This window comes from Mobula hypostoma, chromosome 11 (genome assembly GCF_963921235.1).
Source record: "Mobula hypostoma chromosome 11, sMobHyp1.1, whole genome shotgun sequence".
Lineage (NCBI taxonomy): Eukaryota > Metazoa > Chordata > Chondrichthyes > Myliobatiformes > Myliobatidae > Mobula > Mobula hypostoma.
The window spans coordinates 75,129,820-75,201,908 of record NC_086107.1 but is presented as its reverse complement, the minus strand read 5'-3'; the positions used below and the strand labels follow the sequence as shown (position 1 = coordinate 75,201,908).

Below are 72,089 nucleotides of genomic sequence, written 5' to 3'. Positions count from 1 at the left end.
CACACCCCTTCTCCAAAACCGCCACACACCGTGTCCCAAACCTCCACCCATAATATTCCTCCACAGCCCTTGTCCCAAACCACCACAGCCCGTGTCCCAATCCCCCACAGCCCGTGTCCCAAACCCCCACACCCCGTGTCCCAAACCTCCACACCCCGTATCCCAAACCTCAACGTCCCTGTGTCCCAAACCTCCACACCCCGTGTCCCAAACCCCCACACCCCGTGTCCCAAACCACAACAACCCCTATCCCAAACTTCAACATCCCCGTGTCCCAAACCTCCACACCCCGTGTCCCAAACCTCAACATCCCCGTGTCCCAAACCCCCACACCCCATGTCCCAAACCTCCATGCCTCATATCCCAAACCTCAACATCCCCGTGTCCCAAACCCCCACACCCCATGTCCCAAACCCCCACAGCTCATGTCCCAACCTCCACACCCCGTATCCCAAACCTCAACATCCCCGTGTCCCAAACCCCCACACCCCATGTCCCAAACCTCCACACCCCGTATCCCAAACCTCAACATCCCTGTGTCCCAAACCTCCACACCCCGTGTCCCAAACCCCCACACCCCGTGTCCCAAACCCCCACACCTCATGTCCCAACCTCCACACCCCGTATCCCAAACCTCAACATCCCCATGTCCCAAATCCCCACAGCTCGTGTCCCAAACCTCCACACCCTGTATCCCAAACCACAACATCCCCGTGTCCCAAACCTCCACACCCCGTGTCCCAAACCCCCACACCCCGTGCCCCAAACCTCCACACCCCGTGTCCCAAACCTCAACATCCCCGTGTCCCAAACCCCCACACCCCATGTCCCAAACCTCCACGGCTCATATCCCAAACCTCAACATCCCCGTGTCCCAAACCCTCAGACCCCACGTCCCAAACCCCCACACCTCATGTCCCAACCTCCACACCCCATATCCCAAACCTCAACATCCCCGTGTCCCAAACCCCCACACCCCATGTCCCAAACCTCCACTCCCCGTATCCCAAACCTCAACGTCCCCTGTGTCCCAAGCCCCCACAGCCCGTGTCCCAAACCTCCACACCCCGTATCCCAAACCACAACATCCCCGTGTCCCAAACCTCCACACCCCGTGTCCCAAACCCCCACACCCCGTGCCCCAAACCTCCACACCCCGTGTCCTAAACCTCAACAACCCCTGTCCGAAACCCCCACACCCCATGTCCCAAACCTCCACGCCTCATATCCCAAACCTCAACATCCCCGTGTCCCAAACCCTCACACCCCACGTCCCAAACCCCCACACCTCATGTCCCAACCTCCACACCCCATATCCCAAACCTCAACATCCCCGTGTCCCAAACCCCCACACCCCATGTCCCAAACCTCCACTCCCCGTATCCCAAACCTCAACGTCCCCGTGTCCCAAAGCCCCACACCCCGTGTCCCAAACTCCCACACCCCGCGTCCCAAACCTCCACACCGTGTCCCAAACCTCCACCCATAATATTCCTCCACACCCTGTGTCCCAAACCCCCACACTCCGTGTTCCAAATCTCCACACATAATGTTCCTCCACACCCCGTGTCCCAAACCGCGACACACTGTGTCCTAAACCCCCACACCCCGTGTCCCAAATCACCACACCCCGTGTCCCAAACCTCCACACCCCGTGTCCCAAGCCCCCACACCCCATGTCCCAAGCCCCCACATCCCGTGTCCCAAACTCCCACACCCCCACACCCCGTGTCCCAAACCACCACACCCCATGTCCCAAACCCCGACACCCCGTGTCCCAAACCCCCACACTCCGTGTCCCAAACCTCCACACGTAATGTTCCTCCACATCCCTGTGTCTCAAACCCCCACACCCCGTCCCAAACCCACACACCCCGTGTCCCAAACCCCCACACTCCGTGTCCCAAATCTCCACACATAATGTTCCTCCACACCCCGTGTCCCAAACCCCCACAACCCGTGTCCCAAGCCCCCACACACCATGTCCCAAGCCCCCACATCCCATGTCCCAAACCCCCACATCCCGTGTTCCAACCCCCACACCCCCACACCCCGTGTCCCAAGCCACCACACCCCGTATCCCAAACCTCAACATCCCCGTGTCCCAAACCCCCACACCCCGTGTCCCAAACCTCCACACGTAATGTTCCTCCACACCCTGTGTCCCAAACCCCCACACCCCGTGTCCCAAACCCCCACACCCCATGTCCCAAACCCCCACACCCCGTGTCCCAAGCCCCCACACCCCATGTCCCAAACCCCCACACCCTGTGTCCCAAACCCCCACACCCATGTCCCAAGCCCCCACACCCCGTGTCCCAAGCCCCCACACCCCGTGTCGCAAACCCCCACACCCCATGTCCCAAGCACCCGCACCCCATGTCCCAAACCCCCACACCCCGTGTTCCAAGCTCCCACATCCCGTGTCCCAAACCCCCACACCCCGTGTCCCAAACCCCCACACCCCGTGTCCCAAACCTCCATGCCCCATGTCCCAAACCTCCACACCCCCTGTCCCAAACCCCCACACACCGTCTCAAACCCCCACACCCCATGTCCAAAACTGCCACACACTGTCTCCCAAACCTCCACCCATAATATTCCTCCACACCCCTTGTCTCAAACCACCACACCCCGTGTCCCAAACCCCCACACCCCTGTGTTCCAAACCCCCACAGCCCGTGTCCCAAGCCCCCACACCCCATGTCCCAAGCCCCCACACCCCGTGCCCCAAACCCCACACCCCGTGTCCCAAACCTCCATGCCTCGTATCCCAAACCCCACACCCCGTGTCCAAAAACCCCACACCCCGTGTCCCAAACCACCACACCCCGTGTCCCAAACCTCCACCCATAATATTCCTCCACACCCCTTGTCCAAAACCGCCACACACCGTGTCCCAAACCTCCACCCATGATATTCCTCCACAGCCCTTGTTCCAAACCACCACACCCCGTGTCCCAAACCCCCACAGCCCGTGTTCCAAACCCCCACAGCCCGTGTCCCAAACCTCCACGCCCCATATCCCAAACCTCCACACCCCGTATCCCAAACCTCAACGTCCCTGTGTCCCAAACCTCCACACCCCGTGTCCCAAACCCCCATTCCTCATGTCCCAACCTCCACACCCCGTATCCCAAACCTCAACATCCCCGTGTCCCAAATCCCCACACCCCTGTGACCCAAACCCCCACAGCCCGTGTCCCAAACCTCCACACCCCATATCCCAAACCTCAACATCCCCGTGTCCCAAACCTTCACACCCTGTATCCCAAACCCCCACACCCCGTGTCCCAATCCCCCACACCCCGTGTCCCAAACCTCCACGCCCCATATCCCAAACCTCCACACCCCGTATCCCAAACCTCAACGTCCCTGTGTCCCAAACCTCCACACCCCGTGTCCCAAACCCCCATTCCTCATGTCCCAACCTCCACACCCCGTATCCCAAACCTCAACATCCCCGTGTCCCAAATCCCCACACCCCTGTGACCCAAACCCCCACAGCCCGTGTCCCAAACCTCCACACCCCATATCCCAAACCTCAACATCCCCGTGTCCCAAACCTTCACACCCTGTATCCCAAACCCCCACACCCCGTGTCCCAATCCCCCACACCCCGTGCCCCAAACCTCCACACCCCGTGTCCCAAACCTCAACATCCCCATGTCCCAAACCCCCACACCCCATGTCGCAAACCCCCACAGCTCATGTCCCAACCTCCACACCCTTTATCCCAAACCTCAACATCCCCGTGTCCCAAACCCCCACACCCCATGTCCCAAACCTCCACACCCCGTATCCCAAACCTCAACATCCCTGTGTCCCAAACCTCCACACCCCGTGTCCCAAACCCCCACACCCCGTGTCCCAAACCCCCACACCTCATGTCCCAACCTCTACACCCCGTATCCCAAACCTCAACATCCCCATGTCCCAAATCCCCACACCCCAGTGTCCCAAACCCCCACAGCCCGTGTCCCAAACCTCCACACCCCGTATCCCAAACCACAACATCCCCGTGTCCCAAACCTCCACACCCCGTATCCCAAACCCCCACACCCCGTGTCCCAAACCCCCACACCCCGTGCCCCAAACCTCCACACCCCGTGTCCCAAACCTCAACATCCCCGTGTCCCAAACCCCCACACCCCATGTCCCAAACCTCCACGCCTCATATCCCAAACCTCAACATCCCCCTGTCCCAAACCCTCACACCCCACGTCCCAAACCCCCACACCTCATGTCCCAACCTCCACACCCCATATCCCAAACCTCAACATCCCCGTGTCCCAAACCCCCACACCCCATGTCCCAAACCTCCACGCCCCGTATCCAAACCTCAACGTCCCCGTGTCCCAAAGCCCCACACCCCGTGTCCCAAACCGCGACACATTGTGTCCTAAACCCCCACACCCCGTGTCCCAAACTCCCAGACCCCGTGTTCCAACCTCCACACCCCGTGTCCCAAACCGCGACACATTGTGTCCTAAACCCCCACACCCCGTGTCCCAAACCACCACACCCCGTGTCCCAAACCCCCACACCCCGTGTCCCAAGCCCCCACACCCCATGTCCCAAGCCCCCACATCCCGTGTCCCAAACCCCCACACCCCCACACCCCGTGTCCCAAACCACCACACCCCATGTCCCAAACCCCGACACCCCGTGTCCCAAACCCCCACACTCCGTGTCCCAAACCTCCACACGTAATGTTCCTCCACATCCCTGTGTCTCAAACCCCCACACCCCGTCCCAAACCCACACACCCCGTGTTCCAAACCCCCACACCCCGTGTCCCAAACCCCCACACTCCGTGTCCCAAATCTCCACACATAATGTTCCTCCACACCCCGTGTCCCAAACCGCGACACACTGTGTCTTAAACCCCCACACCCCGTGTCCCAAGCCCTCACACCCCATGTCCAAACCCCCACACCCCGTGTCCCAAGCCCCCACACCCCATGTCCCAAGCCCCCACATCCCGTGTCCCAAACCCCCACACCCCCACACCCCGTGTCCCAAACCCCCACACCCAGTGTCCCAAACCTCCACACGTAATGTTCCTCCACATCCCTGTGTCTCAAACCCCCACACCCCGTCCCAAACCCCCACACCCCTTGTCTTAAACCGCCACACCCTGTGTCCCAAACCACCACACCCCATGTCCCAAACCTCCACCCATAATATTCCTCCACACCCCATGTCCCAAACCCCCACGCTCCGTGTCCCAAACTGCCACACGTAATGTTCCTCCACACCCCGTGTCACAAACCCCCACACCCCGTGTCCCAAACCTCCACATCCCTGTGTCTCAAACCCCCACACCCCATGTCCCAAACCCCCATACCCCATGTCCCAAACCTCCACATGTAATGTTCCTCCACATCCCTGGGTCCCAAACCGCCACACCCCGTCCCAAACCCCCACAGCCCGTGTCTCAAACCTCCACACGTAATGTTCCTCCACATCCCTGCATCCCAATTGAATTGAAGTGACTTTATTTCTTACATCCTTCACATACATGAAGAGTAAAAATCTTGACGTTATGTCTCCATCTAAATGTGTGATGTGCAATTATAATAATTTATAATAAATAGAACAGTCAATGTAATATAGAGTTCACTCAAATAAGTGTGAGTTCATCAGTCTGATGGCCTGGTAGAAGAAGCTGTCCCGGAGCCCTTTGGTCCTGGCTTTTATTTTGCGGTACCGCTTCCTGGATGGTAGCAGCTGGAATAGATTGTGGTCGGGATGGCTTGGGACCCCGATGATCCTTTGGGCCCTTTTTACACACCTGTCTTTGTAAATGTCCTGAATCATGAGAAGTTCACAACTACAGATCCCCTGGGCTGTCCACACCACTCTCTGCAGATTCCTGCGATTAAGGGAGGTACAGTTCCCATACCAGGCAGCGATGCTCTCAATTATGCCCCTGTAAAAAGTTCTTAGGATTTGAGGGCCCATACCAAACTTCCTCAACCGTCTGAGATGAAAGAGGCACTGTTGTGCCTTTATCACCACACAGCTGGTGTGTTCAGACCACGTGAGGTCCTGGGTGATGTGGATCCTGAGGAACTTGAAGCTGTTTACCCTCTTAACCCCAGATCCATTGATGTCAATAGGGGTTATCACATCTCCATTCCTCCTGTAATCCACAACCAGTTCCTTTGTTTTTGCAACATCGAGGAAGAATTTGTTTTCTTGACACCACCGTGTTAGAGAGGTGACTTCCCTGTAGGCCACCTTGTTATTGTTTGAGATAAGGCCAATCAATGTAGTGTCATTGGCAAATTTAATTAGCAGATTGGATCTGTGTGTGGCGATACATGGGCACACAGGGAGTGAAGGAGGGGACTCAGTATGCAGCCCTTAGGGGCTCCTGTTGAGAGTTGGAGGTGAGAGAGCCCACTCTTGCAACCTGCTGGTGATCTGACAGGAAGTCCACACTTCCACACTTAATGTTCCTCCACACTTCTGCATCCAAAACCTCCACCCCCACGTCCCAAACTCCACACTTAATGTTCCTCCGCAGCTGCGTCCCAAATCTCCACAACCCTGCGTCCCAAACCTCCACAACCATGCGTCCCAAACCTCCACACCTCTGCATCCCAAATCTCCACAACCCTGCGTCTCAAACCTCCACAATCCTGCTTCCCAAATCTCCACACCTCTGCACCCAAAGCTCCACATCCCTGCGTCCCAAACCTCCACACCCCTGCATCCCAAACCTCCACACCCCTGCGTCCCAAACCTCCACACCCCTACATCCCAATCCTCCACACCCCACATCCCAACACTCCACACCCCTGCATCCTAGACCTCCACACCCCTGCATCCCAAACCTCCACACCTCTGCTTTTCAAACCTCCACACCCCTGCATCCCAATCCTCCACACCCCACATCCCAAATCTCCACACCCCTGCATCCCAAACCTCCACACCTCTGCTTTTCAAACCTCCACACCCCTGCATCCCAATCCTCCACACCCCACATCCCAAAACTCCACACCCCTGCATCCCAAACCTCCACACCCCTGCGTCCCAAACCTCCGCAACCCTGCGTCTCAAATCTCCACACCCCTGCATTCCAAACCTCCACACCCCACATCCCAAAATTCCACACCCCTGCATCCTAGACCTCCACACCCCTGCATCCCAAAGCTCCACACACACCCATCCCAAAACTCCACACCCTGCATCCCAGACCTCCACACCCAATGTTCCTCCACATTCCTGCATCCGAAACCTCCACACCTCTGCATCCCAAACCATCACACCCCTGCGTCCCAAACCTCCACACCTCTGCATCCCAAACCTCCACAACCCTGCGTCCCAAACCTCCACACCCAATGTTCCTCCACATTCCTGCATCCGAAACCTCCACACCTCTGCATCCCAAACCTTCGCACCCCTGCGTCCCAAACCTCCACACCTCTGCATCCCAAACCTCCACAACCCTGCGTCCCAAACCTCCACACCCAATGTTCCTCCACATTCCTGCATCCGAAACCTCCACACCTCTGCATCCCAAACCTTCGCACCCCTGCGTCCCAAACCTCCACAACCCACATCCCAAACCTCCACACCCCTGCATCCCAAACCTTCACACCCCACATCCCAAACCTCCTCATCCCTGCATCCCAAACCTCCACACCCTGCATCCCAAACCTCCACATCCTGCATCCCAGACCTCCACACCCAATGTTCCTCCACATTCCTGCATCCGAAACCTCCACACCTCTGCATCCCAAACCTCCACACCCCTGCATCCCAATCCTCCACACCCCACATCCCAAACCTCCACACCTCTGCATCCCAAAACTCCACACCCCACATCCCAAACCTCCACACCTCTGCGTCCCAAACCTCCACACCCCTGCGTCCCAAACCTCCACACCTCACATATTTATATTGGAGAGTGTTGTTTAGAACGTTTATATAGGGAAGCATTTATATAAGGGAATATTTATATTGGAGAGAAACTGGGCTCTGATGTTTATGCACTGGATTTTATGCCCATTGTTGTTGAACTTCAGGCTGAACTGTCACGTCAAATGAAAAGTCTTTTCTAAACCAAAGATGTTCTCTCCTTCATACACTGATACTGTTGAGGTGAGATGAGAGACCAAGTGTCACTAATCCAATGGACAAGGTTTTGTGTAACTGCCTTGTGATTAGCCCCACTGCCTAGCCAAGGGCACACTTCTCACACTCGAATACTGAGCTCTGCAGCCTTTCCTTTACTTTGGATGCTCTGTTGGGGTTAAGTCAGATTGATGGAGTAAGGTTCATGTATATGCATGACTCATCTTCTTCTATAGCAGTTATTTGTAAAGTATCCCGGGAGCTTCACTTACTGAACATTAGAAAAAACTTCCAGATGCTGGGAAACTGAAATGAAATCTCTCTTCCCTGGTTCAGATACAGGGTCTTTAACCTGAAATGTTAACTGTTTCTCTCTCTCCAGCTGCCACCTGACCTCCTGGGTGTTTCCATACACTTTCTGCTTTTACTGCAGTTTTACTTTGTCCTTGTCTTTAGAATGTTCGGTGGAATACAGAGAGAGTGTTATATTTATGTAGGTAATTGTGTAATGATTCTGATCTTGGGAAGTTTGCTGAGATAACATAAAGAGGTTTCTCTTAGGAGAGGGCAGGCTGTCATTAATAACAAATTACTGACTCCACTCTCCTTGATGAGCAGAAATGCTCCCATAAATAAATCAGTCCTTTGCTCTCCCAGATATCTCGTTCTGTGACCTACATTAGTAATTTCCTAAGTGCATCTTCAGTTATCAATTGTGTAGTATTGGATTTCCGAAGTGTCAGAATGGTACCTGTCCTCTGTGGTGTTGAGAATTTATAGTAAAGAAGCAGTATATGCATTAGGAGTATATTAACTGCCTGGCAGAAATTATTGTATTATGTCATTTGGAGAAGTTACAAGCCTGCTTGTCTGGGCAAGTGAAGTACAAGGTTTATCAGTTTGGGAGGGCATGTCATTGGCAAAGCTAGCATTTATTGTCTGTCCCTAATTGCCCCTGACCTGAGGGGTCAGTTAAGAGTTAACCCCCTTGGTGTGCCCGGAGTCACGGAGAGCTCAGATCAGGTAAGAGTGGCAGATGTCCTTGCTAGGGTAAAGGTTAATTGAACCAGAGAATTCACCAGGGGGTTCTCACATTACCCTGGCTTGAGCAGAGCTATCAGCCCAGTGGTCATAGAATGGGAACAGTTAGAGAGCAAGAGAGCTAGAGAAAAGAAAGTAGGGGTCACAAAACACAGAACAGGAAGACATGTCCCTTCCCCAACCTAATGGACTCTGAAGATCTTGCAAACACTGCCACCGGCATCCTAGTTTCCTTATCCTGCAATGTTCTTTTCTACTTCCTACCCAAGATCCACAAATTCGACTATCCAGGTAGGCCCATTGTTTCATTCTGCTCCATCTTATCCCCTTTCGTTTGGTCCCTTCCCACTTACATCTGTTATACTTGATCTCTTCAATCACTTTCCGTTCCCTGGCCCTAAATGCCTCAGTTTTGTAATGGATGTCCAGTCCCTATACACTTCCATCCCTCATCAGGAAAGCCTTAAGGTACTCTGCTTCTTTTGAAACACCTTCTTCCATCTGATGGGACTGGTCCTCACACTCAACAGTTTCTCCTTTGGTTCCTCCCGCTTTCTCCAAACCGAAGGTGTAGCCATGGATATCCACATGGGCCCCAGCTATGCCTGCCTTTTCATTGACCACGTGGAACAGTCCTTGTTCCAAGCCTTCACTGGTAACACCGCAACTCTTTCTGCACTACATTGATGGCTACATTCGTGCTGCTTCATGTACCAATGCTGAACTCCTCAATTTCATCAACTTTTCCTACAATTCCCACCCTGATCTTAAATTCACTTGGTCCATCTCTGACACCTCTCTCCTTTTCTCAATCTCTATGTCTTCATCTCTGGAGACAGACTGTCTACTAGTATTTTTTATAAACTTATTGACTCTCACAGCTGTCTTGACTATACCTCTATCCAACATGTCACTTGTAAAAATTCCATTCAGTTTTCTCAGTTCCTCTGTCTACCACATCTGTTCTCAGGATATCTGAGTTGTCCTCCTTCAAAGAATGGGCTTTTCCCTTCTACTATCATTGATACTGCCCTCACTCACATCTCCTCAATTTTCTGGATGTCTTCCCTCACCCCATCTTCCCACCACCATAACAGGGATGGAGTTACTCTTGTCCTTACTTACCACCACACATGCCTCTGCATCCACTGATCTCTCTCCTGTACTTATACATACAAGGACTGCACCTGTCCCTCCATCTCCTCCCTCACCACCATTTAGGGCCCCAACATTCCTTCCGGATGAGGCAACATTTCACTTGCAAGTCTGTCGAGATCATCCACTGTGTCCTGTGCTCCCTGGTGCAGTCTCCTCTACTTCGGTGTCACTCAACATAAATTGGGAGACTGCTTTGTCAAGCATTTTGCTCTGTCTACTACAAGCAGGATTTCCCGGTGGCCAACCATTTTATTTCCTCTCCCCATTCCCATTCCATGTCAGTCCCGATGAGACCACTTTTAGGTTGGAGGAGCAATGCCTCATATTCAGACTGAATAGCCTTCATGAACATTTCTCTAACTTTCAGTAATTTCTCCCCTCTCCCTTCTCTCTTTTTCCATTTCCCATTTTGGTTCACCTCTTACCCCTTCTTTAATCTTCATCTGCATATCACCTACCTCAGATGCCCCCCGCTCCATCTCCTCTCCTCTCCTATAAGATTCCTTCTTCTTTAACTCTTTATCTTTTTCACCTATTATCCCCCAGCTTCTCATTTCCTTCTCCCCTCCCCCCTCCACCTACCTTCCCACTCCCTTTACTTCACCTATCATCTCCCAGTTTGTACTCCTTCCCCTCCGCCACCTTCTTGTTCTGGCTTCTTCCCATTCCTTTCCCGTTCTGATGGAGGGCCTCAGTCCAAAACATCAACTGTTAATTCCTCTCATGGGATGCTGCCTGACATGCTGAGTTCTTCCAGCATTTTGTATGTGTTACTTTGGATTACCAGTATCTGCAGAATCTCTTGTGTTTACGATCTGGCAGGCCAGACTGGGCTCAACCTCCACTCCCAGAGGGAAAAAAGAAACAAAAAGTAAAAAGTAATGAAATTACCTCTGAACAGGAAACAATGCCTTCAACAGTGCCAACAAGTACAGTAAGGGAAAGGTTGCAGTATGTTAATGCCATGGCAGATCTACTGAGATTAACTCTAGCCCTTGAAACCATCCCTGAACATCTGTTGTGTGTTGCTCTTTTCCGGTCGTGTTTTAATCTTGAATTGTTTTGTGCAGAAAGTGGTTGCCAATGTTCTCTGAGCGGTCAGGGTCGTGCTTCTCATTCAGACGCCATTCACAGCATGCCAGCAGTAGAGTGCCTTTAACCCGGAGTAGCATATTGTGGTGCTTGATAGAATGAAATGATTTGCTGAGAGTGGGTGATGCTGACAAGGCCAAATTTATTTATCAGTTTATTGCCCTAAGAAAATAGCAGCAAATCTCAAGGAATTGCTGACTTGAACACTGGCAGTTTAACACTGCTTGGTGTGAGCTGTTGCGTTTTGAGAGGATGAATAGGGGTAGGACATACACAATGAATGGCTAGGAAGTATTAAGGAACAGCAGGACCCTGGTGAACAAGTCCAAGGATCCCTGGTGGCATCAGCAAGAGGCAGGTTAGGTGGCGAAGGCACGGGAGACTCAGATTCTGCAGTCTGAGCTACACACAAGATGTTGGAGGAACTCAATTGTAGACGCAGAAATATGAACAAATAAACAAACTGCGAGAGGAACTGCAGGTCAGAGAGTATCTAAGGAGGGAAGTGTGGATAGTTGATGGTTCAGGTACGGATCCTTCATCCCAAAATGATCTGATCTACTGAGTTCCACCAGCAGTTTGTTATTTTGCTTCAGATTTCTGTACCTGCAGACCTGCAGCCTCCTGTCTCATCCAAAAAGGTTATACATGCAATGCAAATTAATTCTTTTGAGTCATGGAGTTGTAGAGCACTACACTATAGAAACTGTCCCTTCAGCCCATCTACTCTGTGCTGAGCTGTTATTCAGCCTCTGGACCATAGCCCTCCCTCCATACCCCTCCGATAGAGTACTCATCCAAACTTCTTTTAAACGTTGCAACTGTACCTGCATCTACCCCTTCCGTTGGCAGCTTGTTCCACGCTCCCACTGCTCTTTGAGTGAAGAAGTTCCCCTTTAGGTTCCTGTTAAATATTTCACCTTTCACCCTAAATCTATGACCTTTATTTCTCACCCAACCTCAGTGGAAAAAGCCTGCTTGTGTTTACCCTGTCTATACCCCTCAATTTTGTATACCTCTTGTCAAGTCTCCCCTCATTCTTCTACCCTCAGGTAATAAAAGTTATAACCTATTCAACCCTTCCCTATAACTCAAGTCTTCAAGTCCCAGCAACATCCTTGTAAATTTTCTCTATACAGGTGTCCCCCGCTTTTCGAACTTTCGCTTTACGAAACCTCACTGTTACGAAAGATCTACATTAGTACCCTGTTTTCGCTTTCAGAAGGTGTTTTCACTGTTATGAAAAAAAAAATTCAGCGTGCCCCAAGCAGCCGCTCTCCCCCGGATTCGGAACTGCTTTGCTTTAACACGAGCCTGTGAGCAGCTGTTTGCAAGATGAGTTCTATGGTATCGGAAAAGCCTGAAAGAGCTCGTAAGGGTGTTACACTTATGGTAAAACTAGACATAATTAAGCGTTTTGATTGTGGTGAACGAAGTGAGGGCAACGTGAGTTTGGCTTGTGGAAGCTGATGAAGATGATGTTGAAGAGGTTTTGGCATCCCATCACCAAGAACTGACGGATGAAGAGCTGATGCAATTGGAAGAAAAAAGGATAACAATCAAAACCGAATGAGTAATGATAAAGTACGACTTTAATTTTGAAAGGGTACGTCGGTTTAGGGGATATTTTCAGGATGGTTTGAGTCCTTATTAAAGAACTGTGTGATAGAAAAATGCGCGAGGCTCAGCAGTCAAGCAAGCCTTCCACATCAGCCACAGCAGACAACGAACCTCAACCTTCGACATTGAGGCGGGCAGAGATAGAAGAAGATGAGCTGCCTGCTCTAATGGAAACAGACGACGAGATGACACCCCAGTGTCCCACCACCCCAGCCCCCAGGCCACGGACAGATACCGATTCATGGAGAATGCAAAGGTAGCCGGGAGACACACAGCACATCTTTAAGAAAAAAGCCGAAATAAACATGCTAATTAATTAGGTGCCGCCAACATGTAATTGTCGGCCCAGATCAGAGACAACGCAATCGGAAGTCGGCACTGATCTGGGCCGACAATTACGGGCGGCACCTAATTAATTAGCATGTTTGTTTCGGCTTTTCTCTTAAAGATGTGCTATGTACCTCCCGGCTACCGCTGGACCCCTGCGTTCTTCGCGGCAATGTATCGCTCAGCGGCCTGGAGGGTGGGGGCCACTGCACCATCCCAGCCTGCGACGACTCAGTCTAACACACCATCATCAGTGTGCTCGGCAAGCTGTCTTCCCGATTCCCGTAAGTGATACTACACTGTACATACATTATTTCTACTTTATATAGGTTGTGTATTTTTACGTGTTATTTGGTATGATTTGGCAGCTTCATAGCTTAAAGGTTACTGGAGAGAGTGTTCTTGCCAACAGCGCTTGCGTGAGATTTTTTGCCAACGGCGCTTGCTTGAGATTTTCACTACGGAGAACAGTGCAGTAATGATTGTGGAAAAGTATTTCTACTTTATATAGGCTGCGTATTTATCATATCATTCCTGCTTTTACTATATGTTACTGTTATTTTAGGTTTTATGTGTTATTTGGCAAGATTTGGTAGATTATTTTTGGGTCTGCGAACGCTCACAAAATTTTCCCATATAAATAAATGGTAATTGCTTCTTCGCTTTAGGACATTTCGGTTTACGAACCGTTTCATAGGAATGCTCTACCTTTGGATGGCGGGGGAAACCTGTACTTTTTCAGTCTTATTGATGTCTTTCTTATAGGTAGGCCAGAATTGCACACAATATTCCAAATTTCATCTCACTAACATAACATCCCATCTCCTGTATTAGTACTTTGGTTTATGAAGACCAATATACCATAAGTTCCCTATGTACCCGTCATGCAACTTTCAAGGAATTATGGATCTATATTCCCAGATCCCATTGTTCAACCACACACCCCAGTGCTCCATCATTCACTGTGTAAGTCCTAGCCTAGTTTATCCTCCCAAAGTGCAAAACCTCACACTTGTCTGAATGAAATTCCATGTGCCACTTTTCAGCCCATTTTTCCATCTGGTTCAGATCCCACTGCAAGCTTTGATAACCTTCCTTGCTGTCTTTTATTATTATTATTATGATTATGAGAACATGCAGTCCCCTTTTATTGTCATTTAGTAATGCATGCATTAAGAAATGATAAAATGTTTTTCAAGAATGATATCATGAAAACACATGACAAACCGACTTAAAAACTAACAAAAACCACATAATTATAACATATAGTTACAACAGTGCAAAGCAATACCATAATTTGAGAAGAACAGACCATGGCACAGTAAAAGTCTCAAAGTCTCTCGAAAGTCCCATCATCTCACGCAGACAGTAAATCTCCAACGCCGCCAACTTGCCAGTACAGAATCCTGGAAGCATCCGACCGCAGTCCGACTCTGACTCTGCCTAAAAAACTCTGAGCGTCTGACACCAAGCACCAAGCACCAAGCACCAAGCACCATCTCTGCCGAGCATTTCGACCCCGGCCCCGGCAACAGGCAATACACAAAGCCGAGGATTTGGGGCCTTCGTCTCCGGAGATTCTCGATCGCACAGTAGCAATGGCAGCGAAGCAGGCATTTCAGAAGTTACTCCAGATGTTCCTCTGCGCTTCTCACATCTGTCTCCATCAAATCTGGATTGTGCACGGCCCCTAGTTACACATAATCGATATTCATTCGGAACGGCTGCGCGCGTTGCGTCACACCGCCATCTTCTCCTCCCTCCTAGTTACACCCTTAATCTTGGTGTTATCCACACATTTACTGCTGCAGTTTACCACATTATCATCCAGGTGGTTGATATACAGTTGAAGTCAGAAGTTTACATACACGTTAGCCAAATACATTTAAACTCAGTTTTTCACAATTCCTGACATTTAATCCTAGAAAACATTCCCTGTCTTAGGTCAGTTAAGATCACTACTTTATTTTAAGAATGTGAAACGTCAGAATAATAGTAGAGAGAACGACTTATTTCAGGTTTTATTTCTTTCATCACTTTCCCAGTGGGTCAGAAGTTTACATACACTTTGTTAGTATTTGGTAGCATTGCCTTTATATTGTTTAACTTGGGTCAAATGTTTTGGGTAGCCTTCCACAAGATTCTCACAGTAATTTTCTGGAATTTTGTTCCATTCCTCCAGACAGAGCTGGTGTAACTGTGTCAGGTTTGTAGGCCTCCTTGCTCGCACAAGCTTTTACAGTTCTGCCCACAAATTTTCGATCGGATTGAGGTCAGGGCTTTGTGATGACCACTCCAATACCTTGACCTTGTTGTCCTTAAGCAAATTTGCCACAACTTTGGAGGTATGCTTGGGGTCATTGTCCATTTGGAAGACCTGTTTGCAACCGAGCTTTAACTTCCTGGCTGATGTCTTGAGATGTTCCTTCAATATATCCACATAATTTTCCTTCCTCATGATTCCATCTATTTTGTGAAGTGCACCAGTCCCTCCTGCAGCAAAGCACCCCCACAGCATGATGCTGCCACCCCCATGCTTCACGGTTGGGATGGTGTTCTTCGGCTTGCAAGCCTCACCCTTTTTCCTCCAAACACAACGATGGTCATTACGGCCAAACAGTTCAATTTTTGTTTCATCAGATTAGAGGACATTTCTCCAGAAATTAAGATCTTTGTCCCCATGTGCACTTGCAAGCTGTAGTCTGGCTTTTTTATGGTGGTTTTGGAGCAGTGGCTTCTTCCTTGCTGAGCAGCCTTTCAGGTTATGTTGATATAGGACTCATTTTACTGTGGATATAGATACTTGTCCACCTGTTTCCTCCAGCATCTTCCCAATGTCCTTTGCTGTTGTTCTGGGATTGATTTGCACTTTTCGCACCAAAGTACGTTCATCTCTAGGAGACAGAATGCGTCCCCTTCCTGAGCGGTATGACGGCTGCGTGGTCCCATGGTGTTTATACTTGCTTACTATTGTTTGTACAGATGAACGTGGTACCTTTAGGCGTTTGGAAATTGCTCCCAAGGATGAACCAGATTTGATGTCATTTTCTGATCTCAATCCGACAGAAAGTTTGTGGGCAGAACTGAAAAAGCATGTGCGAGCAAGGAGGCCTACAAACCTGACTCAGTTACACCAGCTCTGTCTGGAGGAATGGAACAAAATTCCAGCAACTTACTGTGAGAAGCTTGTGGAAGGCTACCCAAAATGTTTGAACCAAGTTAAACAATCTAAAGGCAATGCTACCAAATACTGCACAGAGTCTTGTCACCTTCAGAAGTTTTCTGATGACTCTGCCATAGTTGGATGCATCAGCAAGGGAGATGAGGCTGAGTACAGGGCTACGGTACGAAACTTTGTCACATGGTGTGAGCAGAATTATCTGCAGCTTAATGTAAAAAAGACTAAGGAGCCGGTGGTAGACCTGAGGAGAGCTAAGGTACCGGTGACCCCTGTTTCCATCCGGGTGTCAGTGTGGACATGGTGGAGGATTACAAATACCTGGGGATACGAATTGACAATAAACTGGACTGGTCAAAGAACACTGAGGCTGTCTACAAGAAGGGTCAGAGCCGTCTCCATTTCCTGAGGAGACTGAGGTCCTTTAACATCTGCCGGACGATGCTGAGGATGTTCTACGAGTCTGTGGTGGCCAGTGCTATCATGTTTGCTGTTGTGTGCTGGGGCAGCAGGCTGAGGGTAGCAGACACCAACAGAATCAACAAACTCATTCATAAGGCCAGTGATGTTGTGGGGATGGAACTGGACTCTCTCACGGTGGTGTCTGAAAAGAGGATGCTGTCTAAGTTGCATGCCATCTTGGTCAATGTCTCCCATCCACTACATAATGTACTGGGTGGGCACAGGAGTACATTCAGCCAGAGATTCATTCCACCGAGATGCAACACAGAGCGTCATAGGAAGTCATTCCTGCCTGTGGCCATCAAACTTTACAACTCCTCCCTTGGAGGGTCAGACACCCTGAGCCAATAGGCTGGTCCTGGACTTATTTCATTATTTACTGGCATAATTTACATATTACTATTTAACTATTTATGGTTCTATTACTATTTATTATTTATGGTGCAACCGTAACGAAAACCAATTTCCTTCGGGATCAATAAAGTGTGACTATGACTATGACTATGACTACTAACAAAGTGTATGTAAACTTCTGACCCACTGGGAAAGTGATGAAAGAAATAAAAGCTGAAATCAATCATTCTCCCTACTATTATTCTGACATTTCACATTCTTAAAATAAAGTAGTGATCCTAACTGACCTAAGATAGGGAATGTTTTCTAGGATTAAATGTCAGGAATTGTGAAAAACTGAGTTTAAATGTATTTGGCTAAGGTGTATGTAAACTTCTGACTTCAACTGCAGATGACAGACAACAACAAACCCAGCACTGATCCCTGTGTCACACACAGGCCTCCATTCAGAGAGTCAAGCATCAAATACCACTCTCTGGCTTCTCCTGCTAAGCCAATGTTGAATCCAATTTACTATTGTAATTGAGTGCCAAGCACCTGAACCACCTTCATGCAGTACTTTGTCAAACGCCTTGCTAAAGTCTATGTAAACAACATCCACTGGCTTTTGAGTGGTCCTAAAAATGCAAGTACTTTGCAAGAATCTCAGAAGTTTACAAATTTGATGCTATCCATAGTGCTTTGCTGAGCAAAGATGAAGATGAAGAGTACCAGTTTTTCCTGGAAGTATTCATTGTAACAAACTGCTGAGAGTGACCCAGATAGAGAGTGTGAAAGAGAGGGAATTTTTCTGCAGCATGTTAATGTGGTGCTGGTGATGGTTGGTGGTGGTCCAGGTGAGGGATGGTGATGGTGTAGGTACATGTTTATCATGCAAAGCTAACAAAATATGCCCAAAGGCTGGACACCCTACCCTCAAAGGATACATGGAGAAGGTCCTTCAGAAACGGTTATGGAGAATACTGAGGAAACATAGCTGACTTAACAAAAAGAATTTGCAAGAATAGTGACCTCTCCTGTCAGATTCCTCCTCCTTCAGCCTTTTACCTCTTCCACCAATCATCTCCCAGCTTCTCACATCATTCCCCCACCTCCTCCCAAATCTGGTCTCACTGTCACCTGCCAGCTTATACTCCTCCCTCTTTACCCACTTTCTTTTTTTTGGCTTCTGCCCCCTTCATTTCTGATGAAAAATCTTGTCCCGAAATGTGAACTTGTTTATTTCCCTCCATAGATTTTGCATTTTATGTGTGCTGCAAGTCTGCAGTTTTATTTTTCGTATGGATCGGGTCTGCATTCATCTGGACTGGGTCTTGACCCAAGTCATCAACTGTCCATTCTCTCCATTGATAAAAGTTTTGAAGATGACATACAGAACACCCATCTTCATTAGCAGGGGCGTAGAATATGAGAACAGGGCTTTATAGTCCTCTATACTCTGCTTTCTCCTTTTGCTACCCAGCAACGAGAAGTACTAGTTTGCCAGTTGAGGTAAGACTGCTTGTTTGGTGATCAGGGTTCCCTGGCCAGATCTGTTCTCAGTTTATAAAATTTTACTGAGTTTGCCTTCAATCTTTGTGTATTCCCAGGGCTAAACCCACCCCATTGTCTCAAGCCCTGCTGTAGATCTAATTGCAGACTGGGTGACTACTTTGCTAAACACCTTCACTCCATCAGTTGTGGCCATCTGGATCTCCCAGTTGCCAGCTATTTTTAAATCCTCCTTCCCATTCCACATCGACATGTCAGTCCTCAGCCTCCTCCATTGCCAAGTTGAGGATAAGCTCAAATTAGAGGAACAGCACCTCATATACCACCTGTATTGTCTGCAACCTGGCACCAAGGATATCAAATTTTCAAGCTTCCAGTAACTCTCCCTCACTAACCCTTTTCTCTCTTCTCCTGGTCCAGTTGAACCCCATCACTGTCTTTTTCCTCCCCACCCTCTCATCTGTCCATCACCCACACACTCCTTCCTCTCCTGTCAGATTCTATCACCTGCAGCCATGGTTACCTCCACCTATCACCTCCCTCCCAACTCCTGTTGCTATTTCCTTGTACCCCTCGGCATCTGCCTATCACCCCTCCTCAACTGGATCCACCTATCACCGACCAACTCTTGCTCCACCCTTTCGTTCCACCTTTTTATACAGGCTGCCTTCCTTCTGTCTTTCCATCCAGGTGAAGGGTGTCAGCCTAAGATCTTGACTGTCCATTTCTCTCCATAGATGCTGCCTGACCTGCAGTGTTCCCCCAGCATTTAGGGTGTTGCCCCAAAGTCAAAGTCAATTTTAGGTTTATTGTTATATGTACAAGTGCATGTATGCATAGGTGCAATGAAAACTTACTTGCGGCCTCATCACAAGCTTATATCATTATATTAAATTAAGCATAAATTAGTTTTTTTGCAAGAAAGAACACAATTAGAACAATAAAGAATAAAGTCCAGTTTAGATAAACTGTTCATAATATTCCTAAACTGTGATGATTGGCTCCAGAAGCAAATGGTTGAAGGCAAGTAGCTGTTCTTGAACTTGGTGGTGTGGGACTTCAGGCTTCTGTACCTCTTGTCCAATGGTAAGTGTGAGACTCTGGCGGAATGGTGGGGATGTTTTATGGTGGATGTTGCCCCATGACCAATAGTTCTGTTTGACCACTGGGCCTGAAGTATCCAGGAAAGGTGTAAAGTATTTAGGTTCTCTCATTAGCAGACATATTCACAGAATATTATCTGTTTTTGAGGCTTTCACTTCATTATTCTGATGGACAACTGACCTAACTTTAAAGGAATCAGTAGCCAGATGTTAGCAAAGAAGACTAACAGACTAACAATCATATCAATTGAATATGATATGATTTAATTTAATCAGACTAACTTAATTATAAGATGATGAGAGGCATTGATCGTGTGAATAGCTGAGCCCAGATGACAAGATTACTTTTACAAACCTACCATTTTACACAATAAATAGTTATTTGAGAATGGTCTCAGGTTTAGCAGATCATTAGCAGAAACTCCCTGTGCCCTTGTTTAATTGCTTTGATTAAGCTATCCCAGAGCAAGGATCAGTTCATCAAAATGGCAGCTGCAAGGACAGCCTCACAAAATGTCCACCTCCAATTCCTGTTCATTGATTGTAGTTCTTTTTGGCCAACAGTACAGACCATCTGAATTTCTTATTTATTATTAAACTTTTGCCATGATTGTTTATAGTCATATGTGACTTGTTAAACTTCATGGCCATTATGAGCCAAGCTGGTATTGAGAAGCAAGTGCGAGTGTGTCTGTATGTCAGACTAAGAAAGGATAACAGAAATTTTGCACAAAACATAAACACCGAGTGGGGGACATGGGTTGCTGTGTGGGGAAATGGGGAACGAGGAGTACAGTTTGCAGCAGCAGTTTTTATTCACAGAGATGACATTCAGCCAGAGGACTGACCAAAGAGGAGAGTTGTAATGAGAGTTCAGTGATCCTCGTGAGGCAGAAAGGGCATGGGAGAGTTAGAGATTAGATTGGGAAAAGGGTTTGGTGTGGGGCTGAAGAGGTCTTAAGAGAAGGTGGTGGATATTAAACGTGACTTTATAAGTGTCACTGTAGGCCAATGAGAGCAAGAGAACCTGCATTTAAGGCAAGGGTGGAATCTTTAAGCAGATACAAAGGTGGCATATAAGAGGCTGTTGGATAGACACAGAGATATGCTGGAAACGGGATATAGATCATGTACAGGTGATGCAAGGGAAAAAATGACAGAATACAAAATCAAGTGTTACAGTTACAGAGAAAATGGGGTACAGACAGACAAAAAGGTGCAAGACCAGAACGGGTAGATTGTGAGGTCAAGAGTCCAGCTTACCGTACTAGGGAGCCATTCAGTTGCATTATAATAGAAGCTGTCCTTGAGCCTGTTGGTACGTGCTTTCAGGCCTTTGTATCTTCTGCTGGTGGGGTGAGAGGAAGAAGAGATTATGTCCAGGGTGGGTGGGGTCTTTGCTTATATTGGCTGCTTTACCGAGACAGTGAGAGGTGCAGAGAAAGTCTGGAGGGGAGGCTTTTCCCATGATTCACTGAGCTGTATCCACCATTCTGCAATTTCTTGCAGTCTTGGGCATAGCCCCTGTCATGTCAAGCTGATGCATCTGGTAGGATGCTTTCTGTGGTGCATCAATAAAAAGCAGTGAGGGAGTAGTCATACTGGTATACTTTCTCGGCTATATTCTGTGTTGGAGAGAATAAGCTGGCACAGGAAAAGATACAGATTTGTTAAAACTACTCCAATCCAGAGTTCCCTCCAGCATTTCAACATCCCACAGGCACCCTCTCACTAAAGAGGGAAGAGACGGGTTTTGCTCCTTCCACAGCGAGAGGGCAGAGAGTCACCGTTACGATGATACAGTCAGTCTGAAGAGTTGCTTTTTATTTCAAGCTCCCTGATTCAAGAATCAGCAGAAAACTCTCACTCACCATTGAGAGGGAGAGAGAGCAATCGATCACCAAGTACAGAGGCCTCCGACAGCCACTCTTGCAGTCTTCAATGTTCCAGCTCCCACTACGCTTCAGTTCGCGACACCGGTGAGAATTTGTGTCCACAGGGCCGTGCAGCACCACAACCTGAAGGTACCCAACTTCAGGCCAAACCTGGATGTATTGAAAAACACAGCCAATTGGCAAGCTCCAAGGATGGGAACTTGCTACCGTGCAGAACCACAGTTCAAGTGCCACTGTAGATGAAAGACCCAAAAGGACCCTGGCCACCCTAAAGAGAGACATTAGAAGAGGAAGAATTTAACTGTTTCACTGATGGGCTGGGATAAGTTGTCCTCCAGCACCATCTTTAGCTCCACCCCAGTTGTTGCTTTTCTTAAATTTGTGCAACCAATCTGCTGAATATTCAAAATTACCTTCACCTTTCAGTTCATCATGATAGATCTTTGCTTGTTTCATGATCAGCATATCGTTAAGCGGCACATGTTCACTCTGACACTGAAGAATCCACTCTTTCAATGCAGTATCAAAATCTTCATGTTTTGCTTTTCATTAACATCTATTCATTACATACAGTATGTGAGGTCACCTCTCAGACCTCTCTGTGGTTCGCAGAGACCTGTGCATTGCCTGGGAATCTTTCCAGTGTCTTGTGGAATATTCCATTTGTGACATTATTGTCAGTGCTCAAAAAAAATTAGGATTTCGGAGGTTTTAGGATTTTGGAATTTCAGATAAGGAATGTTCAACCTATACCATGAAAAACTTGCAGCGGTCATCAAGGGAATGGCGGTGTAAGGAAAAGGTCTCTCGATAAAAAAGAAGGTAAACTGCCCCAAAATCGAAATTAGGCAAATACTTAATATTGTGTAACTATATTAATAAAAGGGGCAAGAATGATGTCTAAGAACAAGATTAAAAAGTCTGCTCAGAAGGCTGATAAACACAAAGAGACGCAGCAAGGCGACGGGCCTAGCTCCCCCACGGCAAGCCAGGACGGAGATAATGAGGAGGAATCGGTGAATCTGTCTTTGATTCTCAGAGAGATTCGCGAGTTCCGACAAGATAACAGCAAACAGCTGGAAGATATTAAAGGAGAAATAGTAAAAACTAATTCAAGGATAGATGAAGCCAAAGTGAAGATTGTAGGAATTGAGGAGAAGCTACAAAACGCAGAGGAAGTGATAGCAGAAATGCTAAAGCTACAAGAGCAGCTCCAGTGGAAGCTAATAGACCAAGAAGGCCGCTCAAGAAAGGAAAATGTGAGGATCTATGGAGTTCCCGAAGGAACTGAAGGTAAACCCGGATTGATGATTCCCTTCATGGAGAAGCTGCTTAGAGAGAAACTTGATATACCGGATGCAAAAGACCTACAGATAGAAAGGGCTCACCGCGCGTTGGCACCACAGCCTCCGGCAGGCGCCCAGCCCAGATCGATTCTGGTCAGATTTCTCAGTTACAGAACGAAGGAAGAGGTGCTTAAACGGGCATGGCAAAAGAAAGGTTTCATGTGGAGCAACTGTAAAATCAGTTTAGACCATGATTACGCACCGGGGATCCTTGCCAGACGGAAGGAATATGTGGAAACACAGAGGGTCCTGAAGGAAAACAACATCAGATTCCAGACCCTGTATCCAGCTCGGCTGAGAGTCTTTTACGACGAAGGGACAAAAACTTACGCTACGGTGGTGGAGGCAATGTGGGACGTGGCAGCCAGTTATCACCTATTAAAGTTATCACCCAACCGAAATCGCTACTGGAGAGGATTCGGCAGAAGTCGTGGCAGTTAGTGGGGCGAGGACGCTCCACACGAACCAGAGTGTCAAACTACAAGGAAAAGCTGCAAATATTCAGACGCGAAGGTACAGAGAGTACAGATTAATTAAGAGAAATGACTGAAAAGAGTAAATCAGACTTAAAGGTAAAATGAAAGCTGGTAACTGAAAATAAACTAGACGGAATAACTTGAATGATAGCAATATGGTTGAGACATAAATAGGAGAAAATTCTCTATGATTATTCATACTGCGGAGGGCCCTCTGACACAGGGTGAAGATAGAGGTTATCCCTCTGAACTGAGGCGGGTCGGTGCTCAGGCCTCACTGTGGGAAGTCGGGAAAAATTTTCAAATGTTATACGTTCAAAAATGTCTAGGGTGTGGTTATATGTCTTGGTTTACTGTTGAGAAGGGATTGCTTACTGTTCGGTTAGAAAAGGAGAGTGTTTTTTTTCTACTAGAGAAAAATGCAAATTGAACTGGTAAAAATAATTTCCTATAATGTTAATAGGGTTTTGAATCCAATTAAAAGAAATAAGATTATGTCTAAGTTGAAAAAAAGAGAGGGCACAAATAGCTTTCCTCCAGGAAACACATATGAGTCAATCTGAACATGAAAAATTAAAAAGAATGGGCTTTAAGCATGTATTTTATTCATCATATAAACTGAGCCACAAAAGAGGGGTAGCTACTTTAATATCAAGTGCTCTTAATTATGAATATATTTCAGAGACTAACGACAAAGATGGACGATTTGTAAAAATCACAGGAAGAATAGAAGGTACAGAAATAACATTGCTGAATGTTTATGCTCCACCAGGTTGTGAATGGTCATTCTATAGACACATTTTTGACCTAATGGTCAGTTCTCAAGGGGTAGTAATCTGTGGAGGGGATTTTAATATTAGGTTAAATGCTGCATTAGATTCTTCAAGAATAGTTACTCAGAATAAACCTCTGACTCGGAAAATGAATTTATTGATGGAAGAGTTGGGAATTATAGATATGTGGAGGGAATTACACCCCACTAGTAAAGATTATACACATTACTGTTTCCCTCATTCAGCCTATTCAAGGATAGACTATTTCTTTATCTTTAATACAGAAAGACTCAGGATAAAAAACTGTAATATTGCAACAATTGATCTGTCGGATCATAGCCCAGTCTCGTATGTCTCTAATCCTGGAAAGGAAAATGAGGAAAACACTATCGAGGTTAAATTCACATATACTCAATAACCCAAAAGTAATGGAGAGATTAAGGGGAGAAATCAAAGAATACCTAGACCTTAATGACACGGGAGAAACATCACCTGTTATCTTATGGGATACATTGAAAGCTGTACTGAGAGGAAAAATTATTTCCATTACCACTCACATGAAAAAAATCAATGCACAAAAATTAGCAGACCTTCAAGGAAAATTAAAACAACTTCAAGTTGTAGATAGCAACAAAAGTAATTCTAATTTAAAACAGGAAATTAAGAAATTGCAAAGTGAAATTGATGATATTTATACATTGGAAACTCAAAGAAATTTTCTTTACCTGAGACAAAAGAATTATGAAGTAGGAGGTAAATCAACTAGATTATTAGCATATAAATTACGAAAACAATGAGCAGACAATACAATTCATAAAATAAAGAATCCAAAGACAAAGCTTGTGGAGAGTACAACAGGGAAAGTTTTGAAACATATTATCGAGAGCTGTACTCCCAACCCCGGGCTTCCAATGAGCCCTATTCTTTAGATCTACCCAGCTTATAGATTTACAAAATGAATGCCTATTAGAACCAGTAACTGTCAAAGAACTGAATGTGGCCATCTCTAGATTAAAGGCTGGAAAGTCTCCAGGTTCTGATGGGTTTACCTCAGAGTGGTACAAATCGCTGAAGTCACAGTTAGCCCCATTACTACTTAACACCTTTAATTGGATCTTGCAGAGAGGAGAAACTCCACCTTCCTGGAGAGAAGCGATTATTTCAGTTATTCCTAAAGAGGGTAAAGATAAACTAGAATGTGGTAATTATCGGCCAGTTAGCGTTCTTAATTTAGATTACAAATTATTTACATCTATATTAGCGTGCAGATTGGAAAAGCTTTTACCTGGCCTAATCCACTTAGACCAGACTGGATTTATTCAACAAAGACAAACACAGGACAACATAAGGGGAACTCTACACATACTCAAACAGGTTACTAGGAATGGGACAGAGACAATGGTAGTGGGATTAGACGCTGAGAAAGCTTTTGATTCAGTTAGTTGGGCATTCCTATACAGAGTGTTAGGAAGATTCGGCTTTCAAGAAAAGTTTATTAAGGTAATCCAGACTTTATAGACAGCCCTACAGCTCGAATTAAGATAAATGGGGACCTCTCTGACTCCTTTATTTTAGAGAGAGGCACTAGACAGGGATGCCCAATTTCTCCTCTCCTTTTTGTGCTATATATTGAACCGCTTGCCCAACTAATAAGACAGAGCAAAATTGTAAAAGGTATCAAGGTGGCAGGGATTGAACAGAAAGTGGCGTTATTCGCAGATGATGTTTTGGTCTATCTGAGTGAACCAGAAAAATCAATTATAGGATTGTTTACACTGTTGGATGACTTTGGGAAAATATCAGGTTATAAAATCAGTGTAAAGAAAACGCAGGTTATGTCCCAAAATTATACACCATCCAAAAAACTGCAGGATACATATGATCTTAAGTGGGAAGCTAAATCATTATAATATTTAGGAATAACCCTGCCGAAGGATCTTTCAACGCTGTCACAGGTAAATTATGGGCCATTAATTTCAGAGATAAAAGCAGATATGCATAGATGGAATCTTGTCCCCTTTCTAAGTTTAAATTCAAGGATAAGTACCATAAAAATGAATATTCTCCCTCGGTTACTCTATCTTTTCTGGACTTTACCTGTGGAGGTGGATGATAATCAATTCAGGGAATGGGACAAATGGATTTCCTGCTTTATCTGGCAAGGAAAGAAACCTAGAATTCGATATAACACCTTACAGTTAGGAAAGGAAGGAGGAGGTATGGTACTTCCTTGCTTGAGAAATTACTTTTATGCTTCACAGATACCCCCCTCTGTTATATTGGTGTAATAGGGAATATAAGGCTAGATGGAAGGAAATAGAATTTGGATTGATTGACAGTTTTCCTCCACAGGCCTCAATAGCAGACAAAGGATTGATGGCCCAATTGGAAAAGTTTAAAAACAGCTGGATAAATCTTACATTAAAAGTATGGCAGAAGGTGGTTAATTCATGTAGAATCAATAACATGTTAAAACTTTTCAGATGGTGTGCATATGATACCGAATTCCTTCCCAACAGAGGAGATAAAAGATTTGAACTATGGATAAAGAAAGGTCTTACAACCTACCTCTCATTTATACATAAAAGAGTATTACAAAGTTTCCAATTCCTGCAGGACAAACATGGCCTAGAACACAATGATTTTTTTAGGTACCTTCAAGTACGAAACTATGTTAACCAGAGTTGTAGATATACAGACTTATCAACAGTAGAATTAGAATTTTTCAAGATTATGAATTCAGCTTACAGTTCAATACCAAGTAAATCAGTTTCTCAATTATATAATGCACTCTCTCATGCTAAAAATGTAAACACATTGTATATTAAAGAGAAGTGGGAGAAAGAAGCAGGGCTGGTACTTTCAGAGGAGGCTTGGGGGAAAGTATGCAGCTTTCAGTGGTCCTCGACTAACTCTTTGACTTGGAGAGAACATTGTTGGAAAAATATTATGAGATACTTCAAGACCCCATATCAGGAAAAATATAAAGACACAAACGTGACGTGTTGGAGAAGGTGCGGCTCCAAGGAGGCAAATCATTTCTATATTTTCTGGGATTGCCCTAAATTAAGTTTATACTGGAAAAGTATTCATAGAACATTAGTTAAGGTATTTAAGAACCAGATACCTCTGAACTTTGAGACGCTCTATTTGGGGGATGTATTGTTTCTTGAACAGAAGAAAGATATAAAGTTGCTGCAGGCCCTTTTAGCGGCAAGTAAAAAATCAATCACTAGAAAGTGGCTAAGTCCAATACCACCTACATTAGAAGATTGGCATGAAATTATCTTGGAAATATTTAAAATGGAAAAGATGACTTACTCTCTGAGAATTCAAAAAGAAAAATTTTATCAAATTTGGAATAAATGGATTGAATATATAACCCCAAGGCGAGCAGACTTTAGATGACTCTCCTAATGATTTATACTGCTCTTCTCATCAACATAGTAATATTGCTAATGTAAGTACCCCTGGTCTAAGTGTTTACTGCTCTTGTTTTCTTTTCTTTTTTTTTGGAAAATGGAGAATTAACACAAGTAAAGGAAAAAATTTGGGAAGGGATAAAAAAATGATAAAATTAAGTAAATAAGAACATAGGGATTGGATAATTATGTTTGGGGGTAGGAGCAAACATGAACCAGTTAGGATATAAACACCTACAATGGTAGTTACATAGGCTTACATACAATATTTTGGACCAGACGAAATGGTCCAGAAGAGATTTATGGAAATTTTTATAAATCCACTATTATTACTATTTTTCTTAACAACTAATATTATTTAGCCTAATAGAGTAGAATTTCAACTGCACATAATTATCTATTTAAGTGTCTAATTTCTTTTTATGTTATCTTAATGTGTACTTAGGATTGTATAAATAATTATAGTTTTATACATATATAAAAAAAATGGAAAAGGTTATACGTGTGAAAAAAGTTCATGATACTTGTGAATTCCTTATCCAAATAAAAATAAAAAATTTAAAAAAAAGAAAAACTTGCAGCAACATCACAGGCACGTGGATACAGACAGCACACAGAATATAAATTATGCATAAAATTATACCGTACAGTAAAAGAAGGGACTGGGTAAACTAAGACATTAGTGCAAACGAAACACAGAAGTGAGTCCATGGTAGTGCGAGGTAATGAGGTAGAGCTAAAGTTGTGCATCAAGAACCTGGTGGTTGTAGGAAAGTAGCTGTTCTTCATTCTGGTATTGTGGGACTTCAAGTTTCTCTATACCTTTTGTCTGATGGTAGCAGTGAGAAGACATGACCCTGATGGTGTGGATCCTTGATAGATGCCATCTTCTTGAGGCAGCATCTCCAGTAGAATCTGTCAGTGGTGTGGAGGGCTGTCCATGATAGACAGAGCTGTGACCACTACTTTCTGCAGCCTGTTTTGTTCCTGTGCATTCGGATTGCTGCACTAGGCCGGGATGTTCTCAATCTCCATTTTTCTCCTTTAAGATAATTCGTTCAGGCTCCGATATACAAACTTCTTATGGAAGCAGTGGGAATTGACCCTGGTCACTGGCACTGTAATGGCATTACAATAAGCACTATTGTACCACCCCCGATATAATTTCTTCTTCTAGCACATGCTCTCTAATCCAGGCAGCATCCTAATAAACCTCATCTGCACCCCCTCCAAAGCCTCCACCTCCTTCCTATAACAGGGTGACTGTATTCAACCTATGCAGCTACTTTCAGGGAACTATGAGCTTGGACCCCAAGATGCCTCTGTACATCAACACTGGTAAGGGTCTTGCCCCTTTGCAATTGCTTTCCAAAGTGCATCACCTCACATTTGGCCGGATAAAGTGACGTGGCGGACTTTTACCATCGTAAACCAGTGAGTTGTTTGTTATGTCTCCCTGCTCGCTGTGAAACCGGAGACATTTCTTTCTCCCTTATTAGACCATAAGACCATAAGACAAAGGAGCAGAAGTTGGCCATTCGGCCCAGCGATTTTATCATGAGCTGATCCATTCTCCCATTTAGTTCCACTCCCCCGCCTACTCACCATAACCTTTGATGCCCTGGCTACTCAGATACTTATCAATCTCTGCCTTAAATACACCCAATGACTTGGCCTCCACTGTCGCCCGTGGCAATAAATTCCATAAATTCACCACCCTCTGGCGAAAAAAATTTCTTCGCATTTCTGTTCTGAATGGGCGCCCTTCAATCCTTATGTCATGCCCTCTTGTACTAGACTCCCCCATCATGGGAAACAACTTTGCCACATCCACACTGTCCATGCCTTTCAGCATTCGAAATGTTTCTATGAGGTCTCCTCTCATTCTTCTAAACTCCAAGGAATGCAGTCCAAGAGCGGACAAATGTTCCTCATATGTTAACCCTCTCATTCCTGGAATCATTCTAGTGAATCTTCTCTGAACCCTCTCCAACGTCAGCACATCCTTTCTTAAATAAGGAGACCAAAACTGCGCACAGTACTCCAAGTGAGGTCTCACCAGTGCCTTATAGAGCCTCAACATCACATCCCTGCTCCTATACTCTATTCCTCTAGAAATGAATGCCAACATTGCATTCGCCTTCTTCACCACCGACTCAACCTGGAGGTTAACCTTAAGGGTATCCTGTACGAGGACTCTCAAGTCCCGTTGCATCTCAGAACTTTGAATTCTCTCCCCAGTTAAATAATAGTCTGCCCGTATATTTCTTCTGCCAAAGTGCATAACCATACACTTTCCAACATTGTACTTCATTTGCCACTTCTCTGCCCATTCTTCCAATCTATCCAAGTCTCTCTGCAGACTCTCCGTTTCCTCAGCACTACCGGCCCCTCCACCTATCTTCGTATCGTCAGCAAACTTAGCCACAAAGCCATCTATTCCATAATCCAAATCATTGATGTACAATGTAAAAAGAAGCGGCCCCAACACGGACCCCTGTGGGACACCACTGGTAACTGGCAGCCAACCAGAATAGGATCCATTTATTCCCACTCTCTGTTTCCTGCCAATCAGCCAACACTGTCTCCATGTATGTAACTCTCCTGTACTTCCATAGGATCTTATCTTGTTAAGTAGCCTCATGTGTGGCACCTTGTCAAAGGCCTTCTGAAAATCCAAATACACAACATCCGCTGCATCTCCCTTGTCTAGCCTACTTGTAATTTCCTCAAAAAATTGTAATAGGTTTGTCAGGCAGGATTTTCCTTTAAGGAATCCATGCTGAGTTCTGCCTATCTTGTCATATGCCTCCAGGTACTCTGTAACCTCATCCTTGATAATCGATTCCAACAACTTCCCAACCACCGATGTCAAGCTAACAGGTCTATAATTTCCTTTTTGCTTCCTTGCCCCCTTCTTAAATAGCGGAGTGACATTTGCAATTTTCCAGTCCTCCGGAACCATGCCAGAATCTATCGACTTTTGAAAGATCATCGCTAATGCCTCCGCAATCTCCACAGCTACTTCCTTGGGTGCATTCCATCTGGTCCGGGAGATTTATCTACCTTTAGACTATTCAGCTTCCTGAGTACTTTCTCTGTCGTAATTGTGACTGCGCACACTTCTCTTCCCTGCCACCCTTGAGTGTCCGGTATGATGTCTTCCTCAGTGAAGACTGATGCAAAATGCTCGTTCAGTTCCTCTGCCATCTCCTTATCTCCCATTACAATTTCTCCAGCATCATTTTCTATCCGTCCTATATCTACTCTCACCTGTCTTTTACTCTTTATATACTTGAATCGGCTTTTAGTATCCTCTTTGATACTATTTGCTAGCTTCCTTTCATAGTTAATCTTTTTCCTCTTAATGACCTTCTTAGTTTCCTTTTGTAAGCTTTTAAAAACCTCCCAACCCTCTGTCTTCCCACTGATTTTTGCTTCCTTGTATGCCCTCTCCTTTGCTTTAACTTTGGCTTTGACTTCTCTTGTCAGCCACAGTTGCATCCTTTTTCCATTCGAAAATTTCCTCTTTTTTGGAATATACCTGTCTTGCACCTTCCTCACTTTTCGCATAAACTCCAGCCACTGCTGCTCTGCCGTCCTTCTGGCCAGTGTCCCTTCCCAGTCAACTTTGGCCAGTTCCTCTCTCATGCCACTATAATTTCCTTTAATCCAGTGAAATACTGACACATCAATTTTCGGCTTCTCTTTTTCAAATTTCACAGTGAACTCAATCATGTTATGATCACTGCCTCCTAAGGGTTCCTTCACCTCAATCTCTCTAATCACCTCCGGTTCATTACACAATACCCAATCCAGTACAGCCGATCCCCAAGTGGGCTCAACAACAAGCTGTTCTAAAAAGCCATCTCGCAGACATTCTATAAATTCTCTCTCTTGAGATCCAGTGCCGACCTGATTTTCCCAATCCACTCGCATGTTAAAATCCCCCACAATTATCCTAACACTGCCCTTCTGACAAGCCTTTTCTATTTCCTGTTGTAATTTGTAGCCCACATCACTGCAGCTGTTTGGAGGCCTATAAATAACTGCCATCAGGGTCCTTTTGCCCCTGCAATTTCTTAGCTCAACCCATAAAGATTCTGCACCTTCCGATCCTATATCATCTCTTTCTAATGATTTAATATAATTTCTTACCAATAAAGCCACGCCTCCCCCTCTGCCTACCTTCCTATCCTTCTGATACACCGTGTATCCTTGGACGTTCAGCTCCCAGAGACATGCATCCTTTAGCCACGTCTCAGTGATGGCCACAATATCATACCTGCCAATCTGTACCTGTACGACAAGATCATCCATCTTATTCCTTATGCTGCGTGCATTTAAGCATAACACCTTAAGACCAGTATTTGGTACTTTTCGCTTTGATTTCACTGCAACTTTATCGCACTGCAACTCATCCCAATGGCTACAAATTTGCACCATCACCTGCCTGTTTTTCCTGACATCTTTACTGCTCACTATCTTAGATTTATTTCTGTTTTCCCCTTCCTCCGCTCTGTCATTCCGGTTCCCATCCCCCTGCCAAATTAGCTTAAACCCTCCCTCACAGCTCTATTAAACCTTCCCGCCAGGATATTGGTCCCCTTTGGGTTCAGGTGTAACCTGTCCATTTTGAACAGGTCATACTTCCCCCAGAAGAGATCCCAATGATCCAAGAATCTGAAGCCCTGCCCCCTGCACCAGTCTCTCAGCCATGCATTCATCTGCCTGATCCTACTATTCTTGCCCTCGCTAGCATGTGGCACAGGTAGCAATCCCGAGATTACTACCCTGGAGGTCCTGCTTCTCAGCTTCCTTCCTAACTCCCAGAAAACTCTCTTCAGGAACTCCTCCCTTGTCCTATCTACAAACGGTATGTCATTGGTACCAACATGTACCAAGACAACTGGTTGCTCTCCCTCCCCCTTCAGAATATTCTGGACCCGATCCGAGACATCCCGTACCCTGGCACCTGGGAGGCAACACACCATGCGGGTATCTCTATCAGGCTCACAGAATCTCCTGTCCATTCTCCTGACTATGGAATCCCCCATGACTACCGCATTCCTCTTCTCCCTCCTTCCCTCCGGCACAACAGCGCCAGGCTCAGTGCCAGGGACCCGATCACCGTGGGTGTCCCCTGTCAGGTCATCCCCCTCAACAGCATCCAGAACAAGATATCTGTTGCTGAGGGGGACAGCCACAGGGGTGCTCTCCACTATCCGGGCATTTCCCTTCCCTCTCCTGACAGTCACCCAATTTTCTGACCCCGGTAGCCTAGGGATGACTAAGTCCCTGTAGCTCCTGTCTATCATCTCTTCACTTTCTCTGATAAGCAGTAGGTCATCAAGCTGCAGCTCCAGATCCCTAACACGGTCTCTGAGGAGCTGCAACTCGGTGCACCTGGCGCAGATGTGGCCATCAGGGAGGCTGGAGGTCTCCCAGGATTCCCACATTTGACACCCTGATCAAAGCACTAACCCTGCAGGCATGCTATCTAATTCTACAGGAATGAAACAGGAAAAGTAAGTCTACTCACCCACTTACCTCGCCAAACAATCAAACTTTTTAAACCGTTAGCTTGTACCGTTAGCTGTTTGAGCTGTGTTAGGGAGAGAGAGAGCCTGTGGTATGTCGAATACCGGGTGGAACGCAAAGTCTTTGGGGTAACTGCAAGTCTGTGTCATTGCTGTTGCTTTGCCCACGCTTGAGTGCTTGGTGGCAGGTGCCGATGTTTTTTTTTTGCTGATGGGGGTGGGGGAATTGTTGCTTGCTGCCGCTTACACGCCGGGGGGGGAGCTGGGGGGGTACTTTGAAGTTCTAACATTTGACTGTTGTTCATTCTTTGGGGCACTCCTCTGTTTTCATGGATGTTTGCGAAGAAAAAGCATTTCAGGATGTTATATTGTATACGTTTCTCTGACATTAAATGTACATTTGAAACCTTTGATTAAACTCCTTATTTGATTTCGTGCTACTATCAGATTTTATCATCTGCAGCCCAGTGTTACTTCCACCTATCACCTCCCAGCCGCTGTCATTGTTTCCAGCTTTCCATCCCAATCTGCCTATCACCCCTCCTTACCTGCCTACTTTTGCCCCACATCTGCCCCTCACATATTTATACTGGCTATCACCGCTCTACTCTTTCAGTGCAGAAGAAGAGTCTGAACTTGAAATCGTAACTTTCCATTTCCCTCTGTTTTGTCTGACATGCTGAGTTCCTCCAGCAGTTTGTTTCTTGTCCCAGATTCCAGCATCTGCAGTTCCTTGTGTCTCCTAAGTTTATGTGAGTTGGATGTAGCATGAGAATGGAGTGTATCAGGAAATGAGATGGTGGTGTAGTCCAGAACGAGTGGTCCACTCTACTTTTGCAGGTGCTCTTCAAATTCACAGCACTGCTGCCTGATTTTTGGCAGATGCCAGGGTACATGTATATTGGAGGGTATTTATGAAACTGCATTGAGAGCTGGTGTGTTGATGGTAGATGAAATAATTGTGAACGTGAGGTAATTTGCCTTAGAGCAACAGGTGAATGCAGGGTGGAGGTACGAGACTGCAGATGCTGGAAGCTGAAGCCAATACACATCTGTTGGAGGAAATTTGGGACCATCCCCTTGTTTCCATGGATTATCTCCTTTTGTTACAGCCTCTCCCATCCTTTCATCTGTTTTTGTGTTTTGATAATAGACAGTGATCCAGATTACCAACAATATGTGATTTTACGAGGAGAATATCAAAGAGTGAAATGGAAAGTGTTTTGATGTGTTTGTTACCTGGAGCTTGTATGACACAAACACTTGTCACTTGAATGCTGAGTGCTTGTCTAGAGACTACAGTTCTGGATCAGAATTGCTGCGTTATGAGAGGAATTGCTTGAACACTCTGCCAAGATCAGTGAATGATGCACCACCACCACCAGTGGGAGGCATAGAAGCTGACTGGGAGCAGCAGTGCTTTGTACATGGCCAGATCTATCTGTTGAATGAGTTGCCACGTTGTGCCCAGGACTGAGTGTGTTGTGTCTCATGACCAATGCTGTCATGGACAATTGTGGTAAGTAGGTTTGCCCCTTATGTGGGTTCTCTCATCACCTGCTCTAGCAGGGGTTCCAACCTTTTTTATGCCATGGACCAATACCATTAAGCAAGGGGCCCATAGATCCCAGGATGGTATATAGTGTGCGCCCTTCAACACTCAGTCAGATTGGCCTGTATTGATGCTGCCATATCATTCTCCATAGCGGATATTGAACTTCAAACTTTGTGCATTCACTGGTCTAAGTACAACTTTTAATGCAGACCACCACTGACTCATCAGCAGGGAGAAGAAGTATTAAGGATGGATTTTTATATTCAAAATTCAGAGAAGGGGTTTATCAATCCCCAGATTGGAAACTCAGACCCCCCTCGTCAATTATTAAGAAATGTAAAGATTTTATGATTTTATGAAGAAAAAGAATAATGGATCTGAGTTTCCAGTTTGCTGGGATTATGATTGAAAATATGGTTAACGAGAGGTTAGAGTATCTCGAAGCCACCTGATCTGTAGATGATGCTAGAGATAGTGTTGGGAGATTATTCCAATAAATAGAAGTAACTGAAAGGATATTAAGTTTGACCAGTGGAGCAGCTTGGGTCTTCAAGGGATTGGGGTTTATTATTATAAAAATGGCCTCCAATCCATTGGCTGGATGAGAGTCTTTATACTTCTTAAATGATCCAAGTATATTATGGCATGGTCCTCCGGTCAGGAACACTCCCGCTTAGGCTAGACCAACAATGATTAGGGGATGTAGGAAATGTGGGTCAGCAAGAGAAACTCTGTGCCACATATCAGGCACGTGTCTTGTTGTAAATTTTCAGCATATAAGATTGTAGAGATGTTGAGCTGCAAGGGAGAGTTTGATGAGTGGAGATGGTTACTGTAGGTAAGGAGGCATCCATCTTGTTAAATCTATACTGGCTCTATGTGAGAATAACCCAACTGTCCCACTCCCCTTCACTTTTCTCAATGCCCTACCAACTAGGACTAGGCTGAATAACAGTTCGGCATGGATTAGATGGACTGAAGAGCCTGTTTTGTGCTGTAGTGCTCTATGAATCGATTGAATAAGTAAGTACTATTCTTTTTGGAGTGAAGGAGGATGAGAGGTAACTTGATAGAATTGTATAAGATTATATATAAGAGGCATAGACAGAGTGGACAGTCAATTTCTTTTTCTCAGGGTACCAATGGCTAATACCAGAGGACATCCTTTTAAAGTTAGTGGAAGAAGATTAGGAGATGTGTCAGAAGTAGTTTTTTTACACAGAGATTGGTAAGTGCCTGGTATGCACTGCCGGGGTGGTGGTAGAGGCTGATACGTTAGGAATGTTTAAGAGACTCTTAGATAAGCACATGATTGAAAGAAAATGGACAAAGGGGTTAGAAAGATCTTAGAGCAGGTGAAAAGATCAGCATAATATTGTGGGTTGAAGATATATGTTTTATTTGCTTCAATATAATTGTGCCTGTTTCAGTCTGTAAAGAATCCGGATTTACTTTTGTCGAACTTTTCCTTTCTTTTTTCAACCAGTTTTTATATTTCTTACAAGATCATTTTTTTGCATTTTATTGTCCCATTCATATCAGTGTTCTCATTTCCTTAGTTCCAAACTCCAGGCTTACCATTGATTTTAGTAATATTATATGTATCTAAAACTTGTTTATTTCGATTGTAGTGATTGGATCACTCTTTGTGTTGTTCCTTTTGCACCTTTAAGTGTATTTATAGTAAATTGTGCATTAATTCTGTAAAAGTTAACGTTGCTGGTTTATTGTCATAACTGTCCATTGAATTTCTCCGATATATCAGAAAATTTACAATCCATTCCTGTTTAGTTTGCTTTGTGTAGATTAAAGACTCCAGTGTTGGATTGAAATAAATCATTGAATCTCATTGAAACCTATATAATGTTAAAAGGCCTCGACAGAGTGGATGTGGAGAGGAGTCTAGGACCAGAGGATACAGCCTCAGAATAGAGGGACCTTCATTTAGAATGGAGAAGAGGAGGAATTTCTTTAGCCAGAGAACGGTGAATTTGTGGAATTCGTTGTCACGCAGATATGGAGGCCGAGTCATTGGGTATTTTTAAGGCAGAGGTTGATAGATTCTTGATTAGTTAGAGCATGAAGAGATACAGGGAGAAGGCGGAAGAGGGAAATGGATCAGCCATGATAAAATGGTGGAGCAGACGCAATGGGCCAAATGGCCTAATTCTGCTTCTATATCTTAAATGGTCTTGTAAATGTTCTACTGTGGCGACCCACTTTCTAGCACACACAAACCAGCTCACGAAACAGCGCGCGTAGGCAGAGGGCCGGCCCCAAAAAAGGGCGCCAGGCCATCTTCACCAGCGGGGGAAAATCCCGCGCGCAGAAAGGGTCTGGGAATATGCATTCCCCACAGCAGTCCCACCCCAGGGAGGGCAGGAACGGGAAGGCTTTAAAGCAGGCCGCGAAGTTTGAATAAATCTCTTTATCGCAACTCCAACTCACTGACTCCATGTGGTTGTTCTAGCGCTGTGTGTAGCACACCGCTACATTTGGTGACCCCGACGGCCCAAACGATATTTGGACCAGAGATGACCAATGCTGCATCTGTTCACACAGTTTCATTACAACTGCCAAGCTTCTGGACGCTGCGACCCCGTCTGTGGTTTGAACAGGCAGAAGCACAATTCCACATTCGGCAGATAACCTCGGAGTCCACTCGCTACTACTACGTGCTGAGCTCCCTCGACCAGGAGACAGCTGCATAAGTTGAGGAGTTTATACAGTCGCCCCCGGAGGACGGCAAATACACAGCATTCAAAGCCCTGCTCATAAGGACTTCCGGACTCTCACGGCGCGAACGAGCACGTCGCTTAATGCACCTGGATGGTTTGGGAGACAGGCCGCCGTCAGCATTAACGAACGAGATGCTGGCCCTGGCTGAAGGACACATACCCTGCCTCATGTTTGAGCAGGCGTTCCTAGAGCAACTGCCCGAGGACATATGCCTGCTGCTGGCCGACACAGATTTCAGCAACCCCCAGGAGGTGGCAGCCCGGGCAGATGTGCTGTGGAATGCCAAGAAAGAGAGAGGGGCATCCGTCGCATAGATCACCAAGCCGCGTGCCCAACGACAGAGCAGACCAGGTCCGGCAGCAGAGCCCAACGAACAATGGTGCTTCTACCATCAGCGGTGGGGCACAGAGGCCCGCCGCTGTAGACCACCCTGCAAATTCCCGGGAAACGCCAAGGCCCGGCTGCCGCCGATCGCTATGGCGGCCGGCCATCAGGACAGCCTCCTGTCCGTCTGGGACAAGCAGTCGGGACGCTGATTATTGGTCGACACTGGAGCGGAGATCAGCATTTTACCTCCAACGAGTTATGACACCCGCAACAGAGAATCCAGACCCACCCTGAGGGCCGCAAATGGCAGCACATACGAACCTACGGTACCCGCACGGTGCGGCTACAGTTTTTCTCCAGCCGGTTCACGTGGGAGTTCACACTGGCTGGCCCAACCACTCCTGGGGGCAGATTTTCTGTGAGCCCATAGCCTGCTGGTCGACCTGCAAGGGAAACGATTAGTCCACGCCAAGACTTCTCAAACGTTCTCCCTGGGTGAAGCCAAGTTGCCAGCCCCACATCTGGACTCCATCACGCTGTCCAATGATGAATTCTCAGGGTCCTGGCGGATTTCCCATCAGTACTGACACCGCAGTTCACGGCAGCCATGCCCAGACACGGAGTACAGCACCACATCCCAACCCAGGGACCACCCCTCCACGCCTGTGCTCGAAGGCTTCCCCCGGACAAGCTCTGACTGGCAAAGGAGGAGTTCAAGAAGATGGAGGAATTGGGGATCATACGACGGTCCGACAGCCCATGGGCCTCCACCCTGCACATGGTGCCCAAGGCAACGGGGGGCTGGAGACCATGCAGTGACTACCGCAGACTGAACGAGGCAACAACGCCAGACCGCTACCCTGTGCCGCACATTCAAGACTTTGCGGCAAACCCTCACGGCACAAGGATCTTTTCCAAGGTAGACCTCGTCCGGAGATACCATCAAATCCCGGTACATCCGGACGACATCCCCAAAACAGCACTCATCACCCCGTTTGGACTTTTCGAATTCCTCCGAATGCCATTTGGTCTAAAGAATGCTGCACAGACGTTCCAGCAGCTAATGGACGCGGTGGGATGCGACCTGAACTTTGCATTCATCTATTTGGATGATATCCTCATAGCCAGCAGTAGTCATCAAGAGCATTTGTCCCACCTCCGCCAGCTTTACTCCCGCCTGAGTGAATTCGGCCTTACAATCAACCCAACCAAATGCCAGTTCGGACTCGATACCATCGACTTCCTGGGACACAGGATTACTAAAGACGGGGCAACTCCTCTGCCTGCCAAGGTAGACACGGTCTGCAACTTCCCCCGACCCAACACAATCAAAGGCCTGCAGGAATTCATGGGTATGGTGAATTTCTACCACCGTTTCCTCCCCTCAGCAGCCCGAACCATGCGCCCCCTGTTCACTCTGATGTCGGGTAAGGGCAAGGACATTACCTGGGACGAAGAGGCCGCAGCCACTTTCATTAAAACCAAAGAAGCCTTGGCAAACGCCGCGATGCTAGTGCACCCCAGAACAGACGTTCCTACTGCCCTCACGGTGGATGCATCCAACACAGCAGTCGGTGGAGTGCTGGAACAACTCATCGAGGGTTGCTGGCAACCCCTGGCGTTCTTCAGCAAACACCTACGACCACCCGAACTCAAGTACAGTGCTTTCGACCAGGAGCTATTGGCACTATACCCGGCAATCCGGCATTTCAGGTACTTCTTAGAAGGTAGGCCCTTCACCGCGTTTACAGGCCACAAACCGCTTACCCTTGCGTTCACGAAGGTGTCCGAGCCCTGGTCGTCCCGCCAGCAGCGACATCTGTCCTACATCTCCGAGTACACGACGGACATCCGGCATGTCTCTGGAAAGGACAAGGTCGTGGCTGACGCACTTTCCAGACCGACCATACAGGCCCTGTCCCAGGGGGTGGACTATGCAGCGCTGGCAGAGGCACAGCAGACAGACGCTGAGATCCCCAGTTACAGGACTGCAGTCTCCGGTTTGCAGCTCCAAGACCTCCCCGTAGGCCCAGGTGAGAGGACCCTACTATGTGACGTAGCTACCGGCCAACCCCGCCCCGTCGTCCCAGCAGCCTGGCGTCGGCGGGTGTTCGAATCCATTCACAACTTAGCGCACCCCTCCATCAGGACAACTGTCCGGCTGGTCGCCAACAGGTTCATGTGGCGTGGACTTCGTAAACAGGTCAGTGAATGGGCCAAAACGTGCAGCGGCACACCAAGGCTCTGCCGCAGCAGTTCGAACCCACCTGCCGGAGGTTCGACCACATCCATGTGGATATCGTGGGGCCCCTGCCAGTATCGCGAGGAGCGCGGTACCTCCTAACTATGATAGACCGGTTCACCAGATGGCCAGAGGCAGTCCCGCTCACCGACACCACCTCCGAATCCTGCGCCCGAGCACTGATCGCAACCTGGGTAGCCCGCTTCGGGGTACCGGCCCACATTACCTCCGACAGGGGCGCCCAGTTCACCTCCAGCCTGTGGTCAGCTATGGCCAGCCTTTTAGGATCGCAGCTACACCACACATCTGCCTACCACCCACAGTCGAACCGACTAGTGGAGCGCTTCCACCGTCACTTGAAATCGGCTCTCATGGCCTGCCTGGAGGGGCCTAACTGGGTGGATGAGCTTCCCTGGGTCCTGCTCGGAATCCGCACAGCGCCCAAGGAGGATCTGCACACCTCGTCGGCCGAGTTGGTGTACGGCGCGCCCCTGGTCGTCCCAGGAGAGTTCATACCAGCCCCAAGGGGGCAGGAGGAAGAACCGGCAGCAATCCTGGACAGACTACGGGAGAGGCTCGGTAACCTGGCCCCCATACCCACTTCACAGCACGGACAGAGCCCGACCTGCGTACCCAAAGACCTGCAGAACTGTAAGTTTCTTTTTGTACGATGGGGCGGACACCGGGCACCGCTACAGCGACCCTATGAGGGGCAGTTTAAGGTGATCAGGAACAACGGGTCCACATTCGTGCTGGACATTGGGGGGAGAGAGGAAGTTTTCACGGTGGACCGACTCAAACCGGCCCATGTGGACGGTGCAGCTGCTCCAGGCTCAGGCACCGCGGCGCAGGGGCAGACCTCCCAAACAGAGGCCGATCCAGACTGTGGACATTGTGGGAGGTATCGCCGGTTCTGGGGGGGGGGGTTATGTGGTGACCCACTTTCTAGCACACACGAACTGGCTCACGAAACAGCGCGCGCAGGTAGAGGGCCGGTCCCACAAAAGGGCGCCAGGCCATCTTCACCAGCAGGGGGAAAATCCTGCGTGCGGAAAGGGTCTGGGAATATGCATTCCCCACAGCAGTCCCGCCCCAGGGAGGGCGGGAATGGGAAGGCTTTAAAGCAGGCCGCGAAGTTTGAATAAATCTCTTTATCGCAGCTCCAACTCACCTACTCCGTGTGGTTATTCTAGCGCTGTGTGTAGCACACCGCTACACTACCATATTATGACCACACTTCCCTGAAGGCTCCTAACTACAAGGTTATTAACCCATTCTCATGGCACATTGCAAGATCTAAAATAGCTTGTTCACAAGTTAATTCATCAATGTACTGATTGAGTAAACACAAATTAGTTCTCTGCACTGTTACTGCTAATTTGATTTAGCCAGTCTATGTGTCGGTTGAAGCTCCCAATAATGATTACATATCTTTCAATTATCTGATTTACACCTCACCCTACATTATCTTTACCGCTTTGGGACCTACTGACAATTTCCTGCCAATAGTTTTTGCCCCTTGTTGTTTATAGCCAGCAAAATGATCTGACTTCTTGGCTTTTCTGTCAGAGAGCTCCTTCTGTTTGCCACCTTTATCCCACTCTACAGTCCTGCCGAATGGTCTCAGCCCGAAATGTCGACTGTACTCAGCTGCCTGGCCTGCTGAGTTCTTCCAGCATTTTGTGTGTTGCTTGGATTTCCAGCATCTGCAGATTCTCTCTTGTTTGTGATCTGGTCATTAATACCCATTTACTACTCTTCATTACTATCTTATTCTTAACTCTGTTCCCAATTGTTTAGTTTAAAGCATTATCTGCAGCCCAAGTAGTATGATTTACGTGAGCAGTGATCCCATCCCAATTCAAGTGAAGCTGGTCCAGTGGAATAGCTCCCTCATTTCACACTGTATATAAATTGAAACCTGGACCCACTGCATTTTGCCTCTCTCCATAATAGGTCTACGAAGACACGATCTCATTAGCTCTCCATGCGGCCTTGGATCACCTGGATGATACTAATGCCTATGTCAGGATGCTGTTTATTGACTACAGTTCAGCATTTTACACCATCATTCCTACAGTTCTGATCAAAAAGCCTCAGAACCTGGGCCTTTGTATCTCCTTCTGCAAGTGGATCCTTGACTTCCTAACCGGAAGACTATAATCTTTGCGAATTGGAAATAACATCTCCACCTTGCTGACAGTGAACACTGGTGCACCTCGGGGGTGTGTGCACTGCTCTACTTTCTCATCACCTGTGTGGCTAGACACAGCTCAAATGCTAACTATGTTTGCCGATGATACAACCATTGATGGCAGAATCTCAGGTGGTGACAAGAGGGCACACAGGAACGAGATATGTATCAGCTAGTTCAGTGGTGTTGCAGCAACAACCTTATACTCAGTGTCAGTAAGACCAATAATTGATTGTGGACTTCAGAAAGGGTAAGATGAGTGAACACCCACCAGTCCTCATAGAGGGATCAGAAGTGGAAAGAGTGAGCAATTTCAAGTTCCTAGATGTCAGTATCTGTGAGGACCTTACCTGGACCCAGCATATTGATGCAGCCATAGAGAAGGCAAGGCAGCAGCTGTATTGTATCAGGAGTTTGAGGAGATTTGGTATGTCACCAAAAACACTCGCAAATTTCTACAGATGTACCATGAGAGCATCTAACTCAGGGGTCCCCAACCTTTTTTGCACCGCGGATCGGTTTGATATTGACAATATTCTTGCGGACAGGCCGACCCGGTGGGGGGGTGGGTGTTAAACACGACCAGAATATAGGTGATAAGTCAACTCTAATTTCCTTATCAGTGGCTAATACACCCAATTTCGTTTCTAAAGGTGTTTATCTAACGAGTTTAATATTAAAGACACAGCGCATATTTTCCTCGCATGAATGCAGTGATGTCAATTATAACAGTGGTCCCAAACCTTCGGGCCGCGAAGAATGCAGCGGTACAGCGGTGGCCGGAACACACCCAGCACATCTTTAAGAAAAAAGCCAAAATAATAAGCTAATTAATTAGGTGCCGCCCAGCACGTAAATGTCGGCCCAGATCAGAGACGACGCCATCGGCAATCACCTCTAATCTGGGCCGACATTTACGTGCCGGGCGGCACCAGTAGATCTACTAGGACTTGATATTTCGATCCCTATGGTAAGTCGGCACTCTCGATGTTGGCAGTGGGCTTGGAATGGTGACAAGGAAGGAGGGTAGGTACGTCATCAGGGTCATCAGTTGGGCACCCTCCTTCTCTGATGCTTCGTTGATAAGCCCACAACGTCTCCAGAAGGCTCAACGGTGCTACCTGGCGTCCCAGATACACCCCCCTCAGTTCCATACCCTCCTGTCTTCATCTTGCAGCCCAGTTGTTGTCTTTCCTTTTAATCCAAATCCAATTGCTGCTTTCTTCTGCTGCGTTTGACAAGGACTAATTAATTAGCTTCTTTATTTCAGCTTTTTTCTTAAAGATGTGCTGGGCGCATTCCAGCTACCACTGCATTCTTCGCGGCCTGGTGGTTGGGGACCACTGAATTATAAGTCACTTATAAGTCATAACATTTTAAGTAACGTTTGGATATTAAACACACAGCGCATATTTTCCTCGTATGAACATATAAAATCATTGCAACACACCAATATCGCTGAATCAGTGGGAGCGCTGGGCTTATTTTCCTGCAACAAGATGGTGCCATCGAGGGGTGATGGGAGACAGCGATACTCGAAGGGGGTTCCTTATGTCCAGTCTATTCCCCAATTTAGTTTTTGTTGTATTCATGCAGAAAACTCTGCTTTGCAGCGATATGATGTTGGAAATGGAAGCAACGTTTTCAGTGCTTCCATGGCTATCTCAGGATATTCAGCCTTGACTTTGATCCAGAATGCCGGCAGAGATGTTATGACAAACATGCTTTTCAGCCCGCCATCATTTGCAAGCTCGAGTTGATCTTTTTCCCACACTGACATGGAAGATTCACCGGTAACATTCACAAAAGGAGGAGGTGCTTGCTGTCTTGAGGAAAATTAAAGTGGATAAATCCCCAGGACCTGACAGGGTGTTCCCTCGGACCTTGAAGGAGACTAGTATTGAAATTGCGGGAGCCCTGGCAGAAATATTTAAAATGTCGCTGTCTACGGGTGAAGTGCCGGAGGATTGGAGAGTGGCTCATGTTGTTCCGTTGTTTAAAAAAGGATCGAAAAGTAATCCGGGAAATTATAGGCCGGTGAGTTTAACATCAGTAGTAGGTAAGTTATTGGAGGGAGTACTAAGAGACAGAATCTACAAGCATTTGGATAGACAGGGGCTTATTAGGGAGAGTCAACGTGGCTTTGTGCGTGGTAGGTCATGTTTGACCAATCTGTTGGAGTTTTTCGAGGAGGTTACCAGGAAAGTGGATGAAGGGAAGGCAGTGGATATTGTCTACATGGACTTCAGCAAGGCCTTTGACAAGGTCCCGCATGGGAGGTTAGTTAGGAAAATTCAGTTGCTAGGTATACATGGAGAGGTGGTAAATTGGATTAGACATTGGCTCGATGGAAGAAGCCAGAGAGTGGTGGTAGAGAATTGCCTCTCTGAGTGGAGGCCTGTGACTAGTGGTGTGCCACAGGGATCAGTGCTGGGTCCATTGTTATTTGTCATCTATATCAAAGATCTGGATGATAATGTGGTAAATTGGATCAGCAAGTTTGCTGATGATACAAAGATTGGAGGTGTAGTAGACAGTGAGGAAGGTTTTCAGAGCCTGCAGAGGGACTTGGACCAGCTGGAAAAATGGGCTGAAAAATGGCAGATGGAGTTTAATACTGACAAGTGTGAGGTATTGCACGTTGGAAGGACAAACCAATGTAGAACATACGGGGTTAATGGTAAGGCACTGAGGAGTGCAGTGGAACAGAGGGATCTGGGAATACAGATACAAAATTCCCTAAAAGTGTCGTCACAGGTAGATAGGGTCGTAAAGAGAGCTTTTGGTACATTGGCCTTTATTAATCGAAGTATTGAGTATAAGAGCTGGAATGTTATGATGAGGTTGTATAAGGCATTGGTGAGGCCGAATCTGGAGTATTGTGTTCAGTTTTGGTCACCAAATTACAGGAAGGATATAAATAAGATTGAAAGAGTGCAGAGAAGGTTTACAAGGATGTTGCCGGGACTTGAGAAACTCAGTTACAGAGAAAGGTTGAATAGGTTAGGACTTTATTCCCTGGAGCGTAGAAGAATGAGGGGAGATTTGATAGAGGTATATAAAATTATGATGGGTATAGATAGAGTGAATGCAAGCAGGCTTTTTCCACTGAGGCAAGGGGAGAAAAAAACCAGAGGACATGGGTTAAGGGTGAGGGGGGAAAAGTTTAAAGGGAACATTAGGGGAGGCTTCTTCACACAGAGAGTGGTGGGAGTATGGAATGAGCTGCCAGACGAGGTGGTAAATGCGGGGTTTTTTTAACATTTAAGAATAAATTGGACAGATACATGAATGGGAGGTGTATGGAGGGATATGGTCCGTGTGCAGGTCAGTGGGACTAGGCAGAAAATGGTTCGGCACAGCCAAGAAGGGCCAAAAGGCCTGTTTCTGTGCTGTAGTTTCTATGGTTTCTATGGTTTCTAAATGAGTCACGGACCCATTCCTTTGCACTTCTTGGGTAACTGATGACCTCCCTGGATTACAAATCGACAGTAAATATTAAAAATTTAAATTATAAATCATGAATAGAAAATAGAAAAATGGGAAGTAAGGTAGTGCAAAAAAACCGAGAGGCAGGTCCGGATATTTGGAGGGTACGGCCCAGATCTGGGTCAGGATCCGTTCAGTAGTCTTATCACAATTGGAAAGAAGCTGTTCCCAAATCTGGCCGTACGAGTCTTCCAGCTCCTGAGACTTCTCCCAGAGGGAAGAAGGACGAAAAGTGTGTTGGCTGGGTGGGTCGTGTCCTTGATTATCTTGGCAGCACTGCTGCGACAGCGTGCGGTGTAAAGTGAGTCCAAGGACGGAAGATTGGTTTGTGTGATGTGCTGCGCTGTGTTCATGATCTTCTGCAGCTTCTTCCGGTCTTGGACAGAACAACTTCCATACCAGGTTGTGATGCATCCTAGAAGAATGCTTTCTATGGTGCATCGATAAAAATTAGTGAGGGTTTTAGGGGACAGGCCAAATTTCTTTAGTTTTCTCAGGAAGTAAAGGCGCTGGTGGGCCTTCTTGGCAGTGGACTCTGCTTGGTTGGACCAAGTCAGGTCATTTGTGATATTGACCCCAAGGAACTTAAAGCTTTTGATCTGTTCCACTTGCGCACCACTGATGTAAATGGGGTCGTGCGGTCTGCTACTCCTTCTGAAGTCAACAATCAATTCCCTCATCTTGCTGACGTTGAGGGATAGGTTATTGTCTTTGCACCATGCCATCAGGTTCTTAATTTCCTCTCTGTACTCAAACTCATCATTATCCGAGATACGGCCTACAATTGTTGTGTCATCAGCAAACTTATATATTGAGTTTGATGGAAACTTGGCTACACAATCATGGGTGTACAGTGAGTACCCAGCCTTGTGAGGCACCGGTGCTCAGAGTGATTGTAGAGGAGAGCTTGTCCCCTATTTTTACAGCCTGGGTCCTGTCTGTGAGGAAGTTGAAGATCCAGCTGCAGATCTGAGTGCTAAGGCCCAGGTTCCGGAGCTTAGGAATCAGTTTATTTGGAATGATGGTATTAAAGGCAGAGCTGTAGTCAATGAAAAGGAGTCTTGCGTATGCGTCTTTATTCTCCAGGTGTTCTAAGGAGGAATGTAGGGCCAGAGAGATGGCATCTGCCATTGACCTGTTGCTCTGGTAGGCGAATTGCAAAGCGTCGAGGTTGACCGGTAGGCTGTGGTTGATGTGTGCCATAACCGATCTCTCGAAGCACTTCATAGCAATTGATGTCAGAGCCACAGGTCGATAGTCATTCAGGCATGCCACCTTGCTCTTCTTCGGCAGTGGGATTATCGTTGCCTTCTTAAAACACGAGGGGATCCTAGACTGAAGCAAGGAGCAGTTGAAGATGTCAACAAACACTCCAGCTAGCTCGCTTGCACAGGCCCCGAGAACCTGTCCTGGGACGCCATCTGGGCCCATCGCCTTCCTTGGATTTACCTTCAGGAAGGCCCTTCTAACGTCCTCCTCAGTGATGATGAATCTCGATGCCACCAGGTCCGGTTCATCCGGAGGGAGCGGGATGCTCCTCTTCTGTTCGAATCTTGCGTAGAATATGTTAAGTTCATCAGGAAGAGAAGCGCCACAGTTATTGATATTCCCAGCCTTTTCTTTGTGCCCAGTGATCTCATTTCGACCCTGCCATAGTCCACTGGCATCTCTCTGGTTAGCCTGGGCTTCCAACTTGGCTCGATATTGCCTCTTGGCGCCCTTAATGGCTTTCCGGAGTTCACGCCTGGATTCCGTGTAGCAACTGGTATCCCTGGACCTAAAAGCCACAGTTCTGCCTTTATAAGGGACTTGACCTCATAATTCATCCAAGGTTTCCAGTTAGGGAATACCCGGATCGTCTTGCGAGACATACAGTCCTCCGTGCATTTCCAAATAAAGTCTGTGACAGCTGAGGCATACTCATCGAGGTTAGCTGCCGAGTCCTTGAATACTAACCAGTCCACCGATTCAGAGCAGTCTCGGAGGACCTCATCCATTTCTTCCGTCCAACGCGACACTACTTTTGACATCGTGACTTCTTGCTTCAGTTTCTGTTTGTAAGCCGGGAGGAGGAGTACGGCCTGATGGTCCGATTTTCCAAAGTGAGGTCGTGGGACGGAATGGTAGGCATCCTTGACTGCTGTGTAGCAGTGGTCAAGTATATTCGGGCCTCTAGTGGGGCAGGAGACATGCTGGTATAACTTTGGCAGCACCTTTCTGAGGTTGGCCTGGTTAAAGTCCCCGGCTGTAACGAGCAAAGCCTCCGGATACCTGGTTTCAAGTTCACTGATGTTGGCATACAGTACGTTCAGAGCACACTCCATGTCCGCCTGGGGGGGAATGTAGACCGCTGTCAGTATGACTGAGGTGAATTCCCGTGGCAGGTAGTAGGGACGACACTTCACCGACGGGTGTTCCAGGTCTGGGCTGCTGGAGCTTGTCAGTGCCACTGTGTCCGAGCTGTGCATATTCTTCCAGAACCTCCTTCTTTGTCTTGACTGTCATTAGTTCCTTTGTCCTAAACTCCGGTCCTCTCCTACCCTGAAGAGGTCTCAACCTTACTTGGCAAGTAATACAGCCTTCTGGTCTCACTCTGGTAGTTGCATTGAACAGCATCTGTTCCTTACTACCACCCACTTCCATTTCAATTCCCCCACCTTAAATAGTGTCATGTATCATGATGACATGGTCAGTTTCCTCACCTCCCTGCCTCCTCTGCAAGAATTTCATGTGAAGTTATTGTTTCCTCTGGCACCTCCTTCTGGATCTCCACATCTGCCTTAGTCCTGGTCACACCCTCCTGTCCCTCATGACTAACCAGTTCTATGGTATTATATTGAAGAATTGAGACTTTCTCCCGTAACTTTCCTTATTGGTCTATCACAGTGTCCGGATCTCAGAATCCAGTTCATTAGCTCTGGGCTGCAGTTCCGAGGTTGCAAGAGGCAGATGCTAACTGCAACACATTGCCTGTCCTCTCTCTGTATGCTTAGGTTACTGGTTAACTAACTTAATTTCTCAAATGCCTGTTTATACCAGTTTGTCATAATTTTATCTCATCCAAAACTTAGTTTTGAGATACTAGTTTTAGTTAGTCCGATGCAACAGATTAGAATTTTGGATAAATCCCTTTAAAATGGGGAAAAGGGATCTGCAATCAGATTGCACCAGATAATGTCAGACTCACCATCAGATTAGCTCCCTGACTTAAGTTATATTTAACCGTGCTGTGATTCATTTACAATCCTTGTCACACAGAAGTCCTTACTCAACAAAGTGCACGCTGTAGTCACTGCTGTCTGTCGATATTTACTATGTGGAGACTTAGTTCTGTCAATTTACTATGGGTGATTATTTTTGGTGTGTTTTCTGATCCTCTTCACTAATGTATGCCAATTTATTAAATATATTATTCTGCAAAAAGTACAGTCTCATGAAAGAGATCATTACACCAGTAGCTGTCCTCTTAAAAACCCGGGGAAGGCACCTCTCCTCACTTCCCATCCCTAACACCTCTGCTACAAAGAATGCCTGCACGCAACCAGCTTTTCACTCACCTGTTTATATTTACAGGTATATAGAGATTCTGAAAGAACACAAGGCAAAACTGCTGTGGGATGACCAGATTGGTGAACATTACTTTGAGTATAAAAGGTGAGCTTTTATATTAAAATATGCTAATTAATGAACCACTCTTGAAACGTCCCTTTGCTGTCCTGCCTCCCTCCTCCTTCCTTACATCTCTGTCCTCAGTAATCTTTCCCAAGGCGTTGCCGTACTGATGAGGTGCAGAATGAAACACAACAGAAGATTTTCCAAACATTCTGACAATGAGCTAGATGTAGAAGGTGAAGTGGGTGTGAGGTTTGTGACAAGATGAACCGGATTTATAGGGGTTATCGGGGCAATAAGTACAGGGGTGTTAATGGAAACAGTTGTAGTGGAGATTCAGCCAGTAGGCTATGCCTGGATGGAAGGTATGTAAATGATTACGCAAACAACAGGAATTCTGCAGATGCTGGAAATTCAAGCAACATACATCAAAGTTGCTGGTGAACGCAGCAGGCCAGGCAGCATCTATAGGAAGAGGCGCAGTCGACGTTTCAGGCCGAGACCCTTCGTCACGAAGGGTCTCGGCCTGAAACGTCGACTGCGCCTCTTCCTATAGATGCTGCCTGGCCTGCTGCGTTCACCAGCAACTTTGATGTATGTTGCATGTAAATGATTACGTTTTCTCTGCCTTCACAAACGAAAGGAATTCAGATTCATATCATCTTACTGTTATATACACCAGGGTGTAATGAAATTCCCTGCCTGTGTGAGCAAACAATGTGTATGGTTATGGTAAATACTATGTATACAATAATGAGCATGAAGTAACAGGGCGGCCTTGCAAACTGAACTGGTGCTGAAAGAATGTGCTGTTTTCTGGGTTTGAGGCCTCCGTTGGTCAGAGCTGACCATGGACATTGCTTCCTAGCTGTCTAGATATGCAAGCCTGGGCAGTACAATATGGGGAGCAAGTGGCTGCCCATGTAGCAAGCTCCCCCTCTCCATGTAACTGATGAACCCAAAGGAACGGCAGAGACCGATACAGTTTGGTCCCAGCAGCATCGCTGCAGTTGCCAGTCAGCGTTGAGCTCAATGTAGGACTGCCTTAGGGACTCCAGCCCTGGGGTTTTCTCACGAAGCCTTCCCCATGAGTGGGTATAGCCCCAAGAAATTGGAGGTTTGAGATCAGAGTTTTCCTTCTAGTGGCCAACCATGGCTGACGAGCTCCATCTGCCCAAAGTGACTGGATTTAATGTGCCTATAACCTACCTTTGCCCCTTCTATCAATAGAAATAGTTCCGCTGAGCTTAGTAGCTAAGCCACACGTGAAGGCCAGGAGCTGGACTTGGTTGTCAGAGGCTATTTGAGGCTCACGCCATTGGGAGCATCTAATAGGTAGAGGGAGCTTGTCCCATTACCACCCCTGGCTATAACAACCTTAAGGAACCTGTGTTGTTTTAAAGAGTAATTAAAAGCATATAGATCACCAGACCTGGATAAAATGTACCTATGTTCTTAAAAGCAACAGGAGGGGAAATTGCCGGGACTGTAACCATCAGTTTCTAGGGTTTTTCTGACAACGAATGTGGTGGCAGTGGACAGAAAGGCAGCTACCGATAGCATTGTCTGACAAATAAAAAGAGTAATGTGTGTACTGCTCACAGAAGCTGGTGAATCTCTGGACTCTGTATTCCAGAGACTTATGCAGATAGTTAAAGAGGGGGTAGATGTATTTGGTTTGAGGGCTTGGGGGAATTGGCACAGAAGAGGAGATGGAAGTCTAGGGCAAGTCATGTTGAATGTCGGGGCAGGCTTGAGGGACCTAAATCTGAATCAGGTTTAATATCACAGGCATATGTCATAAAATATGTTGTTTTGCGGCAACAGTACATTACAATGCATAGTAATAAAAACCTATAATTTTTTTAAAAAGTGTATATTTATCTATCTATCAGTATTTACACAGTGGAATGCAAAAGTTTGGACACCCCTAGTCAAAATTTCTATTACTGTGAATAGCTAAGTGAGTAAAAGATGAGCTGATTTCCAAAAGGCATAAAGTTAAAGATGACACATTTCTTTAATATTTTAAGCAAGAAAACTTATTTATTTCCATTTTTTACAGTTTCAAAATAACAAAAAAAAAGTAAAGGGCCTGGAGCAAATGTTTGGGCACCCTGCATGGTCAGTACTTAGTAACACCCCCTTTGGCAAGTATCACAGCTTGTAAACACTTTTTGTAGCCAGCTAAGAGTCTTGCAATTCTTGTTTGGGGGATTTTCACCCATTCTTCCTTGCAAAAGGCTTCTAGTTCTGTGAGATTCTTGGGCCGTCTTGCATGCACTGCTCTTTTGAGGTCTATCCACAGATTCTCAATGGTGTTTAGGTCAGGGGACAGTGAGGGCCATGGCAAAACCTTCAGCTTGTGCCTCTCGAGGTAGTCCATTGTGGATTTTGAGGTGTGTTTTAGTTTCATTATTCTGTTGTAGAAGCCATCCTCTTTTCATCTTTGGCTTTTTTACAGACGGTATGATGTGTGCTTCCAGAATTTGCTGGTATTTAATTGAATTCATTCTTCCCTCTACCAATAAATGTTCCCCTTGCCACTGGCTGCAACATAAGCCTAAAGCATGATCGATCCACCCCCGTGCTTAACAGTGTCATTCAAAAGTTCTATTCAAAAGGTTCAAAGGAACATCTAAACAAGCCTGATGCATTTTTGAAACAAGTCCTGAGGACTGATGAAGTTAAAATAGAACTTTTTGGCCGCAATGAGCAAAGGTATGTTTGGAGAAAAAAGGGTGCAGAATTTCATGAAAAGAACCTCTCTCCAACTGTTAAGCACAGGGGTGGATCGATCATGCTTTAGGCTTGTGCTGCAGCCAGTGGCAAGGGGAACATTTCACTGGTAGAGGGAAGAATGAATTCAATTAAGTACCAGCAAATTCTGGAAGCAAACATCACACCGTCTGTAAAAAAGCAGAAGATGAAAAGAGGATGGCTTCTACAACAGGATAATGAACCTAAACACACCTCAAAATCCACAATGAACTACCTCAAGAGGTGCAAGCTGAAGGTTTTGCCATGGCCCTCACTGTCCCCCGACCTAAACATCATAGAAAATCTGTGGATAGACCTCAAAAGAGCAGTGCATGCAAGACGGCCCAAGAACCTCACAGAACTAGAAGCCTTTTGCAAGGAAGAATGGGCGAAAATCCCCCAAACAAGAATTGAAAGACTCTTAGCCGGCTACAAAAACCGTTTACAAGCTGTGATACTTGCCAAAGGGGGTGTTACTAAGTACTGCCATGCAGGGTGCCCAAACTTTTGCTTAAGGCCCTTTTCCTTTTTGTTATTTTGAAACTGTAAAAGATGGAAATAAAAGGTTTTCTTGCTTAAAATATTAAAGAAATGTGTCATCTTTAACTTTATGCCTTTTGGAAATCAGTTCATCTTTTAATCGCTTAGCTATTCACAATAACAGAAATTTTGACTATGGGTGCCCAAACTTTTGCATTCTACTGTATTTATATTGGAAAGAAAAAAATAAAGTTACCCAAAAATCTACCACAGCCATGTCTTTAAGGCAAAGCCTCAGGCTCCCCATTCTAACTCTGTCGCACTCACGCAATGGCCGCTCCCCTTAAACCTAACTTCCTCTTTTTGGCCCTTGCTAAGTGCCTAATTATTTTGCGATCTCTGGTTTGAAGAATGTCCCATCTGGACCCATCCACTTTTTCAAAACTCACTCCCATAATGCACAATCCAACACTCTTCGCAAACTCTGCCATGTAGAATGTGTTTTGAATTATATCCTCTAGCTCAGTGGTCCCCAATCACCGGGCCACGGACCAGTACCGGGCTGCAAAGCATGTGCTACCGGGCCGCGAGGAAACAATATGATTTGGCGATATGAAGCAATATAAGTCAGCTGCACCTTTCCTCATTCCCTGTCACGCACTGTTGAACTTGAACATAGGGTTGCCAACTGTCCCGTATTAGCCGGAACATCCTGTATATTGAGCTAAATTGGTTTGTCCCATACGGGACCGCCCTTGTCACGTATTTCCCCTGCTAAGGTAGAGCGTTCCTATGAAATCGTTCGTAAGCCAAAATAGTGTAAAGTGAAGAAGCAATTACCATTAATTTATATGGGAAAAATTATTGAGCGTTCCCAGACCCAAAAAATAACCTACCAAATCATACCAAATAATACATAAAACCTAAAATAACATTAACATATTGTAAAAGCAGGAATGATGTGATAAATACACAGCCTATATAAAGTAGAAATAATGTATGTACAGTGTACAGTTTGTAGTTTCACTTAACAGAATCGGGAAGATTAAGCCAAAACCGATTTGTAGAAAAAAAATCGGCACGTACACGCATGTGCATGTCATGTATGCATACATCATGCATGCGCACACAGGTGCCGGCGCAAGGCTTCATGGTCATGGTAGTCTTTCTCGGGGTAAACACAAGTGTCCCATATTTGACTGCTACTTTTGTCCCTTATTTGGGAGTGAGAAAGTTGGCAACCTTACTTGAACACCGCGCCTCCCCCCCCCCCCCCCCCGCCGGCTGGTCTGCAAGAATATTGCCAATATTAAACTGGTCTGCGGTGCAAAAAGGTTGGGGACCCCTGCTCTAGCTTATATCACATCTTTTCATTCTAATACCCAAATATAACACTTCAAGTTTCACACCACTAAATTTCATTTGCTGTCTATTTGCCCATTTCCTTGAAGTCATTTTCTAACCTCCTGGTGGCTCATTTTGCCTCCAAGTTTTGATCATTTGTTAATTTGGAAATTGTGCCCTGTTTTCTCAAATCCCAGTCATGAATGAATATTAGGGAAAACAGTGCTGATTGCAGCAACCTCTGGTGTACACGTTCCTTCAGTCCGAGAACCACATGTACAGGATGGTATAGTAAATAAGATATACGCATACGTGCCTTTATCGGTAAGAGACAGTCTGGAGGCCGTGTTGTAAGCTACATTTGGAATATTGTGTGCTGTTCTGGTCACTTCACTGGAATGATGTGGAGGTTCTGTCCGGTCACATCATTGGAATGATGTGGAAGCTTTGGAGAGGGTCACATCACTGGAATGACGTGGAGGCTTTGCAGAGGGTCACATCACTGGAAGGATTTGGAAGCTTTGGAGAGGGTGTAGGAGAGGTTTACCAGAGTGCCACAAGCACGTGAAGATCTGCAGATGCTGGAAATCCAAAGATACACACACAAAATGCAGGAGGGACTCAGCAGCCCAGGGTCTCAGCCCAAAATGTCGACTGTTTACTCTTTTCCATAGATGCTGCCTGACCTGCTGAGTTCCTGCAGCATTTTGTGTGTGGAAACTGGATGTTGCCTGGATTGGAGGATATTAGATAAAAGGAGATGCTGGACAAAGTTGTATTGTTTTCTGTGGAGTGTCAGAGGCTGAAAGAAGGTTTGATGGAAGAATACAAAATTGTAGGGCATCTGTGTATGGTAAGGGGAAAGTTAAAGGAGATTTACGTGGCAGGCACTTTTTTTTTACATGGAGAGTGCCTGGGACAGACTGCCAGGGTAGTTGGTGGAAACAGATACACTAGCAGCTTTTAAGAGATGTTTAGACAGACACATGAACAGGCAGGAAATTGAAGTGTGTGGATCAAATGCAGGTAGCTGTGCAGTTGAAATTAGTGTTGTTCGTCATCAGCACAGATATGATGTGCCACGGGCCGGTTCCTGTGTTGTACTGTTCTATATTGTTATTTGTTATTCAGATGTTACTGTACCTCCTTGTTATTGCATGATCTTCAATCTAAGTGACAACTCTAATTATATGGCATCCTATCAGATGTCATGCGGAGATGCTTTTTACTCAGTGATGTTAGACTGTTGGTATTCTGTCTGTAACCCTCATCATGTGCCGGCTGAGAGCTGTGAGCTGGGTGCCACGATAGCTGAGTGGTTGGCACAACACCATTACAGCTCAGGTCATTCCAGAATTCAGAGTTCAATTCCGGTGGTGTTCTATCAGGAGTCTCTGTACGTCCTCCCTGGGTGCTCCCATTTCCTCCCACGTACTGGATTGGTTGATTGGTCATTGTAAATTGTCCCATAGATTAGGTTAGGGTTAATCGGATTTAAGGGCTGGTAGAGCATACTCTGCGCTACGGTGCTAGATAAATAAATAAAATACAGAGATCTAATTTTGGCTGGCATTGATTTGGTGGGCCAGAATGGCCTCCTTCATGGCCACAATGTTAAATGGCCCTGTGACCCTGGGGTAGTAGTGCTAATGAACATGGTACAGTATGGTACTAGCTGAGTCAAGTGAAGAAGGTGTTGACCCAGCTACAGTGGTGAATGAACCTGGTCTGGTCTATTACTGGGAGCTGTACCGTATACAGAACTTGTAATGGATGATGCACCCCACAGATTGTTAAAGGGAGATGGGTTAGGTCTACTAATGGAAATGGTTCTTACTAATGGTTATTACAGTGTTATTGGGAGGGTAACCATAATAATGAGAGGCAGTTATGGATCATAATGTGCACTCGATAATGCCCTTTTCTTGTTTCCAGGCACCAGGGCGGGAAGCGCATTGTCTTTTATCCAACATTAAAGGTAAGTGAGGGGAGGTTCTGGTCTGAGAGCATTTCTTCCGTAACTCCTGACTCCTGAAAGAGTTACTGTAGCTGTGTGTGTGTGTGTGTGTGTGTGTGTGTGTGTGTGTGTGTGTGTGTGTGGTCAATCCTTTGGAAGCTCTATACTGGCAGGCACTCCTAACATCATTCCCTCTGGGATGAATGTGAATCGAAGAACTGCAGGGGCAGTTCTGTCAATGATTTCATAGTCTGAGCACTTGACTGGAGAATTTAGTACAATCACAAATAAGAGAAAATCTGCTGATGCTGGAAATCCAAGCTGCACACATAAAATGCTGGAGGAACTATGCAGGCCAGGCAGCATCTATCAAAAAGAGTAAACAGTTGAAGTTTCGGGCCGAGACCCTTCATCAGGACTGAAACGTCAACTATTTACTCTTTTCCATAGATGCTGCCTGGCCTGCTGAGTTCCTCCAGCATTTTGAGTATGTTGCTTGGAGAATTTAGTTGCTTGTATTTGGATGTCTTTGCATATACAATTACTTATCCCTTTTCATTTTCTTTGCAGTCTATACAGTTACGATTAGAACTGGCCAAAGCGTTGGGCACTGGAATCTCCATCTGGGAACTGGGACAGGGACTGGATTATTTCTATGATTTACTGTGAACATGGCATTCCCACAAACATGACCCTTTGGAACCTTGGAGCCCATTTCCAGGAGACCAGAGGGTGACTATATCTGGTCTTTGTGCACAGGTGCTGAGGAGAATTCGGAAGCTGAAGTGAATTTTGAAGCTCTCAGAGCTAAAAGCCCATTTCCCAAAACTTGGTTTAAAATAAAAGTTTTGAGAGCATTTCTAATGAAGTTGGAGTTCATTAGAACATCTGGGTAGTTTTTTTTTCTGCCTTGGTTTCACTCACCAGTTTCTTGTGCTACACTAACACACAGTGGGATCCTGGCTGGAGGATGATTTGAAATGTTTTATACAGCTGCACCATGGCACCCAACTCATAGTCAGTGTCTTGGCCTATGATGACAAGCAAAACAAGTGCCTTCTTCACTACCCTCTCCATCTGTGTCACCATTTTCAAGGAGCTATGGCCTTACACTTTGAGGTGTCTCTGTATATCTCCTTTGGTGTTGCCTTCCTGTCAGATTGATCCAGTGTGGCCACTCTCCTATGACCTCTCTCATTAACAAAGTTCAAAGTATATTTATTAGCAAAGTACATACATATATGTCACCATATACTACCCTGAGATTCATTTTCACAGAAACTACAATGAAACACAATAGAGTCAATAAAAAACACACACAAGATGGACAAATAACTTGTGTGTAGAAGACAACAAACTGTGCAAAAACAAAAAGAATAATAATAATAATAATAATAAATAGGCAATAAATATTGAGAATATAAGATAAAGAGTCCTTGAAAGTTAGTCCATTGATTGTGGAAACAGTTAAGTGTAGGGGTGAGTGAAGTTATCCCCCGTTCTTCAACAGCCTGGTGGTTGAGGGGTAATAATTATTCCTGAACCTGGTGGCCCCTGAGTCCTGAGGCTCCTATAGGGTTTCTTGATGATGGATGCTGTTTAACTGCAACAGCACTCCTTGTAGATGTGCTCAGAGGTGGGGAGGGCTTTTCCCGTGAAGGTCTGAGCTGTATCCACAACTGTGTGGGCTTTTCAAGGGCATTGTGTGTCCATACCACGTTGTGATGCAACCAGTCAGGATACTCTCCACAGAGCATCTATAGAAGTTTGTCAAGGTTTTACATGACTTGCTGAATCTTCGCAAACTTCCAAGAAAGTAGAAGTGCTGCCGTGCTTTCTTTGTGATGGTACTTACGTACTGGGTCCTCTGAAATGATAATGCCAAGGAGTTTAAAACTATTGACCCTCTCCACCTCCTGGATCGCCAGTTTCCTCCTCCTGCTCTTTGGTTTTGCAGGGTGCTAAACACACAGCCTTGTGGTGCACCTGTGGTGGTGGTGGTGGACATCGTGGAGGAGATGCTGTTGCCAATCCGAGTTGACTGGGGTCTGCAAATGAGGAATTGAGGATCCAGTTGCACAAGGAGGTATTGAGGCCAAAGTCTTGGAGCTGTTGATTAGTTTTGAATAGTTGATACTATTGAATGCCGAGCTATAGTCAATAAGGAGCATCTTGATGAATGCATCTTCACTGTCCAGATGTTTCAGGGATGAGTGAAAAACTGAGTTCAGGGCTGTTGTGCAGGTAGGCAAATTGGAGCAGATCCAAGTCACTCCTCAGGCAGCAGTTGATATATTTTATCACCAATCTCTCAAACCACTGCATCACAGTGGATATAAGTGCTACTGGACGATAGTCATTGAGGCAGATTATCACGTTGTTTTTGGGTACTGGTATAAGTGAAGCCTACTGGAAGCAGGTGGGTACCATAGGTTGCTGAACTGAGAGGTCAAAGATGTCAATAAACACTCCAGCTAGTTGATCAGCACAGCTTGGCCAAGTATCCGGTCTGGGCCAGATGCTTTTCATGGGTTAACTCTCCTGAAGGATGTTCTCAGAAATGGAAATCACAGGGTCATTGGGGGAGTGGGAGTTTGTGAAGTTGCCTCCATGTTTTTTGACAGCCAAAGCAAGCATAAAAGGCTCATCTGGGAGCAAAACCTTGAGGGTCACGTATATCACTTGGTTTTACTTTGTAAGAGATAATAGCATTCAAGTCCTCCCACAGCTGCTGAGCATCCTTCTGTGATTCCAGTTCTTGCTGACAGAACTGCTACTCACTGGATGTTTTTTTTTTGTTTTTCATGCCATTCTCAGTAAACTCTAGAGACTATTGTGTATGAAAATCCCAGGAGACCAGCAGTTTCTGAGATATTCAAACCATTTGGTGCCAACAATTATTCCACGGTCAAGTGCTTAGATCGCATTTCTTCCCCATTTTGATGTTTAAGCTGAACAATAACTGAACCTATTTATGCATTGAGTTGCTGCTACATGATTGGTTGATTAGATACTTGCAATAACGAGCAGATATACTTAATAAAGTAGCCACTGAATGTATATACATTACAAACAACAAAGGTCCCAGCACCAATCCCTAAAAGAAGCCCCCATCTGCCACTAATTCACTTCTGTTTTTAGAAACATAGAAAATAGGTGCAAGAGTTGGCCATTTGGCCCTTCGAGCCTGCACCGCCATTTATTATGATCATGGCTGATCATCCAACTCAGAACCCCACCCCAGCCTTCCCTCCATACCCCCTAACCCCCGTAGCCACAAGGGCCATATCTAACTCCCTCTTAAATATAGCCAATGAACTGGCCTCAACAGTTTCCTGTGGCAGAGAATTCCACAGATTCACCACTCTCTGTGTGAAGAAGTCTTTCCTAATCTCGGTCCTAAAAGGCTTCCTCTCTATCCTCAAACTGTGACCCCTCGTTCTCGTTTTTGATCTTACATGGTAGAATAATAAACCTTACGGTGAGCCTGGCAGGTGTAAAGGGAGCACGGGAACATGGCTGCAGTGCTTTAAAGGGAGCATAGAAATCTGGTGTCCGGAGGGGAATAGAGGAACTGGGGACCCATCTTTCTATATTTCTTTTCTATGTAGAAGTCATTCAACTGCTTCACAATCCCATTCCCATTCATATTCCCTATTACCTTTTCTCCCCATGTTCCCACTAATCCTACCAGCCACCTAGAGAGACAATTGACAATGACTAATCTCCACCGTCTCCCAAGTCTTTGGGGTGAGGGAGGAAACAGAAGCATCCAGAAACCCACACAGTCACGGGGAAACATGCAAACTCCACACAGTCAGCACCTAAGGTCAGGATCACATCCCTGGAGGCACTACCAGCTGTGCCATAAAGGTTTTATATGAGCTACATAAAGGCTGCAAACAATGGAAAACCTCCGATTCTTTTCTCGGAAATGTTGGAGGCAACCTGATAGAAGTATATGAATATTATAAGACCACAAGATGTAGGAGAAGAATTAGGCTGTTTGGCCCATCGAGTCTGCTCTACCGTTTCATCATGGCTGATCCAATTTTCCTCTCAACCCCAATCTCCTGCCTTCCTCCTGCATCATGCCTTGAGCAATCAAGAATCTATCAACCTTTGTTTTAAATATGCATAAAGACTTGGCCTCCACAGCTGTCAGTGGCAACGAATGCCACAGATTCACCACTCTCTGGCTAAAGATATTCCTCCTCATCTCTGTTCTAAAAAGACGCCCCTCTATTCTGAGGATATGTCCTCTGGTCTTGGACTCTCTCACCATAGGAAACATCCTCTTCACATCCACTCTGTCAAGACCTTTCACCATTTGATAGGTTTCAATGAAGTCACCTATAATTCTTCTGTACTCAAGTGAATACAGGCCCAGAGCCAACAATCGTTCTTTAGATGACAAGCCATTCAATCCTGGAATCATTTTCCTGAACCTCCTTTGAACCATCTCCAGTTTCAACACATCCTTTCTATGATAAGGAGCCCAAAACTGCTCAAACTACTCAAAGTGAGACATCACCAGTTTTTTTTATATAAAGTCTCAACATTACATCGTTGCTTTTATATTCTAGTCCTCTTGAAATGAATGCTAACATTACATTTGCCTTTCTCACCATAAACTCAACCTGTAAATTAACCCTTAGGGAATCCTGCACAAGGACTCCCAAGTCCCTTTGAGCCTCAGATGTTTGTATTTTCTCTCCAGTTAAAAAATAGTCAACCCTTTCAGTTCTTCTACTAAAGTGCATGACCATACGCTTTCCGACACTGCATTCCATTTGCCCATTCTCCTAATCTGTCTAAGTCCTCTGTAGCTTCTCTACGTCCTCAAAACTATCTGCCACAACAACTATCTTCATGTGTCTGAAAATTCTGCAACAAAGCCATTAATTCCATCATCCAAATCGTGACATATAACATAAAAGGAATCAGTCCCAACACAGACCGCTGTGGAACAGCACTGGTCATCGGCAGCCATCCAGAAAAGACTCCCTTTATTCCCATTCATTGCCTTTTGCCAATCAGCCATTGCTTTATCCATGCTAGAATCTTTACTGTAATACCTTGGGCTCGTAGCTTGTAAAGCAGCCCCATGTGTGGCACCTAGTCAAAGGTCTTCTAAAAATCCAAGTACACAACATCAACTGAATCTCCTTCATCTATCCTGCTTGTTATTCAAATAATTCCAACTGATTTTTCAGGCAAGATTTTCCCTTGGTGCTGATTATGGCCTATCTTATCATGTGCCTCTAAGAACCCTGAGACCTCATCCTTAACAATCTACTCTAACATTGACCCAATCACTGAGGTCAGACTAACTGGCCTATAATTTCCTTCCTTCTGCTTCTCACCCTTGAAGAGTGGAGTGACTATTGCAATTATACAGTCTTCTGGAACCATTCCAGGATCTAGTGATTCTAATGCCTCCACAATCTCTTCAGCCACCTCTTTCAGAACCCTGGGTGTGCACCATCTGGTCTGGGTGACTTACCTACCTTCAGTTTCCCAATAACCTTTTCCCCAATAATGGTAACATAACAAACTTCATGACCCCGACACCCGGAATTCCACCATACTGCTTCTGTCTTCTGCAGTGAAAACTGATGCAAAATACTTCTTCAGTTCATCCGCCATTTCCTTGTCCCCCATTACTACCTCTCCAGCATCGATTTCTAGCGATCTGATATCCACTCTCACCTCTCTTTTACACTTCATGTATCTGAAGAAACCTTTTGTATCCTCTTTAATATTATTGGCTAGCTTACTTTCATATTCTATCTTTACCTTCTTAATGACTTTTTAGTTGCCTTCTCTTGGTTTTAAAGAGCTTCCCAATAATTTCCCGCTAACTATTGGTCTGTTATATGCCTTCTCTTTGACTTAAAATGCTATCCACCAATCTTAACAAATAATACCCAAATGCTCCACCTGAAATGACCGTAGTGACCTTTTATTCATTTTCAGGATCTGAGCATCCCTGGGAAGACCAGCATTTATTGCCCATGCCTAACTGCCCTTGGGAAGGTGGTGGTGATCCTGTTTCTTGAACTGCTGAAGTGTTTCTGGGAAGGTATTCCCACAGTGCTGTGCTGTTAAAGAGTGAATTCTCAGGTTGAGATGCAGAGATGATGAGGGGTCAGTGATAGATGTACTGAGCAATGCCATTGAATATCATGGGGAGGTGATGAGCATGAGCCTTTCCCATTAAAGATTGTCCTCACGACCTGCCTATCACTTCCCTCTGGATCCCCACCTCCTTACCTTTATTCCACAGTCCACTGTTCTTTCCTATCAAATTTCTTCCTCAGCCCCTTACCTCTGACATGGATCATCTCCCAGCTTCTTACATTATCACCGCTTCCCCCATCCACCCACCTTTCCCCTCACTTGGTCTCACCAAGCTCATATTCCTCTTCCCCCGCCCCACCCCCCATACACACACAATTTAGCTTCTGCCCCCTTCCTTCCAGTCCTGATAAAGGGTCTTGGCCCAAAATGCCACCTGTTTATTCCCCTCTATAGACGCTATAGACTGCTGAGTTCCTCCTGCATTTTGTGTATGTGGTTCAAGATTTCTAGCGTCTTGCATCCAGGAGATTGTCATTGCCTGGTCTGAGTGTTACCTCCCACTTAGCTGAACGTCCTTTATGCCTTCTGCCTCACTTACTGAGAAGCTGAGACTGGTTTTGAACATTATGTAACATCAGCAAACACTTCCAATTTTGACCTTATGAAAATAGGGTGACGTGGAGAGGATGTTTCCTCTGCTGGGGGTATCCAGAACTAGAGGCCACAGTCTCAAAATTAAGGGCAACCTTTCAGAACAGAAGTAAAGAGGAATTTTTTTAGCCAAAGAGTGGTGAATCTGTGGAATGCTCTGCTACAGACTGCAGTGGAGGCCAAGTCTGTGAGTATATTTAAAGCGGAAGTTAATGGATTCCTGGTCGGTCAGGGCATCAAGTGATATGGAGAGGGGGCAGGTGTATGGGGTTGAATGGGATCTGGGATCAGTCATGATGAAATGGCGGAGTGGGCATGATGAGCTGGAAGGCCTAATTCTGCTCCTTTGTCTTACGGACTGGCCCAGAAAAGGGGACTGTGGCAAGCTGCTGTCAGTGGCCTATGCCCTAGTAGGGGTGATAGGCTTAAGTAACATCAGCGTTAGTTCATGCCACTTTCACCATATACCCTTGTACATATGCACCCCTGATTTGGGCCAGCCAAAGAGGGCATACTCATACCCAGTAACACACATAAAGTGCTGAAGGAACCCAGCAGACCAGGCAGCATCTATGGAAAAAAGTAGTTGACGTTTTCGACTGAGACCCTTCGGCAGGACTGGAAAAAAAAAGATGAGGGGTAGATTTAAAAAGTGAGGGAAGGGGAGAGAGGAATATAAGGTTATAGGTAAAATCGGGAGGGGGAGGGAGTTAAGTAAAGATCTGGAAAGTTGATTGGTGAAAGAGATACAGGGCTGGAGAAGGGGGAGTCTGATAGAAGAGGATGGAAGGCCACAGAATAAAGAAAAGGGGGGAGGAGCAACAGATGGAGGCAATAGGCAGGGAAGGAGATAAGTCGAAAACTTCTATAGATGTACCGTGGAGAGCATTCTGACAGGCTGCATCACTGTCGGGTATTGGGTCGGGGTGGGGGGGGGGGTGCTACTGCACAGGACTGAGAGAAGCTGCAGAGGGTTGTAAATTTAGTCAGCTCCATCTTGGGTACTAGCCTACAAAGTACCCAGGACATCTTTAGGGAGCGGTGTCTCAGAAAGGCAGTATCCGTTATTAAGGACCTCCAGCACCCAGAGCATGTCCTTTTCTCAATGTTACCATCAGGTAGGAGGTACAGAAGCCTGAAGGCACACACTCAGCGACTCAGGAACAGCTTCTTCCCCTCTGCCATCCGATTCCTGAATGGACATTGAACCCTTGAACACCACCTCACTTTTTTAATACAGTATAGATTATTTCTGTTTTTTGCACAATTTTTAATCTACTCAATACATACACTGTAATTGATCTATTTATTTATTTATTATTGTTATTTTTCTTCTGTATTATTTATTGCATTGAACTGCTGCTGCTAAGCTAACAAATTTCATGACACCTGTCGGTGACATTAAACCTGATTCTGACAGTGGAAGAGATATGGTTGAGGGCAGACCTTGATGGTGGATGAAGGAAGTCCCTTTCTTTGAAGGAGGACATCTCCTTTGTTCTGGAAAGAAAAGCCTCATCCTGAGAGCAGATGCGGCAGAGACAGAGGAGTTGAGAGACGGCGATAATGTTTTTACAAGAAACAGGGTGGGAAGAGTGTTAGTCCAGGTAGCTGTGAGAGTCCGTGGGTCAATAATAGACATCCGTGATAGATAAGCTGTCTCCAGAGATAGAAACAGTGATATCAAGGAAGGAAGGTGTCGAAAATGGACCGGGTTGAACCTGCCAATCTCATCAGCCCCAACTGAGATACCTTTGCTGACGGCCTGCAGTGTTAAACCAAACTGTGGCAAGCTTGCCAACCCCTGAACGACAGCTGCAGTTGGCATCAGGTGAAATGTGTGTGGGAAAGTACCCTGCAGAGTGATACAGTGCAAGAGGGACATAACCCAGCGTGGTTAGGAAGTTGCCGTTGTCGGAACTGGCTTTGAGTTGCAGCAGCTGAGATTTGGGCCAGCAATGGGCAGTGATAACTTTTGGTCAGTGAGTGGGAAGCAATATCATAAAAATGAATGACACCCCCACCGCAAATAAAACAAAAAAGAGGTTCTCCTCAATATTGTGCACACAACATATGCCATGGGGAACTCCTGAAGAAGGAAGGAGTTACAACGAGATTGGCCTTGCCCCTGTTGTCTGCTGCTCATCACCCCGGTTTCAATATTCTCCTTCCCAAAGCCTTTGATGAGGATATTACATTAGTAAAGATCAAGCAAGCTGCAGAAATATCTTGAGGTAAGTTTGGAGTTCTAACACAAAGCAGTCTGCACACCTTCTCCCACGATGCCACATGAAAGCACATTTTCTGTTTTGGTGAGCCTAAATAAAGATGTAGCTGAGTTTTTCCAACACCATTAGTGTATCATCCTGATGGCACAGTGGCAGGGATGCATTACGGCACCAGCGTTTTTCAGGACTCATCCCAGTGGCAACAACGACTGGTAAATAGTCCCTCATATGTTGACTGTCGGCTGAGAATTATACTTATTATCACTGACTTATAAGTTATGAAATTTGTTGCTTTTCTGCAGTAATGCAGTGCAAAATTACTATAAATTACCAAATAAATACTGCAAAAAAGGAATAATGAGGTAGCGTTCATGGACCATCAGAAAACTAATGGCAGAGGAGAAGAAGCGATTTCTGAATAGTTGAGTGTGGGTCTTCAGGCTCCTGTATCTTGTCCCTGATGCTGGTGTGGAGAGGAGGGCACGTCCCAGACGGTGGGGGTCCTTAATGATGGATGCCACGTTCTTCATTTTGAAGATGTCCTCCATGAAGGGGAGTGTTGTGCTCGTGATGAAGCTGTCTGAGTCTACAACCCTCTGCAGCCTCTTGTAATCCTACGCATTGGAACCTCCATACCCGTCTGTGATGTAAGCTATCAGAATACTCAACACTGTACAAGATGACATGCCAAATCTCAGACTCCTAACAGAGTCATTAGCATGCCTTCTTTGTGATTGCTTTGGTGTTGACTCAGGTGAGATCCTCCAAGATGGCACTAACTTGCCAGATCGATAGTCAACTGCATTAGGCATTGTCTGTGCCCCTCTAGGTGAGGCAGGGCATGAACCACATGACTGACTCATTGAGGTAGGATTAGGTAAAAGAGGTAACTAATAAAGTGGCCACTGAGTATATGTCCTCTGTGTCTATGTTCTCTGGTAAACGTACAATCCTTACTGATGGATGGGATTCATTGAAGTGGACCAGAGAGGACTTACACCAATCCAGTTTGATGGCAGGCAGATTGTGGGAAGTTCCCAGGGAAAGCAGTTGAAGGAGTGAACACGTAATGCAGGAATTGAGGTAGGGGATGATGCAGCAGATGCTGGAGTTCATGAAGGAGAGATGCAGGCATGAAGAAATGTGGAAGTTGCAGTAGTCGATGCAGGAATTGCTGCATTAGTAAAGAGATAAATCCTGACTGGTTGCATTACAGCCTGGTTTGGAGGCTCCAATGCACAGGATTGCAAAAGGCTGCAGGGATTGATGCAAGGGTGAAGAGATGAAAGAGTTAAGCTCTTCAATGCTCAGTACCAGTGCCCAAGAGCATCTCTTGCCTGTGACCCACCCTCCCTACCTGCCCCCGGAGTGTTTATGATTACAGAAAAGGCACACAGCCCAATGATGAGACTCTCTCAGTCATTTCCCTTTCATTCTCCCTCTTTCAGGAAGCATGACAACAGGATCAGAAGATGCACTAAACTGAAGCAGCTGTGAGTAGTCGGGCTCCAGCTGACTTCACGACAAACTCCCGGGTGGACCTCCTGTGTTCTCCCAGTCTCTTCAAAGCAAGGGAATTAATTGCAGTCAAGATTGCTTAAAGGTTAATAGATTTTTTTTCTCTCCTCCCACCTCATCGTCAAATCCACTGCACTCTCATTTACTGATCGGTGTCACTTACCCAAAGTATTAACAGTTGGGCTGCAATGCAAGAAAATGGATTTGTTATTGGACTACACTTTTTACCTTCTGATAAGTTTAAGGAGGTTTAACATGTCATCAAAAGCTCTGAGAAGATTCTACAACGTAGAGTGTACAGTATTCTGACTGTTGCGTCACGGCCGAGTCTGGAAGGATCGCAAGGGCTAGAGAGAGTGATGGACTCGGCCCGTTCCATCCTGGGTGCAGCTCTGCCACTATCGAGCACACCGACAAGGGCTGATGCCTGAGGAATTTCACACCCATCATCAGAGACCCACACCATCTAGGCCACGCTGTCCTCAGGGCAGGAGCCATAGGAGCCTGAAGACCTACACACCAAGGTTCGACCACAGCTTCTTTCCATTACCATCAGGTTCTTGGACTGACCTGAAAATCCCTAATTCTACCTCAGACTGTTTTTTTCCACTCTCAGTCTTGCACTAGTGTCCATATGTTAATTGATGTCAATTTACGTTTGTCCTTGACTTGTGACATACTGTGCTGCTTATTTTCATAGCATTGATACCTTTTGTATGTATGCCGATGAAACAGTAAACTTGACCCTGAACTGTCCAAATAACTCAGCTGCCTGTTTAATGCTGGACTGCTATGTCTCTCCTTCCAGAACCCCAACAACCTTGTGGGTTACCTGTAGTTCTCAAGAGATGAACGTGAAGAACTTTTCCCCGTTGTGTTGTGGTAATTTGGGAGCTTTAGACCCTGCAAAGACTGCTGGACGAGCCAGCCATTCATTGCTGGTGGAGGACTTGCTGGCAACAGCTGAGCCTCTCCATCCTCACTCATCTGGAGCAAGGTTACTAACACTGGGAACGAGGGCCATGCCTGGATATGTTATTCCAAATGGATCTGATATGGGAGAAATGCAGCAAATGTGGGGAATGTAAAACCAAGTTGTAAATCAGGCAGCAAAAGTCCAGAGTTGAGGAGAAATGGTTTGACACCGAGTGGCCGAGGACGTTGGCCAGGGTCAGCCGGGGATGGAAGGTGATGTTCTCATGGCACTGAGAGGGTCAGTGAGAGTTCCAACAGTGAGGGGCATTGGTGAGTTCTGCACCTTATCAGGATCTCACCGATCAGGTATGAATGCTTCCTGTCATTCAGATTCCAAGTGTGGCCCAGTTCACCCTACACCCCCCAACCCCATGTACAGCTACACTGTCCAGTGCTGTACTTTTCAAACCTGGAGTAGTTCAAAATGTAAGGCCGGAGAAGAGTGCAGAGAACTACAGTAGAAAGGATTTGAGAAAAACTGCTCGTGGGCCCTCCAGCCCAAGGACTTTGCCAACATAGAAACATAGAAAATAGGTGCAGGAGTAGGCCATTCGGCCCTTCGAACCTGCACCGCCATTTATTATGATCATGGCTGATCATCCAACTCAGAACCCCGCCCCAGCCTTCCCTCCATACCCCCTGACCCCCATAGCCACAAGGGCCATATCTAACTCCCTCTTAAATATAGCCAATGAACTGGCCTCAACAGTTTCCTGTGGCAGAGAATTCCACAGATTCACCACTCTCTGTGTGAAGAAGTTTTTCCTAATCTCAGTCCTAAAAGGCTTCCCCTCTATCCTCAAACTGTGACCCCTCGTTCTGGACTTCCCCAACATCGGGAACAATCTTCCTGCATCTAGCCTGTCCAATCCCTTTAGGATCTTATACGTTTCAATCAGATCCCCCCTCAATCTTCTAAATTCCACGAGTACAAGCCCAGTTTATCCAGTCTTTCTTCATATGAAAGTCCTGCCATCCCAGGAATCAATCTGGTGAACCTTCTTTGTACTCCCTCTATGGCAAAGATGTCTTTCCTCAGATTAGGGGACCAAAACTGCACACAATACTCCAGGTGTGGTCTCACCAAGGCCTTGTACAACTGCAGTAGTACCTCCCTGCTCCTGTACTCGAATCCTTTCGCTATAAATGCCAGCATACCATTCGCCTTTTTCACCGCCTGCTGTACCTGCATGCCCACTTTCAATGACTGGTGTATAATGACACCCAGGTCTCGTTGCACCTCCCCTTTTCCTAATCGGCCACCATTCAGATAATAATCAGTTTTCCTATTTTTGCCACCAAAGTGGATAACTTCACATTTATCCACATTAAATTGCATCTGCCATGAATTTGCCCACTCACCCAACCTATCCAAGTCACCCTGCATCCTCTTAGCATCCTCCTCACTGCTAACACTGCCACCCAGCTTCGTGTCTTCCGCAAACTTGGAGATGCTGCATTTAATTCCCTCATCCGAGTCATTAATATATATTGTAAACAACTGGGGTCCCAGCACTGAGCCTTGCGGTACCCAACTAGTCACTGCCTGCCATTCTGAAAAGGTCCCGTTTATTCCCACTCTTTGCTTCCTGTCTGCTAACCAATTCTCCACCCACACCAATACCTTACCCCCAATACCGTGTGCTTTAAGTTTGCACACTAATCTCCTGTGTGGGACCTTGTCAAAAGCCTTTTGAAAATCCAAATATACCACATCCACTGGTTCTCCCCTATGCACTCTACTAGTTACATCCTCAAAAAATTCTATGAGATTCGTCAGACATGATTTTCCTTTCACAAATCCATGCTGACTTTGTCCGATGATTTCACCGCTTTCCAAATGTGCTGTTATCACATCTTTGATAACTGACTCCAGCAGTTTCCCCACCACCGACGTTAGGCTAACCGGTCTATAATTCCCCGGTTTCTCTCGCCCTCCTTTTTTAAAAAGTGGGGTTACATTAGCCACCCTCCAATCCTCAGGAACTAGTCCAGAATCTAACGAGTTTTGAAAAATTATCACTAATGCATCCACTATTTCTCGGGCTACTTCCTTAAGCACTCTAGGATGCAGACCATCTGGCCCTGGGGATTTATCTGCCTTCAATCTCTTCAATTTACCTAACACCACTTCCCTACTAACATGTATTTCGCTCAGTTCCTCCATCTCACTGGATCCTCTGTCCCCTACTATTTCTGGAAGATTATTTATGTCCTCCTTAGTGAAGACAGAACCAAAGTAATTATTCAATTGGTCTGCCATGTCCTTGCTCCCCATAATCAATTCACCTGTTTCTGTCTGCAGGGGACCTACATTTGTCTTTACCAGTCTTTTCCTTTTTACATATCTATAAAAGCTTTTACAGTCCGTTTTTATGTTCCATGCCAGTTTTCTCTCATAATCTTTTTTCCCCTTCCTAATTAAGCCCTTTGTCCTCCTCTGCTGAACTCTGAATTTCTCCCAGTCCTCAGGTGAGCCACTTTCTCTGGCTAATTTGTATGCTTCTTCTTTGGAATTGATACTATCCCTAATTTCTCTTGTCAGCCACGGGTGCACTACCTTCCTTGATTTATTCTTTTGCCAAACTGGGATGAACAATTGTTGTAGTTCATCCATGCAACCTTTAAATGCTTGCCATTGCATATCCACCGTCAATCCTTTAAGTGTCATTTGCCAGTCTATCTTAGCTAATTCACGTCTCATACCTTCAAAGTTACCCCTCTTTAAGTTCAGAACCTTTGTTTCTGAATTAACTATGTCACTCTCCATCTTAATGAAGAATTCCACCATATTATGGTCACTCTTACCCAAGGGGCCTCTCACGACAAGATCGCTAATTAACCCTTCCTCATTGCTCAAAACCCAGTCCAGAATAACCTGCTCTCTAGTTGGTTCCTCGACATGTTGGTTCAAAAAACCATCCCGCATACATTCCAAGAAATCCTCTTCTTCAGCACCTTTACCAATTTGGTTCACCCAGTCTACATGTAGATTGAAGTCACCCATTATAACTGCTGTTCCTTTATTGCACACATTTCTAATTTCCTGTTTAATACCATTTCCCACCTCACTACTACTGTTAGGTGGCCTGTACACAACTCCCACCAGCGTCTTCTGCCCCTTAGTGTTACGCAGCTCTACCCATATCGATTCCACATCTTCCCGGCTTATGTCCTTCCTTTCTATTACGTTAATCTCTTCTTTAACCAGCAACACCACCCCACCTCCCCTTCCTTCATATCTATCCCTCCTGAATATTGAATATCCCTGAACGTTGAGCTCCCATCCCTGGTCACCCTGGAGCCATGTCTCTGTGATCCCAACTATATCATAATCATTAATAACAATCTGCACTTTCAATTCATCCACCTTATTACGAATGCTCTATGCTATTTATTTTTAAGGGCATCAGGGTGGTTCATCAGGTGAAGCTGCTGCCTCACAGTGTCAGAGACCTGGTTTCCATCCCGTCCTCGGCTGCTATCTGTCATTACGAGGCTTTCTCCCAGGTGCTCGAGTTGCCTCACACAAAGACTGTGTGGGCTGTTAGGGTATAACTGGTCCATGTAGAGTCTGTGAGTGAGCAGTGGAGGCCGGGAGGAGTTTTTGAGAATAAAATGGGATTAGTGTACAGTAACAGGTCAGCAGTAACTTGATAGGCTGAAGGGCCTGTTTCATGCCGTCTCTCTCTCTCTGACTTACCTGATGAACCTCGGACCAAATGCTGGAACAAAGTGTTGAAACAAGACAGACGACACCTCCACGCAGACACCTCCCCACCAGTGGCAGCTGGGGTTAGTGCAGTCGGTAGACTGAAGATGAGGACAGCTCGGTCGTCATTGACTAGTCGCAGTCGGCTGAGCAGTTGGGCTGTGACTCACAGGAAAGCTCTACACGACGCTTAGCACAGTAAAACCGAGGCTTATATTTACACCAGCCTTTGGTAGGTTAGAAAACACAGTTACAATTCATGTGTAATACATGAAACAGAAGAGACCTTTTATAAAGTGACGCGGTGAGAATATGCACGTTCTGACTGTGCTGATACTGGCCGTCACCGTTAAGTGCTCTGTAACAGAATGTGACCAGTCACTGTCCCCCAAACTGTAATACCGATAAAGACAAGGGCACACTGCACTGTAATCCTTCAGTAAATCAGTATCTGTGACACCCCACATTTCACACACTGATAAATTGTTGGCCTTACTGTAACAAATGAACAAAAACGTAACCATGCATAACCAGTCTGGAGTGTGAGCTTCCTTGTTCTACTGTACTGTGTTACTAAAAAGCCCCTGAGTACAGCACGATGGTCTCGGCCTATATCCCATACTGTACAGGGTGATACACTGCTGCTGTGCAGACTGTCACAGACTAGTACAATTACTGAGCTACTGTACACTGGCCAGTAACTTCAGCCAGCAGCCTGTGACCTCCCACACGTTCACAGGCTGACGAGGACTCTGCTCTGGAGCTGTCTGATCCACCGTACCACAACCAGTGACTGTCCCACTGGAAAAGAACAACTGGGTGATGTCACATGTCAGGAGTGTGGACAACGCCCTGT

The 72,089-nt window shown here is 46.0% G+C and overlaps 1 long non-coding RNA gene across 1 annotated transcript; it reads left to right on the top strand.

Moving 5' to 3' along the window:
• Positions 1 to 49,483: 49,483 nt before the first annotated feature.
• LOC134354326 (uncharacterized) lies at positions 49,484 to 67,333 on the top strand. The gene is made up of 4 exons (XR_010019770.1): positions 49,484 to 49,566; positions 56,044 to 56,086; positions 56,636 to 58,151; positions 66,477 to 67,333. It is a non-coding gene; the product is annotated as an uncharacterized LOC134354326 (long non-coding RNA).
• Positions 67,334 to 72,089: the final 4,756 nt, after the last annotated feature.